The 71,273-nt window shown below is 41.4% G+C and overlaps 2 protein-coding genes across 6 annotated transcripts; one reads left to right on the top strand and one right to left on the bottom strand.

The window, feature by feature from the left end:
- Positions 1 to 10,406: 10,406 nt before the first annotated feature.
- PCK1 (phosphoenolpyruvate carboxykinase 1) lies at positions 10,407 to 17,932 on the bottom strand. The gene is made up of 10 exons (XM_027710504.2): positions 17,823 to 17,932; positions 17,368 to 17,642; positions 15,819 to 16,000; positions 15,086 to 15,289; positions 14,574 to 14,761; positions 13,473 to 13,635; positions 13,122 to 13,346; positions 12,894 to 13,025; positions 12,096 to 12,191; positions 10,407 to 11,494 (listed from the first exon to the last, which is right to left on the bottom strand). The coding sequence occupies exons 2-10, from the start codon at positions 17,589 to 17,591 to the stop codon at positions 11,040 to 11,042; spliced, it is 1,869 nt and encodes a 622-aa protein (XP_027566305.1). The 5' UTR covers positions 17,592 to 17,642; positions 17,823 to 17,932; the 3' UTR covers positions 10,407 to 11,039.
- An 11,576-nt stretch (positions 17,933 to 29,508) lies between these two features.
- On the top strand, positions 29,509 to 42,605 carry CTCFL (CCCTC-binding factor like). Of its 5 annotated transcripts, XM_039378513.1 has the most exons (10): positions 29,509 to 30,232; positions 30,603 to 31,062; positions 31,953 to 32,205; positions 33,817 to 33,987; positions 34,620 to 34,753; positions 35,988 to 36,108; positions 36,952 to 37,101; positions 37,928 to 38,088; positions 39,567 to 39,687; positions 41,431 to 42,605. In XM_039378513.1, exons 2-10 carry the CDS (start codon positions 30,850 to 30,852, stop codon positions 41,460 to 41,462), a joined length of 1,356 nt encoding a protein of 451 aa, XP_039234447.1. In that variant the 5' UTR covers positions 29,509 to 30,232; positions 30,603 to 30,849; the 3' UTR covers positions 41,463 to 42,605. The 5 variants fall into 5 exon arrangements, with proteins under 5 accessions (XP_039234447.1, XP_039234449.1, XP_039234448.1 ...); XM_039378514.1 differs by lacking the exon at positions 29,509 to 30,232 and having other exon boundaries at positions 30,423 to 31,062; positions 33,862 to 33,987; XM_027710508.2 differs by lacking the exon at positions 29,509 to 30,232 and having other exon boundaries at positions 30,424 to 31,062.
- The last annotated feature ends 28,668 nt before the right edge of the window (positions 42,606 to 71,273 follow it).

Raw genomic sequence — 71,273 nt, 5'->3', positions numbered from 1 at the left:
TAAACAAATCACTTTCTTCTGATGTGCGTAAGTTACTAAGTTATATAAGGGATTGATTTTACCAGATTGCTTATCAGCCTGGATGGAGCACTGCTGCTCCCGTTGGAATGTTCACACGCAGATCTAAGCAGGATCTCTTGGAAAGCTATTATCTGGGTTTGATTTCTAAAGAAGATAGGCATTATCTGCACAAAATAAATATTTTTTGCCCTGTAACCCCTGGTGACGTTACACACGGGCCTCCCAAACTAAAGCCAGACAAAGGGCCAGTTTGCATTTGCCTCCCAGGCTGGGCTGTGCAGGCAGCAAGTGCCTGGATCTGTGAGCAGACAGGTCCTGCTAGGCTGCTCAAACCTGCCTTAGAAGGTGCCTCATTCCTTGATGCTGCTCTGCTGTCTCCCTTGAGCTCCCCATGTGCTCCCAGCCCAGCAAGTGGTTATCTTCTCTGCCTTCCCTCCTCATCCCACCTGGCAAGTGGTTATCTTCCTTTCCTTCCCCCAGGCCCCTATGGATGCAGCCCCAGGACGTTATATACCACAGCACAGGAAAGTTTCTCCTCTTCCTCATATTCCTCTTCCCACTGGTGCTAAGGGGCTGGGGGAGAGAGTCTAACCCTCACCCCAGGGGACCCACATCACACCTTCATGGTCACTGTTTTGTGTCTGGCAGCACATCATTGGCAGTGACACAGGATAACTTGGCTTAAATAATAGATTACAAGAGCTGATCTCACTGTGCAGATCATTTTGCTGGCTTTGTAAAGTTAATCAGTTTACATGTTGCCATTAGGTCAGGGAAGCTCCATTTACCTTAAATAATTAATCAAGATCAATTAAACACAGGGTAATTGTGAAGAAGAGCAAAAGACAGAATGACCCTCATTTTTTCCCATTCTTTATCATGTTTAGATAACCCAGAGAATTGCACATACTGCAGAGGTTGGGCAGTGGAAGAGTAACTTACGTTTATGTTTGTGATGACAGCTCTATCCTGAAGGTTTGACCTAATTACTACGTCTTGTCTCGACTTCTGTCTGGGAGTTATTGTTGCTGTCACAGTGCAAACACAGCTAATGAAAACAGCCAGTGGTTCCATTAAACTATCAGTGTGGTGAGATGGCTCTGCTGGGCAAGTGCAAATGAATGTTTCTGTATTTCTGAATTTTTTTGCTGACTGTCTTATCAAATGCACCATCCAAACAAATACTTGTTAGAACTCCTGGGGGATAATTTCCGAAGAATAAACATCTTGAAAATAATCCTATAATGTATTTGATAATCATTAAAATGCCAGTAGAAACAACAGAGGACTGGGTTCCTGACAAGGTTGGATGAAGGAGCAGCATGGCAGACCAAAAAGCAAGTGTACAGCATCTCCCATAACAGGGAACTGAAATGCCTCTTATGTAGGAGAATTTTACAGGTGCTGAGAGCTTTGGCCATTTTAGCTGATCTTGGAGCTGCTTGGAGGTAACTTACAGTACTTTACACAGATGTTTCTTGGGCTCTTTATTGCATAAATAAGTTGGAAGAACATAGTAGCAGCCAATACAAAATCTAGCAGAAAGGGGCACAGTGTGTCCCAGTGGCACAACTTCAGACAGGCCCTTTTTGGGTGGATCTAGAGGGACGATGCAGGATGTTCCTGGAAGGAGCCCGTTTCCTTCCCTTCCACTGAGTTACAAAACTTGTTTTTCCATTCTGAGAATCATCAGCACAAAAGGACCATAAAGAGTTTTAAGAGGACTTTCTTTGGCTCACTTGTTAGGAAGCTCTTTGCAGTGAACTGGTAAATACCCGCTGCTGCCTGGCTGGGCTCCTCCCAGAGCTGGGGCAGGATCAGGTGAGGTGTGTTTCCAATCCTCTTACCTGGTGTAAGAATTACTTTAGTATGTTAATCTGTCTGTCCCTAACTTCCAGGAAGATCAGCAAGTCCCTCAGCCATGGGGACTTGATGATTTTCAAGGTCTTTTCCTAACTTGATGATTCTATGGCAGGCTTTGAGAGTAACACAGACTTGCAAGACAATGTAAAATGGGGTCTTTTTTTCCAAACTGGGAGACTTGTATCCCAAAGAAGTGAAAGCAAATAGTTTCTTGCTCAGAGGGATGAACAGGCTAGACATGAATTACTACTGTGCAACAATCTCTTCTGCTATACCCTTCATTCTCATGGAGCCTGTCTGCTTGTGATCTGTTGTGACAGCTTTGCTTACTCTTTGTCTTCAGAAATGGCACTTGTATCATCTATAGATGTATCCATAGAAATTATAAAAAGAATTCTGCAGTAATAGCTCACTCTTGTTTTTTGCTTCTGATGGGGAAATTGCAGAGGGTGTTTTTGGCTGTAATTTCTAGAGACCAACATGTTAATGAAGTAGCCAATGAACTTTGGGTTTGATGTTGCAATGTCCTTGAGATGCAGTACTTATCTGGATTACTTTTCAGAGGACCCATGTCCTATCTGCTCCACAGGGAGGTTCATAGAACAGTCCATAAATCCTCAGCAATGCACACACTGGATTTTGTTTTAATTTATAACCTACCCCAAGTCACAGTACACTGCTAACTAGTTGTTGATCTGGTGCCTGCTGTACTGACATAACCTGTGGGCAATGTATGCTGAGTATTTATCCAGGCAAATGTGGTTCCCCTTCGGTTTAAATCCCCCTTCCCAGCAGCAAAGCACAGTGGTCTAATATGCTCAAGATCTGGAAATATTTATGCTACAAGGACTCCTAGGCTAATGTTGAGGGGGGTATTGTGTGTCCCTGTGTCATGTTCACTGTGCCACAGCAGCAGGCCCCGAATTTCAGTGGTGTCAGTATCAGGAGGGATCCAGTTCTGCACACAGGCAGGCTGCAAACCTTCTGTTAACAACACCACCTCCAGCCACCAAAATCATTGACCTACTTTGTGCAGAGGGGTTGCACTCCTGCTCTTAGGTGCTTTGGAGGTTTAGTGATAAGGGAGTACTTAGCACTACCAGCAGAAGTTTGGGGGAGGAGAACTGGCAGCAGTGGGAGCCCTGGGTGCCAGCAAAGAGTTAACTTGCACCACTGGTTGCATGACAGCCCCCAGCTGTCTGTGCCTTCCCCTCCAGCGCTTTTCTCCATTATTTCATCAAAGCAACAGACATGGTTTTAATTTTCCATGACTTGCTTATGAAATATGATCCTTGCTGTAATAAAGAAATGATTTGGTTTGTAATGGATACATAAGAAATCAATTTCCTATTTTTAAATTAGGTGGGATTAACAATGAAGCAAACAATAAGCAGAGCAACAGGGGGAGAAGAAGGATAGGAGAAAGACCTGGCAGCCCCCAGACAGGGCTGACTGCACTTGGACATGTTACACTGCATTTGTTAATGGCTTCACCAAGGCAGTCACAGCTGTAGTGTTTCTTCCAATGTATATTCATTTTATGCTTTAAAAGCATGATGTTGGGAAGATTGCTGAAGATTCATGACTTTCCTTCTGCCTAGCAGTGACATTTAGGGTGCAACATGGTTTCTGTTCAAATTCATAGTTTGAAAAAACCAGCACCATTATAAATGTCTTGGGAACTGATGCCCTCTCTGGCTTTCCTGCTGTGTCTGCAGCAGGGACAGCATCCAGCACACACATTCACCTGGACCAGGAGGTTGGGAGCTGCTCTCCAGCAACTGGAACAGAAGCTTCCACCTTCTACTGTCTAAGGGTGTAGCTATATGTGAGAGCTGCTTGTTTGGAGATACAGCAGCAGTTTGACACAGCCTGCAGGGAGTTTTCTAGCTGTCATTGCTAGAAACCATCTGGTCCCCCTCCTTTACCTTCCTCCTACAGCACTGAGCAGTGCTGCCTGGGGACCCCCAGGCCAGACAGTTGTCAGCAGTCCCACAGCCCTGCACAAGACTAATCAGTGCAGTCACCTTCCTGGCAGCTCTGTGCACTGTATCGCTGAAAAGAAAGCACTTTCCAGGCCTGGCTGTAGTAAACACTCCCAGTGCCTGGTAATCCTGTGCTGGTGTGCCACGTACTCTGCCTGTCCTGGAGGAGCAGTTCATCTGGTGAGGTCCACTGGAGGGACAGGGATTAGCCTTTAGCCCCTGGAGATGCCCTGTGTGTGGGTGTTGGGTTTTTTCCCCTGTTTCCCTGGGAGATTCTCCTCCTGTGTGGCACAGAGTGTCGGGAGCCCGGTGCGGGCTGTGTGCTGCCGAGGCACTGAATCCGCTCCAGGACACAATTCCTTGAAGCCACAGGCGTCTCAGAAGGCAGGTTGCCCTTTAGACCTTGGACTGCAGACGGCTGATCCAGGTTCCCCTGCCAAGCCACAGTGAGCACTGCCAGTGTGTTTTTGTGCCGTTAACAGATGTGCTGTGACTCGGCTTCCCCCTGCACGCACACGGCGTGTGCTCTGCAGCGCGGGAGCTCAGGGATCAAGCTGTCCCTGGAGCTGTCTCACTTGGAAGTTTCGGAGGTGGGGAGCGGTGTGTTTGTGGTACTGGGGGTACCAAGCCTGTCCCAGTCTGTCCCGCTCAGCAAATCAGTCTGGACTTGCTAAAGCTGCTCTTCTGGTGCCAGCGACTCCTCCTGGCCCTGCTCCACGCTTGTGCTAAGTGACTTTGGAGCTGCCCCAGGGGTCTGTCACGGGTTGGAATTAGAGTTGCATTTGGCTGGCTGGTCTGTCTTCCCTTCCTGGATGCTATTGCTTTTTTTAGCTTATCTCTGTTCTGCATGGGTTTGTGAGTTCCTGCTGAAGTCTCTAACAAGATTTGTATGGTGGCTTCTTTTTCCTCCAAGCAATCATAATTTGGCCAGAAATAAATGTCTGCAAAAATCTTTTTTAAGTCTCTCCTTCGTGTAGGTTTCAACAGCCTTCTTGAGAGACAAGCCATAAAAACTGATGGGACTTTTGGAAATGGTTGGTGGGACTTCTAGGACTGGGCAGAAGTCCAAACAATTTCTTGTAATCTTCTCCACATAGATCTGTTATTGCTGGGGCAGGTAGCAGATGCATTATCACTACTAATCTCCTTCAAGGGTGGAAGGGTGCTGGAGTGTAGATAACTATGATGAAACAGAGCCAGATTTCTGTCTTAATGGAATAAAGACCAAGAAAACTCCATGGAATCCGAGGCCTGTTTCTACTTACTAGTGTCAGAAGGCCATTGTTTTTGTATTCTAAGACCATGAGTCCACCTGCAGCTCTCAAATAGCCTCCTCCTCCCTTTCCCAACAACTCTCCTAGTTAAATTTATAGTTGGATGGGTTTGTTTTTTGTTTTTTTTTCTACTGGCTACCTCTGGAGCTTCAAATAACTGTTGGTAGTGTCCCTTTGAAGGCAAAACCAGACCAAAAGTACAAAACTAAACCCCATCAAAAAACCCACAGATTCTTTTTGTCATCACCAAAGCCAGTGGGAGCTCTGCCACCCAGCTCCACTGTCATATTCACATGGCTCTTCATGGAGTTGCTATTTAGCATCAAGGCAATCCAGTGACTGAGGGGGAGCAAAAGTTCAGGCACTCTTGCCTTAGCCTGGGCATACTTGTGTGAGCTACAGGAAGAGGAACAAGGGAGTCAAATTGCCCTGTGAAGGTCAGTGCAATGCACTGCCACCTCCAGAAGCTTCACTTGGATCTTGCCACCTTTCTGGTTTCTGCCAGCAGGAATGACTCCTGGGGGATTTGTACCACTCAGTGGTGCCAGATCATGCAAACTCACCCCATTTCTGCAGCGTTACTGGATACTGGTGGTGATGTTCACCCCGTGGGTGGGAATTTATCTCCATGCCCCTTGCAAGCCAGGCTCTGTTGGCTTCCCAGCCAGCTGAACTGGCATCATCCTGTAGCTTTAGGTTTCACTCCCTTTCCAGCCTCAGTTAAATTTAAAGCCGCTATTCATAGCTGCTCTCAGGATCTGGAGCTCCAGAACACCATGGGAAGTTTCTCATCTGTTCAGGAAGACAAATATAGTGATGGTTTCCGGTGGGTAAGGGAGGGTTTGTTGTGCTCTTCACATTCATAGCTGAGACGGCATTTGTACGCACACGCCGTTGCTGTGCCAGCCTCCTCCGTGGTGACAGCCCCTTCCTAGGATTTCACTGACGAGTTGAGAAGGAGGAAGAGTTGAGATTAGTTTAAAGTCCTCAAATCTATACAAAGCAGGGGTAGGATCTATTTACTGTGAGCCCAGAAGCTATTTTCCGTGGAGGATGAGCTTAGTTTGTTCTGGAGAACAGCTGTTTATCAGGATCAAATTTCTGGGAAGGACCATTCCTTGGCCATCTCAACCTGGGAAATGGTGTTGTGATGCTTTACAAGAAAAAGAGAAAAAACTAGTTGCTCGGTTCAAAAAAAGAACAACAACCAAAAAAATGAAATGCAGCAGTTTACAAAGGGATTTTTTTTAGCTGAATAAAAGCCCTTGAGGCTGCGTAAATAACAGCACATAAACTTTGATATGTTCCTTTGGGAGGATTAAAACAGATGTTTTTCTCTTTTTCAATGGCTAGTATCTGACATGTCCAAAGAAGACACAAAGAACATTTCTGGGATGTGTGTTAGAAATAGTTATGCTAGAAGCTTACGGGCTTGAAGGAAGGTTGAAGGCAAATAATTTCAGAACCTATATCTGGTCAGGCTCAGGCTGGAGAAAAGCCACTGCTCCTCCGTGTGAGGAGGAGCAAAATGAATTCCAAGGTGACCAATGTCACTGATGGCAACAAGGGCAGCATAAAGACCTTCACACTGAGTTGGGACAGCTCAGAGGTCTTTGCATGGCCTCTTACAGCAAAGGCACCGTAACAACATTTGTGTTTGCAAGAATCAGACACAGCCTGAATTTTGAATAATAATACATGTGGATTTCTGCAATTTGCTCGCAAAAATCCTTCTGTGGTAAAGTTATATCCCTGGTGGCTGCAGAATGCAGTAAAGGCATACAACAGCAATTTGTTTTTTCCTTTCTCACTTTTCCCACCTTGCTGTTTTGCATATGGACTCACAGATGGGGCAGGATGTGGTTTGGAATCTCGGTGAGTGGGGTTTACCAACACCCATTTGACCAACTTGCCCTTTTGTAGCACTGAGGTTAAACCACTGCCAGGAATGTCCTCCATGATCACCACTAATGGTTACTAATTCGGAATTTGGAGCACTTTGCTTTGCTATCCATAAGCAGCATTTCCATAGTCTTCCAGCCAGGTACATCTCTAGTTATGATAATTGTCTTTCAGTTAGGGAGCTGACTGACTATATTGCCGCAAGTATGGAATAAATCATGTTACTATGGTAGCCAAGGTTTTTGGAAAACAGCATTTCCCATAGCACAAATGCTGTTTCTCTGAATTTTACTTCTTTTCCAGAAAATAGCCCTATCATGACAAAACTGTGAGAGGTTTGAGGTTGGGTCTCACTTTACTCCAACGAGAGTTCTGCAGCAAGCTGGATGTTGCTTTCCAGTTTTATTTATTTATTTGGCTTAACCTTCATCATGTTGACAGAATACAGGTGTGTGGATATCTTATATACTCAAGCTAATTACTGCTGAGACTGACATCTGAGAAGGGATTTGAAGGAACAAGACAAAACACAGTCAAAACTTGACCTTGAAACATGAGAAATGAGTCCAAAGGTTGGCATCAGGCTTGGAAGCTTCTCAACCTGTGCAAGGATAGGACCAAGGTCTAGGTCTGAGCTCTGTGCTAATTTATCTGTGCTAATAGGAGTACTTGGCACTGAGGCCAGATTTTTTGCCTGAGGGAATGTGCTAAATCTAAGGGAGTTGAGCACAGCCTTCCTTGGATGCGGTGCATCCATCACAGTGTTGTCTTGTTCAGTGAATCATGGCATAAACAAGGTACCAGAGATTGTATCATCAATAACATTAACGGTTAAACTGTGATTTTAATTTTGTCTCTCTTCTTTTCAGCCACTGGTACATCCACAAGTGTTTTAACAAAGTATTTTGTTTCTCGCTTCCCAGAATACCAAGTGCATTTCATAACACAGCTGTTGCAAATGTTATGGCTCCGTGCACTTCATGTGTTAGTCTTGCCTGTGCTTCCCTTCCCTGAATCACATTTAATAGGCCAAGTTTTATATTTCTCTACTAATTTGTTGAAATTTATTGCATTTGTTGCCTTCCCCTCTTTCTTTTGAAAATCAGGGGAACTTCCAAATTTCAATTTAAAAGCATTTTGTTTTTATGGAGCATAGTATTTGTTGGAGGGAGAGAGGTTGAGATCATAATCTGGCACAGTTGACTAAGTTTCTAAATTTTAAACCACTGCCTTCTCTCTTTTTAAACATTTTCTCTGCCAATACTAAACATTTTGATCATTCAAAATGTAAATTGTACTCCCCATAGATGCTGATGGGTTGAGGATATATTTACATACAAAGGAGCTGTTGAATGACTCACACAAAAAAAGTCATTTTCTTGTTCTCATTTTTAACAGTACAGCAGGTTTTTTCCCCCCATTTTCTGGTTTCCGGAATGATTTGCGTCCCCGTCAGTCTCTGAGCAATGTTCAAAAAGGTGCATGTGGTTAAAATGTGCAGAGTGGGAGAACCACAAATGGTTTAAATATTTTTGCCAGAAGAGCTTGTGATGGGCACTGTCCATGAGCTGGAAAGAATACCCAGAGGAAAACCCAGGGGCAGGGGTGTTCAAGAAAAGGAAAGTTCCCCAGTCTCTTGGGGTGAGGAGGAGACAGCAATGGTTTAGTACGAATATGAAATCCAGTGTTTTGGACTGGGTCTGATGTTCTCAAGACAGTTGGCACCTTATAAAGTCTTGCTGGATGTGTGCTGTATGATCACATTGATGGTTCCTTTCTCCTCATGGAGCAGCATTTAATGGGACAAGTGTCACTTGGTTTTCCCATGTCCATATGCCTGCTGGGCTTGGGCCTCTGGCACAGATTCCCCTGGCAGGAAGTACAAGTCGTTTCTTTGGAACAGTCGTCAGAGCCTGGGTGTGTTGGAGAAGGCAGAACAGCACCCTGGAGCTGCTCAGAGAGCTCTGGAAAGCCCCGAGCTTCTGTACATCCCCTGGGCAGCATTTCAAACTGTGCTTGGAACATGTTTGCACTGCTCAGGGATCCTTTCCTGAGGCCCATAGGAAACTCTGAGACTGTAACTGGCCATAACTCTCTGATATTAGCATGATAATTTTCTTAGATCTCCTTGTTCTTCCTTAGACTTACCCAAATACCAGTCCAATACTGTCATATGAGTTGGGAACAGCCCAAGTTTTTCCTCAGTTTTTTATAGAATTACTTCATTAACAACTTTATTTTATACACTTGATAGTAGTCCTTGAATCTGAGGAGTGCATGTTCCAGTCTCCCTTGGCTCATTTCTTCTGACTTATTTACTGTCTTCCATCTTAATTTTCTTTTCATTTGGCACCCTCTCAAGAGTACACATGCTAAAGATGACCCTGTAGGAGACCCAGATCCATGCAGATGTGGTTTTTGAACACAACTGATGATCATCTCTACAGAGGCTGCTCCACTCTCCTCCACTTCTCTCAGAGTTTTCTGTTGTCTGCTCTTTGTGTGTCCTACTTATTGATTTGCACTGAATTATTTGCTTCAGAATTGATAATATTTGTGTTCAGTCTTAAACGTGGAGTCAGGAGGTAGTTACAGCCTTCTCAGACTATGTGACCTCTCCTAGCAAACCTTGAAGGGCATCTGTTGACCAGCCTTGGTACTGTTTGCTTTGCAAGGAAGTGGGGGCTGTAAAAAGGCTTATTACACAATGTAAGTGATTTTCTTTTTGCTAAGCAAATATTTGCCTTATGTTTTGGGAGATCAAGCATTCAAAGTGAAAAAGCAGGATACCTGCCAGGGATGTGGGAAGCACATAAATGACACCTTTAATTGGGAGAATATGGGATGGTTTTAGTGTCTTGGATCTACAAGGAAGCCAGCACAGGCTCCTACCCTGATTTTCATTGAGCTCTAAGGCTTTAGGCGTCTCAACAAATCCAGAAAACTCTTCCCAAACTGTCTTTACTTCAACAGCTGCACTAGTTACTCTTGCAAAAGCCAAGGTGCTGTGGAACAGAGACAAATCCCATGACTTTAACAAATGAGCAAGGTCCTATTATGGGGCTTTCCTAGAGGGTGGTTTATTTTATAAATGCCTGAAGTAACTAACAATGCCCAGTTATGGAGAGTACGTCACCAGCTGGATGACTGCTCACAGCTGGTATCATAATTTCTGGATCATTCCTTTGGCTTAAATTAAAGTTGCAAAGACAGCATGGGGCTTAAACTAGTTGGCTTAGGAGTAGCAGATCAACTCTAGTCAACATCTAACTTCCACATGTGAACTTCTCCCTGTGCTGAGGTATTTACAGGAGGTTCAATTTATATGCATGTAGTTTATAAAGAGCAAGAATACTGGAAATGAGATCATATTTTGTATAAACATTTATTTTATAGTTTAAGAACAAGCCATTCAAAACATCTGGAAATCACAGGAACATGAGTAATATATAATAGCAATATCTTAAATATGCATTAGTAATATAAAGTCATCTTTCACTCTGATAGAAGTTACAACTTCATTTTTCTAAAAAATATTTAAGCCATGAAATATGTTTAGGCAATACATATATACAGCATCTAATTTTTTCTTTCTTTCCTGTAGAGTCTGTGACTCCTGAGGATTCTATGATGGAAACAATGTGCTACAGCTTGAAGGCTGCATGGGTTTGGATTGTATCTGCAGAACCAGGCAAATAATTTACATACATCATGGCTCTATGTGCAGGTAAGTGACAGATCAGGGGTTTGAAGACCCTGTGCACATCCATTCCCACAGCTGCTCACCTATTCACAACAACTGATGCAGTTATAAATCATTAGGTCTGGAGTTACTTCTAGAATGTCTGTACCTATATTCTAACTAAGCTATGACCTACTTTCATTATAACCCCCTGCCCATCAGTGTGCTGTTATGCTTCTTGGTGATTTGGTAAAATGTGTTTGCCCTGTCTTAGTACGTGCGAATTGATAAATAATTGCAGTTTTGATCAGCTTACAGCTGTTTTATCCTCATCTCTAAGGCAAGCAATTCCCTTTCTATTTCATAGGGAAGGTCAGCATTAACTTGCACTTCAAAGTATTGTTTGATTTCTTCTACCTCCTTTTCCCAGAACTCTTTTGAGATATCAAACAGTTCGGTCAAGTTGACATCTTTCAAACCCTTCAAGTTCAAAGCACTGTCAGTAGGGATGTAACCTATGGCAGTTGGTTTGGCAGAGGCCTTCCCTTCAATTCTGTTGAACATCCACTCCAGCACACGGGAATTCTCTCCGAAGCCAGGCCACAGGAATTTCCCTTGGCTGTCTTTCCGGAACCAGTTGACATGAAAGATCCTTGGTAGTTTTGCAGCTGGACGCTGTGCCATGCTCAGCCAGTGGGCCAAGTACTTGCCAAAGTTGTAGCCAAAGAAAGGCCTCATGGCAAATGGATCGTGCATAATGATTTTGCCTGTTCAAAACACAAATGGAGAACATAAGGGAATAAATAGCACATTCCTTCTAAAGCACAGAGTCAGACCATCCCAGGGTTTAATACCCACAGTCCTTTCACCACCCTCCTGCACTGAACCGGAGAGCTTTAAGAAACAATACAGGCATTATCCTTGATGTACAAAAAAGGGTACAAATTAAATTAATTTTTGTAATCAGTGGAAATTAAATTTCTCAAATCTCAGGTCAAGCAGCTTAAATGAAGATCCTCAAGAGCTGGCTTTCATCATTCGTGTATTTATGTTGAGCTCTAGCAGAAGAGAAAATTTAAGTTTATTTATCCCAGACTGTAACAAGAACTCTCTATCAAGGCTTCTGGCAACCCTGTGCCTGTATCCTGTTCTGTATGCTTGCCACCTAAAGGATTATTTTGCTTAATTTCACTTTTACAGAGAATTTGACTTTTAATTCCAGCACAAATATTTTCTATTGTGAAAATGCACAGGCTGCAAAATTAGCTGCCAAGACTGAAATGTGAAAGAGCAAGGGGGGGAGGACAGAGCAGGCACTCCAGAAGGCACTGCTTTTAATACAGGTAGGCAGATTAAATTTTGATTTACCTTTGTGCTCAGCAGCTGCTGTTGCTTCAGATCTCATAGATGCTCCTACAAATACTCCGTGCTTCCAGTTAAAGGCCTCATATACAAGAGGCACACCTGTAAAGAGCAAAATCACTTCAGTAATTAGAGGTCCAGAAACATTTTTATAACAGGTTTTGCTATCTGAGATACTGCTGAATGCACATTATTGGATAATGTATTCTATTTTTTCCTGTTTTTTTAATCCGTTCATTTCCTGCTCTCCTACAGCAAAGTTTATATCAATGTTTTCAAAACTGGCTACTGATTACTGAACACATCCATGTTTAGTTGCTCAGTGTGCGATATCTGGGACATCAGAACCTCCAGCAGATTTTAGTGGAAATAGAATCTGGTCCTGTGGTCATGATATTAGACAGACTTAGCATTACTTCTATTTCTTTTCCAACTTCAGGTGATCTTTAACAGAACAAGTTATTTTACTTCCTTTTCTGTAAACCATCTAAAACTGGTTCATTTCTCTAACCATCTCCTATCTGAACTAGTTAAACCATAAGCAAACTGGGACCAGTATAGCAATTTGCTATGTGTGTCTGTTACCCAGGTTGTGGCTCCTGATCTCTCTCCAGCCCTTTATTATTATTACCTACTTTGTGTTAACAACAAACAACTCAGACACTGAAATATCAGTGGCTGGAAGCATATGTGCCAAAGGCCAACATGGAGAAGTTGGACAAAAGCTATGTCTATGTCCAGTTGCATCTCAACCCTTCCGTGGTCAGCACTTCAGCTTTGAAATGTGGCTGCTGCCTCTCTTACCAGCAGGTCTGCGGCCCCCAAAGATGATGCCTTCGATGGGCACACCTTCAGGTGATTCCCATGCAGGGTCCATGATGGGGCACTGCTTGGCTGGAGAGCAGAACCTCGAGTTGGGATGAGCACAAGGTTCCCCTGCACAGAATACAATAAATACAAAGGTCATAATGGCAGAATTCACTTGAATTCAGCAGAGAAAGCCAAGAGAGACTGTGACGGGGGCCAGGTTACCATTATCTGGAGTCCAATCCTTGTTCTTCCATGAAGTCACTGTTACTCCAGGTGGCAATGGCTCATCAATGCCTTCCCAGTAGACACCTCCATCACTGGTTTCTGCTACATTGGTAAAGATGGTGTTCTTGAATATGGTTTTGATAGCATTGGGGTTTGTTTTGACTGAGGTTCCAGGGGCGACACCAAAAAAGCCATTTTCTGGATTGATTGCCCTCAAGTTGCCTGGAAGTTAAATGACAAAATATAAGTAAATCATACTGATTTAATCTCATCCGGAGTTTTGTAGCATGTCTTACCGCACCTAAAAGCAACCTGAACTGGGCTGTAAAACATTCCATATTTCCATACCTTGCTCATCAAATTTCATCCAGGCAATATCATCACCCACACACTCGATTTTCCACCCCGGCAGGCTTGGGTTCATCATGGCCAAGTTAGTTTTTCCGCATGCACTAGGGAATGCTGCAGCAAAATACTTCTTTTTACCTTCTGGATTGGTAATTCCCAGGATCTATTGAAAAATTAATGCAACTGTTAAACACGGTCTTTTTTCTTGCACTTTTCATTTTGAAAGTTGTCTCCCAGCAAGTGGTAATGATAAAATATTTAATTACACAAATTTGTTCCTGCAGAAGAAGTACCACATAATATAGTTGATAAATAACTCAAGCTGGTTTTTTTTAAATCAAAGAGTCTTCTTGCTGTTAGAGTATCTGTAAGGAGTTCTTATACTTTTTTAAAAATGTTAGGCACATATATACCTCAAACATTTATCTTTATTTTGCTGATTAAAGATACACAGACCACAAATAGCTGTGTTTCTCTGCAGAGACAGATGAAAAACAGGCAATATTCTTTTGGCTGCCCAAGTGGAGTGAAGTGTGCACTTAGTGCATGGATACTTCTGCTTTTCTCAGAGTCCACAGATATTTTTTCTGAGATTGTTCTTTTATGGATTTGGAAATTCTTTTTTTCTGTGGCATTTTACAGTAGTAGAATGTTTAAATGACAGCAGAAAGTAAAGGCAGGAAGGGTATATGGCAGAACTCATTTAGAAAATCTGATATTTGCAGGGTTTTGAGCACATAGACCATTTACAAAATGAAAGACAATTTTGAAAACTTGCATAAATCTTTTGCTATTAGACTTGTGGATGCCCAGTGATAATGTTTAGGCTCTGCTCAAGTACATGGGTCTACCCAAAAGTAGCCACTGTCAGAAGTTCCAAATCTTTCTTGGTTTATATTACAGGTACTGTTTTAAAATGTCTAGTACTTGGCCTGGCATGCAGTTTTCTATTCCTCATAAGCCTGGCATGCGATAGACTCACATCTAACGTTACAGGACTATCCAGATGAGACTAATTTCACAGCGAGATGTGATGTATTTGTGTGGAGCTAATTTAGGGCTTAAGGGCTGTTCAAACATACATGATTTAGTGGCTCTTACCAGCATGTGCTCAGCGAGCCAGCCCTCCTCTTTGGCGAGCCTGCTGGCGATCCGGAGAGCAAAGCATTTCTTCCCCAGTAAGGAGTTTCCTCCGTAGCCGCTGCCAAACGAAATGATCTCCCTGCGATCCGGGAGATGAGCAATCAGCGTTAACTCCGGGTTGCACGGCCAGTTGTTGATTAATGGTTCTGCAGAACAGAATGTTGTACTCATGAATGCAGCAATTTCCATGCCTGATCATACTGTTGTTTCATCAGCATCGGGCCTCTGACAGCAACCCATACCAGATGCTTCAAAGGAAATCCCTGGTAACTGCCATGGATAATAATCTCCTTTCCATGAAACTCTCAGTGAGCTTTGATTGCTTTAATTGAGTTTTGAACCTAGGGCTGCTGTGCAAACCAGCCTGATCTTGTTTGATGGTGAGGGTCTCCCATGTGCCGAGGACATGCAGTCAGCTCTAAAACACACCGTGGGAATTTCCAGGGCTGACAGTTTTTAATGGCTCTTACCTTTCAGTGGTAGAGGACATCCAACCGAGTGAAGGCATTTCACGAACTCCCCATTGCCCAGGGCTTTCAAAACATCTGTTCCCATCCGTGTCATGATCCTCATGCTGGCCACCACATAGGGTGAATCTGTCAGCTCGATCCCAATCTTGGACAGAGGAGACCCAATAGGCCCCATGCTGAAGGGGATGACATACATTGTACGTCCTGGAAAATGAGGAGAAGCAAGATGTGGTAAAGAGCAAAACAAGGAACTTTTGTAATAATCTTTATTAACATGGAGGTTGTCTCTCACTCCTTTAAAAGATGTTTGTCTTGTGAGTACTTCTGATGATGTTTCAAGGCTGTAGCTTTCTGTTTGTCTAATTGTGTAGCAAGACTTTTTATCTTAAATGCTGAAAGCAGCAGTTCAGGCAGATTGTCTAGCCAGGAGTAAAGGCGGGTGGAGGCCAAGTTCTCTGCTGGTGTAAATTGCTGAACCTGAAATTTTCATACCTTACTTTGCCCCTCTTTAGGAAGAAAAGAATACTGGAAAGAGACAGAGGACTATCCTTGCCCAGGTGTTTGGGCCTATGATAAAGATGTGCATGAAACCAACAAGGTGATTAGGGGGGGTATAAACTTAAATATAAATATTCAGCTAAAATCATTCTTTAAAGATTACAGTAGCTAGTAATAGTTGTAAGTGCCTCTGCAATCCTAGAAATTCAGTGTTATTCATCTTTTTCTTGCCCACCTTGCATGCAGCCTGGGAACCTGGTGTTGAAGGCTTTCTCAAAATCTTCCTCAGACATCCAGCGACCCAGCTGGCTGGTTCCAGTTTTAGGCATCGGAGTGGTATCTCTCTGTTCCTGAGTGATGATGACAGTTTTGCTCTCAATTCTTGCCACATCTCTTGGATCAGTGAGAGCCAACCAGCTGCAATTCACCAAAACCCAGAAAATTAGACTTTAATTGTTGATGTAACACTTCTTACCCTTCCATGGGACCAGTTTAGGACAAAAGGGTACAATGCTTTTTAAGGCTAAACTGAAAGTAACAGAGCCAGTATAACAGCCAATCTCAAAAATCAGTCAGATGCATCCTCTCATACATATTGTTTTAAGACTTTCTGGTAGGAATAACAAATTATATGGCCTAGGAAATTCTGGTTACATGTTAATCCTCCTTTGCCTCTCATCTCAGCCTTACTCTCTGTTGCTAACTTTCAGGGAAAAGTTAATCTCATTTAATTCTCATTCTCATCAGTGTGAAGTTATTTTGTATGGGGACCACAATATGATGCCTCAGCCTCAGTGGATGCCAAGCAAAGTACTTTAAGTGTTGGTGTAAGCACCAGTGGGATCAGAATCCTGCTTAGTGGGTTGGCGTAGTCCTTTAAGTTAGAGGCATCACAAAGGAAATACTGAGTATAAGCATGATGATTAAAAGTGAAGGAGTTTATTAAAGGAGATTCTTTTTCCCCTCTAAAGAATATTTGCCATCTATTTACAATAGAGAGGATTGTCTTACATTTTCACCTTTGTGCATCGAAATTTTCTACGAGTATAAAAATGTTCTACTTGGGCTGTCATAACCATCATCACTACAGCTAAGCATATAATTAACAATGAATAATTTATCTGGTGAATCTTGCCCTTTTCTCTCCCAAATAGTCTGCAAACAGATTGCCAAATTCCTGCACTTAGTTATTAAAAAATCTTTGCAGATTTCTTCCAAGAAGATCTCTTGATCGGCATGTAATTCCTGAGTACGTACTTGTTGTTAATATTCTCCTTTCATGTTCAGTTAGTTGGGAGAAATGATGAAATATTTGAAAAAAGTATTTGCTGAATACATTAGAGTCAAAGCTCATCGGCATGATATGAATAATGCCTGTACTGAATAATATTTGAACACCCACAGACCTATTTGAATGCCGCAAAAAAGTATGTGATGAATAAACTAATTGACTAAAATAGTAGAATTCTTCAAAAGAAGATTTGCTAAATAATATTTAGCCATTGCTAATGATTAGTTACATAATTCTCATGACATTATTTCAGTTCCCTGATGTAACTAATCAATAGAGACAATGAACAGTTGATAGTCCAATTGAATAATATGCTTTATGTTAATTTTTGGAGGAAAAAATTTGCTTTTCCTGATTATTTCACCAATGTAAGCTACAGTGCCAAAATGTTCATAGAAGGCAAATACTGAAGAGTTATAAGGAGTTTTTAAAGTAAACAGGATGGGGAATGCATTTTACAATTCTGAGATGATACTTAGTTTAGGCTACTTACCAGTTCTCATACTTGCTCAGCTTCTTGATCATGCCTTGTTCTACCATGATGTCCAGAATTTTTTTGTTTTCTTCCTCCGAGCCATCACAGATATGGATGTTCTCAGGCTGGCACAGCTTGGCATTAGTTTCAATGAAATCCCTTGCTTCTGGAGACAGGCTCTCCAAATCCCCCTGGACAACCTTGGGCATGACGTTCATCTCAGCTTTCAGCTGTGGGGGCATTATTGAAGCTGTAGTGGATCTTGTTGACACCTTTGAAATACTGATCAAAATCTAAAATCAAATATATTGGGTGTGTTAGCACATGCTCTAACCAATGTCACAAAACCTTCATAACCAGGTTTAACACAAAGGTAGAATTCGTAATGGACTTGATTGTGCTTTAAAATCAAGGTAGGGAATCTGACTAATTGGGAATTTCAAGGTGCAAAAAATAGAGGCCATTCTACTTACTGTCTGTGCAGGGTGCAGTTGGATGTCAGAGAGGATTTGCTGTCCCTTTCAGTTGAGCCGTGTTGCGTGCCTTGGAGAGCTCTTGCAACCGCTGCTTTCCAAGGGCGCATCCTCCTTCCTTAAATATTCTTTGTGGTAGTGTCCATCCCACTAGTTGAGGTGAGGGAGGCTTGTCCTTTACATCACCACTGGATGTGTCTTGGGACAGTGCCACTGACATTGTCATCATGCAGAGTTGTCAACAAAGCAGCCCTGACGAGGTAATCATTTAACAGACTTGATTAATGAATGCTGGAAGCGGAGGTTCTTAGCCCCTGGGTTTGCTGTTTTGAAGCAGTTACAAAATTTAGCAGTTTAACCAAACTTTGACCCAGTTGGACTGTCAGATCAAAAACGTCGTAACTGCTCGGCGTGTGGGAAAGGTTGGGTACAAAGAGTTTCTGGAACCAGGAACACAAAGGTCACGCACGGAGGCAAAGTGCAGTTGGCACATTTTGCAGGCAGATGCTCGCTAGTTGGCTGTGAAGTGGAGGCTCATCCAAGGAGTGTTTACTCACCTTGGCAACATTGCCTGATCCAGTATAAAGTTCAACAGTGTGCACTGACAGGTCTGAATAGCCACTACATACACAAGGCCCAGAGGTCTTGTTTTTGTCCATGAAATTCTAAAAAAAAAATCCCAATATAAATCTAAATGTTGGGTTTCCTTCAGTGTGAGAGAGGAAGTTTTTACTTATGCCTTGCTTTAGGCTCTTGCAAACTAAACAATTGTTTTCTATTGCAGTGACTGCCTCAATAATTAACCTCCTCTTTCAAATATTATGTTTTATTTTACTGGGAGTTCTGTGGGGGCGAGGTCATAAAATATTAACCCATCCTTGAATTAGTACTTGAAGAAAAGGCATGAAACTGCTCAGAAACAGGGCTGCACACTGTGTTCTATGTGTGCAATGCACTGTATGCACGAGTACATACACAGACATGAGTCCACATCTCCATCAGTTCTGGCAGTATAGGATACCAACAGCCACTACTACTTTATAATTCTTAGGGTTAGTGTGGCCTGAGACACTCTGAGCTCTTACCTCTCTTTCTGCCTGCCTGTCTTCAGCTTCCCCTATCCCATTTTAGACCATCGTGCCCACAAAGAAAGGCTGATCTTCCTGTCAATTTTTTTATGTTGATGGGTCTTTCACCATGAAAGCAAAATATTGTCAGCAGTGGTTCGCAGAACAGGAAATCTGGGAACCCTAGTTAGGTTTCTGGGAGCTCTTTAAAGCAACAAAATTGATGTGAGTATCCTACATACAGGGTGTTCACAATGCTGCTCAGGGCTGTGAGCCAGTGAGATGTTTCCAGCAAGGCTCTCGCTGAGGCAGCCAGCAGTGACTTGCCAGCCCTGAAATGCCAGGCTGGCAGAGCAGCAGGGATCACGACTGTAGCTCAGCCTCCTGCCCTGCAAGCCTAAAATACTGCCGAGCTGAACCTCCCCCTGCAGGAACGCCCCTCCTGGAACTGCATCATCTCTCTCTCTTGCAAAGCCTTTCATTATGTTTTGTAAACAAGGGAAGAAAACAGTGAGGTAAGAGGGGCTGTCCTTGATGCACTGCAAGGCCAAACATTCCAAAAGGAAAACAAAAATCCGGTGAGATAAGAGGTGCTAAAGACTCTTCCAGATAGGGCTCTGCTCTAAGCAAAGGTAAAACCCAAAAAGAATTTAATAATAACAGTGCTGGTGTTTGTCTTCAGAGTCCACATATATGTTGCTGATCAGAAATATTTCAGCCAAATATTTTCCTTTTAAAACACATCGTTAAGTACTTAATTAAAAATAAAATGGGGTATAATCTTCAGTAATACTAAGCAGAGCCCTTTTTCAGTGAAGTACACAATTACTGAGTGCTTCCTGCTGGCCAGGTAGGTCAGTGTACATAGAAATAACAACTGAGAGTAAGCCAGCAATGCTCAGTGGTCAGGAAGACCGTGGATCAGAAAATGATCATATTGCAACACAAGTAAAGTCAGAATAAAAACTTAAATACAACAGTGCAATATAGCAGGATCAGTCCTAGTGTCTCTGGTTCTGAGAGTAGGAAAAAATCCCCAAACCCAGAGCATTAATTTCTGCCAATTAAATTACAGTCAGGCAGGTGTTGTGCAAATTTTCTCACACTGCAATCCTAACCTCCCACAATCTTGCTATACAAACTGTGGGCTTCTCTTGAGGAGACACTAAATATGCCAAATTGGTGGCACAGTGTTATGAACATATGTCCATTAAAAATCACATTAAGGATTCCAAATGTTTTTCATTTGTGATGGCAGCAGGGCTCGAGTGCAGATGTCCACTGGGAATTCTAGACACTTCAGCATCAAATTGCTTGTATTTAGGTAACACCTCCCATCAGAGGATCTCAAAGCACATCACAAACACACAGTAAGCCTCAGCCCCTATATAAAACACACACAGTATTTGGTGCAATGAAATAACTGGAGCATATGCAAATCAGGGCCAAGATTTTTTTTCAGGAGTCTTCTCATTTAGAGATTCAGCTTTTAGACAGCCAACAGAAGGCATTAAAGGTTTTAGCAGGAGATAGTGAATTTTCATAACACGCAGTGTCTCCCACAAAAAAACCCAAACCTAGAAGTAGCACCTCCAATGGCTCAGTTACAGTGGCCTTGAGGTGTTCACCCAGTACCACCAGTGTGTGTCTGCTGCCTGGATTCAGTTTCTGGAAGATCTCACTAGTAAAAAACATGGGAGGTGGTCTGGAGCAATGTAAGGCCTTTAAAAACAATGTCTAGAATGTAAAGTTTATTTTCCATTTAAATGAGAAATCTTTTTTAGTAGTAACTGCATTATAATGCTCATCTAATAGCTGATACAATTTCTTCAGATTTAACTTTTTTTGGCACTTTTTCTCTGTGCTTCTTGACACTTGAATGTGATGCTCATCAGGTGCCTTCTTGGAAGCTGTCAAATCATTTAAATGCATGTGAATCTGACATTTCAAGATGATAGTGTTCAACAAGTGCCTTGAAAGGAGGGTTTTTAGGATGTTTGCTTTGATGGACACTATTCAGGCTGTTCAAAATAGAGGTTTTGAGCACTTAGATTTATAGACTTACTGGAAGTCAATGCAATAAATGTAAAAGTTCTTAGATGCTCAGAAAAAGCATCATTAGAAAGCTTAACTCATCACTACAAACCACGGTGCAACAAAGCACTCTCAATGAGCTCTGAAAGTTGTTAATGGCATATAATAATACTCAGAAATTCTACTCCCCTCCCATTGCTAATTATCCTACATACTATCACCTCCAAAGAGTTTGTCACTTGGGTATTTTGTTATAAAACTGTAGCTTTTTTTTTCTCTGAGCTACTCTACCAAGGGCAGAGCGTTGCCTCTGGATTGTTATTTCCTGCCGTGAGCACACTGCAATTGCTGCTGGACTGGGTGCCACAGAGCCCAGATCCAAGGGCAGCCCTTGCAAGCAAACAGCTCACAGAGACCAGGGCAGGGACTGTTCTCTCAGCTTCCAGAGGAAAATGTGAACCGTGCAAATTGCTTGCACTTGCAAAAGAGTCTGTGACCAAGCCAAGGGTTTATCCCAGGCCCTGTGTGATATTTCTGCCTCACAGCCCCTTTCCTTACAGGCAGTTCTTCGGCACTGCCCCATCTGCAGGAGGTCTGGGGGCTCTGGCCACACGTGCTGCACACTCCTCTCCTCGTGTGCTGTGTGAACCCTGAGCCTGAGCCTTGGGGGCAGGCACAACAGGTAGCAGCAAACCAGGAGCACGGCACTTTCCTTCTTACCTCCTCCTTTCCAACACCAAATGATACAGTATTTGTCTGGGGCACACTGTAAGATATAATAATGTTTGTGGCTCCCTACATAAGGTGATGTAACTTTTTTGCCTGTGTTCAAAGTTAAGTGCCTTGTTCTGATAGCAGAGGAATGGAAAACCAGAAAAGAATACCCAGATTTATCCTGATTAGACTGCTGCCTGTCCAGCATTTTCAGCTTGACCACAGTCAAGCTAATATTTCTCAAACAAATGGAAGTAAATTTTGGCAGCCAGGAACATGCATTGGTGCATGTTTAAGGTCTCTGAAGAAAGTCACCAACCTTTGATGCTTAGTTTAATATCAGCTCAAGTGCTCAATCCTGAGCTGTATTTTAGAGAAAGTCCTGGTAGTGCCACAGTACATGACAATGTTGACATACCATGGGCACACCGGTTTCTTGCTTGTTATTCTTCTTTTTTGGCAGATAAAATAGTTGTTGTTGTTATTATTAGTATTACTTTATTTTTAAGCTCACTTTTACAGGCTCTGAGACACTGTTATAGTCACCAGTGGAGGTGGGGTCTCTTTTCCATTTTCTCCTGTAAGAAAAAAAACTGAAGTCTTGGCTAGAGAGGTACCTTGACACTTCCAAACATTGCCAGTAAGGAATACTGTCCTTTCTTTCATAAAACTCCTATCAGTGTGAATATGTGAGTAATGAGCTCTGTAGCCATTGGCACCTGACCAGTGGCCAGCTATGTATAATCCTGTCAGCTTGGGAGCTCTTCTCATCTACTGCAGAAGGTCTAACAGTCACACAGAGAATTTGGGCCTACCAAGACTTTGACTGACTTTACAGTAGCCGGAACATAATTATGATTTTTGCACAGTTCCTGCAATTTTTTGGCTGGATGAACAGCAGAACCACAGCTAGGAAAGACAGGGACAAACCATACTGAACACCGTGGAAAACAGTCAGCATAAGGTTTGTGTTTCCCTTCACCTGTGCAGCATCTGCTCTGCTCAGTCACACAAAGCCCAGATGGCTCCGAGGTTCAGTTTGCAAATAAAAACGGTGACCCTTGCTGGGGTGAAATCTGTTTACCACAGAGGTGTGTGTTTGCAGCTGTCAGAGGCTCCCTGCTTCCTACCTGGGGAAGGAGTAACCAACAAATCCTTGCACCCACGTTCAAGCACCTCTTCTTCAAGGGCTTCTGTCTTCCTGTGGATAACTAGGGTTCTGCTAACTCTGCCCTTACAGAGATTCACCTCCTCAGGCCTAAGGAGCACCTTTTATAATCTAAGCTTGTTTATTTTTTTCTAAGATAAGACAACCTCTTGCTTCTTCCTCTTGTATGCTGTTCATTATTCTCTGTGATCCTTTGCTTGCTAGCAGGACTCTGTTGGCAGTTGTCATTTCAAGGCTACCCAGCTCTACCTGTGCAATGTGCTTTTTCTCCTTTCTTTAAATGCTTCCATTTTCCTTTGTTCTCTCTCAATGTTTTTGTCCCTTGCTACATGCAGACTGTCCCTCTGGTCACAGTTCTGTATGTCCTTCATGAGCTGACTTCCTTAAAGAAGGATGGCTTTAACCAGTAAGCGTTGGTGCAGACTCTAAGGTTTAGGTTCTGTTTCTTCCTCTGCCATGGATTTCCTGTTTGACTTTAGACACATAACTTTACATCCCTAAGCCTTTATCATCTCTCTGGAAGGGGGCTGGGAGGTGATAATGCTGATTTCTCCCTGTTCTTATGCCTTCTCCTAGTTTGGTTGTAGTTCCTGGTTAGAGGAGTTTAAAACCTAATTAGACATGATCATTATCTCTTCTTATTTTTATGTCTGTGCCACAGATAGTCCCTGCTGGGTCCTCTCTAGGTTACTGTAATACAAGTAGTATGTTCTTATTTGAAATTAAAAACATATACTGTAACCTGTTTTCTCCTTTAACAGGAACACAAAAGCAGCAACTCAGGCTGAACTGTGTTTTCTGTTTCAAGTGACATTTTTCTATACCTTACTCCCCAAGAAAATATCTTTGATTAATATTTCAAGCATCATATAACACTGGAAGCCAAACAGGATAGGAAAGCTGATTGTGCAGAAATGAAAGCCAAACTACACCAAAAGGTCAGAGGGCAAATGTGCCTATGTCAAGACCTACATACCTTTTGGTTCTTGAACCTGGCAGCTGCAGGAAAATCAACATTGCAAAAAAACTAATAATCCCTGCATCAGAGCCTGTGTTTACTGGAAAACTCTTATGTAAGTGTTAACAGGTCAGGTGCAGTCCTACACACTGTACACTTATCACAGTGTATTCCTATTCTAGTAGGAATAAGGCAACACTGGTGGACAACAATGTGATTTTTTTCGAAAGCACTTTTGCTTGGTCACTGTAAATGGGTCCTATGAGACAAGTGCCACAATTATGAGTATTGCTACAAACAACATTCAGCAAAGAAATCAAGGGTTCAGCTGGACCCTGGAGATCACACTTTTTTCTTATGCTTTTAAGAGGACAGAATTCTGACTGCTGTACGTGTGCCTGTTGACTGACCAACTTTAACTGTCTCCAAATTTACTGACTCAGAATGATCCATAAGCATATGAGTACTGTTTAGGTAAAGAGCAGCTTCTTATACATAAGCTTAAACTAGTATGTACAAATTAATAGCAACCAACTTGCATTCCTCAAATAAAATTTTAAAAAACACCCCCTTGTTAACCTTGTAGAGTTCAGGTATTTGCTCTGAAACGGCACTAAGGCCTTGATATTTTGGGTGAAGCACGAATGGGCTCTGACCAGGAGATCTTAAACAAAAGAAGGCTATGAATGACAGATCGAGAGACTTTGTTTGTAGAGGCAACTCTGAACAGAACAATAACCATGATTCACAAAACTGTCACTTAGCTATTCTTGTTTGCTTTCTAGGCACTGCCTCATCCTGCTGTTTAAAAAGACTGCAAGGACTATAAGGATAACCTGGTTTCTTACTAGAGGAAAATATGTAAAACCTGCTATACCATGTTTCTGTTACCAGTTCCTGATGGAGAGTCATGGGGTCTTTACGTGATGATTTGACATTATAGCAGTGGAGAAGACTAAGATTTAAGGTATCTCCGCTGATAAATATCAAGGACTAAATCACCCACTGTTCAGTGAAGTGAGACTAATATACATGTCTTTAAATATGCCCTTACATTTTCTTGATTTCTTCAGATTTTTCAGTTAAGAATCTTGATTTGGACTCCTTGAAAGTTCAGCACCCAAGACAATTTGTTATCTGAGCTGGGAAAAAAGTGCATGGGAACCCACTGCTCTTCTGAACCCACTAACTGCCTCCTTACTGCTGATTCTGCAAGGTTTAATGTCTACTTGCTGCATTTCCACGTGGAAGCAGAATTTGAACTCCTTTGGGTTGTACATCTTACTCATAGATTCATTAGGGCAATGATTCAAGAGTCCCATTCTCCGTGATCCAATTAACTTCCAATGTTTGGTGTCTGTTCAGCTGTGCACAAAGAGCTGTTCTCTGAACTGTTTTTCTGATTAAAGATTAACAATGTGATAGAAGAAGGAAACATGGGCATCCTTGGAGTTTGTTTCTTACATCAGCTGGGTTAAACCTTTACTATCGTTTCTCACTGTGTATTTTCTCTTTGTGTTTGGCAATCAAATTCTGCACAGCTCTAGCACGTTTCCCCCAGTTTAGTCAAAACAAGAGGAAAACTTTCTGCCTTTTTAAGCTTTTGACTCTTCAACCCTTGCACAAACAGCAACAGAAAACTTTAATAACTGACTAAGAGGAGTTGTCTTTAAAACTTTCTTTGCTATCTCTTAGATTAAAGAGTATTCTGTAAAAACAGTGGAAATCACTGAGGTGTATTAAACTGTATAACCACACTAATTTCTTTTGAAATGGAAGAAGTAATGTCCTTCCCAATAAACATCCTTCTTCCAAACAGACCCAGGCACGCAGCTCTGCTGTTTGCCACAAGCAGCAAACGGTGCATTACTGGATGGCATGATTGTTTCTAAATATATCATAATGTTAGATTAAACAGTTAATAGACAAATTACAATTATGGTTAATAATTTTTAGACCACTTCCCTGGCTTGTGTCTGAACAATCAATCATCCTTGGTACTTTCAGCTCCAGTAAGCTTATGTTAAATACTTCCCCTTTTATATATCCCACATCTGTACACTATTTTGTCTTGGTTTTTTTTGTCATGCTATATAATTATAATAATTTACAGTCTGGAGCAGGATTTTAAGCACATAGACAACACTTGAAAGTATTAAGTCTTTTAACTTAACAGAAGTTGGTTTGGTTCTGCTACAAGAATCACTGCTGTTTAAAGAGATGATTTGTCTTCTCAAAGTCAAGGTGAGCATCGGAGGGAGAGCAAAGCCCAGCCTTTCCCATGCCTTGGGCACAGCCCATATTTAGCTGATTGTTCATGAACTGTCCCAGCACTGTGCCCCAGACAGCTCTGTGCCCTCCTCACCCTCCTCTTTGCACTAAGTGGTAATTAATAGCCTGCCTAGACACCAGCCAATCAATCCCCTCCACGATGATTTCCATCTGTCTTTGCTTTGCTATGCTCCCATCTTCCCTTTGCTTTGGGCAATAAGGAAACCAGTAGGCTGCATGTTCTGATGTTCCTCGGTCTGAGGTCTGAGTAACTTTTATAGGATTGTAGAGATGGGGAGCAGAGAATTGTGTTTTTTGGGGCAAACAAGAAATCCAAGTCAGATCTGAATGCTAAATGATGTCTTCTAGAATAAGCTGTAGCTCCCATCTCAGAGTCAGAGGTATGGGAGGCAAAACAAAAAACAATCAAATAAACAAACAGAACAAAACAAAAAAAAAAAAAAGGGAAAAAAATCTAAACTATTTTAATACTATCCTTCTTTTCAAGTGATCAGACTGTATATTTTCTCCTGAGAATCTTCCAGGCCAGCACTGAAGCACTGAGTTAATTCTGAATCTGCAACTTTCAGTTGCTTAGAATAGCATCTTTCTTTTTTTAATCTCACTCATTAGTTGAAGTGCTGTGTTGTTTTTTTTTTAATTAGGATATTTGGTGGTCTCTGAAGAAATGCTTCATCTCTGTGAAAGTGGGACACTGAAGGTACAATTGACAACAGCACCAGAAAATATTTCAACCGTTTCGTGACTGCAGCTTCAAGAACTGAACAGTGTTTAAAGGAGCCAGATGAATTAGAAGACGATAAAAGTAAACTCGCTTTCCCTGAAACAGGTGACGGTGTGAAAGAGGTTATCTCCTGCTGTCATTATGAAGAGGGGCAATATCTCACTGCAAAACAGGTGATGAAGGTAGCGATTGTCCCTGGTGCAAGAGCAAAGCAAAGGCGTGTGTGTTTGCAGAGCGGTGTTAAGGCACAGACACCACTCTGACAGGTGCGGTGCGAACGCGACACAGACTTGGAAACAAAAGTGAGACATTGGAGGAAAGTGAAAATGGAAAACTTTCCAGATGCCAGGTGGAAAATGATATTAAAGCTGTCAAAATAAGTCACAACAAAGACTGGGTTTTCTCATAGACTAACAGGAGTCATGTTCTGCAGAAGAATGGAGTTCTCAACCACAAGACAGAGTATCACAAATGAAACAATTACGAGCATTGGAGGTTAAACTGGGGCCTATTTGTTTCAGGGGTTTTTTTGCTTTCGTCTCCCTCTTTTTTTTCCTTTTTATTTTTTTTCCTTTTCTCTTCCAAAGGCACTACGGCAGTCTTGATTTACTCTGCATTTTGTGGACAGGTCAAGAATGTGTAAATAAATCACACCGTCATTTCTTATCGTAGTTATCTATTCTGGGCCTAATTCCAAACCCAGTTAAATTGATGGCAATCCTTCCATTGGCATCAGAGCACTGTAATTTAGAACCTGTGATAGAGGTGCAAAGCATCACGGTAGAGGCTTGTTAAACAGCCTCTGCAGTCATCCAAAGTGATTTTCTGAAATACAGTAAGGAAAGGGAACTTAGAACTACCTTCAAGGTCAAATATGCTTTATGTACATGCTAATGGAGCATTTTAGAAAGCTCCACCTAACAAGCATTAAATGTCCTAAATATTATAAAAAGGGTTATTCAGATTTAAGACTGACAATCTGAACAGATAACCCAATATTTTACTCTTTTCAAAAATCAGCCGCACTGTTTATACTTGGGTAGAAAACCACAGATCAGAACAAAGTTCACTGTGTTTCCTTAGTGCTGTCAAGGGTAAAATTTACTCTGCTGATTGAGGATTTCAGTTGTCCATGTATTCATTTTCATGCACTGGTAGATTCTTATCAGCAATTTATCTGCAATTTTGTGGCCGAATTTTGTTCCTTTATGCAACATTACTTTAGCACAAGAAAATGTGCCTACATTAAATTCCTTATATTCCTTATAAACTACTCCTAAACAAACAATAATTCATACTGAATGTTTACCCCCCAAAGTATAATTATGACTTTAAAAATAAAATGGCTCTCTATTCTTTTCATGATAGATTTTTCAGGCAGACTGTTGATGTGTTAGAAAGAACCAGACTCCCAGAGGAGTGGGTAGAAGCTTGATTGCAGCTAGAGATAGACAATGCAGCAGCAGTGGTAACTGGAGACTGTACACACAACAGGCCATAATGGCCATTATGGAGCTGTTAACCTCTAGTGTGTCAAAACCTAATCAGAAACTGGTTGAATTTGCAGCTTGCTGATCCAAGTGATTCCTTTAAATTCAACCAAAAAAAATGAACTGAAGGGCTATTCTGTGTTTGAGTTATAAAGCCTTTAAAATATCAGTTAATAATGGAAATAATGACAGACCTTTAGTGTAGCTGCACGGATGGTGCTGGTATTAATAATGCAGAAGTGCAAGGCAGGACAGCTCTTGGAAGCTGATGACTGTTGAAGTGCAGAAAACCTCATTAAAATGACCTAAAGAGGAGTGTATTATTATAACAACTTTTTTCCTACAGTACCCTTCAACTATAATAATTGTACAATATATGTAGCAACTTGAAAAGATTCAGAAATGTGTAAGAAGTAAAGTCTCTGGCCACAGTTACTGGCAGCATAATTATGAGAATATATTATTTACTCTGCATCGTGTTCTTTAGTTTTGAGAGCCCAGAGATTCATGGATGATGAATAATGTGGTGTCTAACTAAAATATCAGCCCTACATTGCTGGAACACATATTCAACCTCAAATAATTGCTTTGGAATTTTGTTGATTACAAGTAGCAGAATAGTTATGACTAACTTGCTGATGTTAAATGTAAAAAATTTGATATTATTTTTGCATTTAAGATTCTGCAGTGGATAGGAGTAGTTGTTGTCAAGGATATTTATGGGATTTTCAGTTGCTCTCTCTGAGGATAAGGTCCAATGATCTAAAATCATGCTTTTTCAAGATGTGAAGAGTTTAATTTTTCATTCTTACAACTAATTACAGTGGACCCACTAATGTACTTTTCACAGCTACATCCTTTGCAGGAATCAGACTCACCAGCTTCTCCAATGGTGCTATATAGCCCTGCTATCCCAGGTACCTACCACACAGAAATAGGAATAATAAGCCTGAAAAATTCCATGGAAAAGGGAATGTGTGGTTCCTAGGTACCCAGTGGTGTTAACTGTGCTCAGAAACACAAAATATAATGGCTTTGGGCATGACCCCACCTCATCTGAGGGTACAGCTTGAAAGGCCATGGGGTGTGCTCCTTTTGTGCTATGGATATTTCACAAATGCCAGTTTTACTGTGTTACTTCCACAGGCAAGAAATGCCATCAGTGGGTTTGGGGCTTTGACTAGTGTTCAGTAATTCAGTTTAACAGGATCTGGACCACACTGGGCTGCAGTCCCTTTGTAATGTACTACAATGCGTGCACCTGCAACACACTGAGCTAATATTTAGAGGTAAAGCTCCAAATCTGTCCTTTGCACTGTAATAGAGTATTCATAGTAAGTGGGCCTCATAAAACACTTGATGGTTGGAAATCACTAGTCTAGAAGGGTATGCAAGATTCAACGTTAAGTCTCTCAAATCGCCCAAGTTTACCTCAAAGACATTTTTACAACACCTCTGGAGAACTCTTTTGAACTTGCTCTCATTGAATACCCAATCCTGGCCTAAAGTACAGTGTAATGATGCTTATATATCGCTCCACTGGCTCTGCAAGCCCACTTGAGCCAGTTTTGTACAACACTTCAGCTCCTGGGTGGGAGCCGCCGCCGCAGCAGCGTCAGGCAGCCCTTCAGCACCACTCAGCTCCACGGCACCCGGCTGAAGGGTTTCCGTCAGGGAGACATGGGAAGTACTCCAGAGATTTTGCAAGTGGGGAAACCAGCTGAGCTCAGCCCCGTGGTCTCCAGCCAAGTGGGAGCAGGAGGTTAAGGGCCTGCAATTAAGACGGAGAGATCTTCATTTAGAGCTCGAGGGTGGCAAAATGGCAGCTGCTCCTACAGGCCCTGCTGTGCTCTCACTGTGAGGGGACGGGCTCTTTGCTGAGCACTGGGCACCCCATGCACAGACGGGCAAAGCTCTGCTGGTGCACCCACTTCAGGGCTTTGTGCCTCCTGAAGAATTAGAGGTGAGAACCAGCTGTCTCACACGGGAGCAGCTGCCCACAGGTGGGCTTCCCCCTGCAGCTGAGGGAGCGGCGCAGGGAGGGCAGGGCCGCCATGCTGAGGTGCTCAACGGGCCGCTGAGCCTCTTCTCCGTTGTGGGGGTGGAGGGCGGAGGGGGGACCGCCCGCGGCGGGCCGTGAGGTGCCTTGTGGCGGGGGAGCTCCTCTCCTCCGGACGAGGAGCGGCAGAGGCTGAGGGGCGAGAGCCGGCCGGAGGCTGCGAGAGGCGGGGAGCGGGACGGGCAGCGTGCGGGGGCTGCTGTGCGAGGCAGAGCGGGGGCTTGTCCCGAACGCCCGTGGTTTGCCCTCGTGTTTAACGTTGCCTTTCGAACAGGTTCGCTCAGCACCGTGCGAGGCCTTAGGGCTGCGGTGAAACCACGGACGGCAGCACAGAAGAGCGTGGTGGGGCCGGGCAAAGCCGAGCGAAGGAGCGCAGCGGTGGCAGTGGCCCGAGTGCGGGCGGGGGCTCCTGTCCCCCAGAGCGGTGCCTGTCTCCTCAGGAGGGTGAACAACACGGGCCCTGCTCGCAGAGTGTGTGAGGGCGGAGGAGGAGGAGGAGGGAGCCCGGCAGGCCCCTGCCCATGGCAGCGCTGGCCGGGGCAGTGGTGCTGCCGGGGCAGGGACAGGCCGTGGTGCACAGCGTGTCCCAGGGCATGGCTCTCACCCTGCGGGAAGGGATCTGCGTGTTCTATGACCTAGAGCTGGCACAGATTCATGTTCTGCAAGAGGAAGGGCAAGAAAAGAGTTCAGAAAGCAAGGCAACTGAGAAACCAGTAGACAGGCTCCGGATGGAGGTACAAGTGAAGATATGTTACCTGTTAACTCCTACTATCACACCGATCCGGTTCTAAGTGTCCAGTCCTTTGTACAGCTTTTTATAATCTCATCCCATTTTTTAAAAGACAAGCTAAACCTTTAGACTAGATAACTAACTTGTTGAAATTCAGACAAGTTTTTAATTCAGTGCACCAGTTTGGTACTATTTGGTTTGACAGCCTCGATCTCTTAAGTAGCATTACACAGTTTCCCTTCTCTATAATTCAGTTAGTTCAATACTGCAGTGTCGTTGTTAAAGCTGGGTGTGTAATAGGGTTTCATTTGAAATTAATTTTATTAAAAGGACATGCAAACACTGCTATTTATTCTGTTCCAACTGTTGGTTTTATAATAAAATATTATTTTTATTCTTTTAAAATTCATGCAGCACTAGATAAGTTCTGAGGTAGGTCATATTTAATTTAGCTAATGCAAGACATATCACAACCCTGTAATTGCCTTATGACAAAGAAAGCATTACAATTAGGCTGCAGAAGTCCTATATTTGATAAAAAACTGAGAGCATACTTCTTGTTTTCTTTTAAAAGGTAGATGTACTAAAGTGGAATTTAAAATCTTTTTGAAAAATTAAGATACAGGGGTTTGTGTTCTCAGTAATCTTTACATGACACTCTGAAATTTTACATAAAATTTTGAAGAGGTAGGGCTCAATTTTAGTAATTTTTCACTTCCCAGTTAAACTCTTGTATGCTAAATGCAAATTTTTTGTTGCAGTTTTGTCCATCACATTTAAGCCTGAAAATCAAGATGAATTAGTAGCTTGTCTTTTGTTGACTGCTCAGTTGATTTGCCACTAGTGACTGCCGTTGATTGAGAAAGTTGTAAAACATTTTCTTTTTTAAATTAGATTGACAGAGATAATGATGCCATTGCGTTTGAAAATAACATCCAGCAGCTGAGCCCATCTGAAGAGGGGGAAGGAAAGAAACTTTTTTCCACAGTTGGGGAAAAAAAGAGCCAAAGCTGCAAAGCCAGTGAAAATTTGTCAGAGTTGTGTAATGAAAGTAAAGAGCAGGAATATGCAACTGCATCAGAACAAACAGTTGTAAAAAATTCCAAGAATCTAAAATTTCAGGCTTGTGCACCACGTCAGAAAAAAGGTAAAACGTTAACAATGTTTGTAGTTCATTTTTAGATAATGTATGTTTGGTGAGATTTTGAAGTGAGGCTGAAATTTTATATTAAATACAGTGGTAATTGTTGAGTTTAGGTTAGGTTAAGTCTTAACATTCTGTGGAAATTTGGAAGAAGAAAAAATACCTTTCAGCCTTAAGCGTTAGAAGATCTTGTTCAGGCTGATGTCAGGAGAGACATTTTGGATGGCATTTAGAAATTAATGGTCTTTTGAACAGTATGTGGTATGTGAAACCTCCAGGGAGATTTCAAAGTTAATATTGTATAAATGCCTTTGAATAAACCTAGTAATTTATTTAGTCTCTTAATTCACTCATTCAGCTTGAAAATGAGCTTTTTTGAGGGTTTATGGATGAGCTTAGAATTGTTCCACGTTGCTGGCAGAGGGTGGTCGGCAAGTATCAAACAATACCTGTCAGCAAAGCCTTTCCCAGAACCTAAATAAAAGTGACAGAAAATGGCTGATTTAAAGTTTTAGAAATGTGAACGTACGTTGCAGAAGTTAAGGACTGACTTGGAAGGGAAAAGATAAGCATCTGTTTCCCTAGAAACTGTGTGTGTGTGCTGGAAAAGTTGGATGACATCAGTGATGTTGAGTCTGTAAACGTGTGTGTTGTAGCATCTGGATGTTAAGGTATCTTGGCTGAGGTTGTTTATGGAAATTGTACAAATTGTTAATGTCCCATGTTTTAGTTACAGCCCTTATAGGAAGCACATTTGAGCAGCTTTAACAAAGCTAACAATGTTCTTTTGTGTGGGCATGAATCCACAATGGATAAATGACAATAAAGTGGTTTTGTTTGCTGTTACTGAAGTGTCATCTGCACATCTCTGTGTGGTATAAAGCATTGTATGAAATGCATTTTGGTCTCAGCATGAAAAACATTACAGAGAGTGCACTTGGGAGCTGAGACAACTGTTCTGGAAAGACTCCTCAAATATGACGTATTTGCCATTTCACAGTTTCAAATCTTCTTCATAACTGAAAGTGTTGTGCATTTAATCTTGTTACTCTCAAAAAAAATTAATTTCTGTTGTGCCATGAACTTTATTCTATGACTTCTTCAAGCAATTGATTCTTTTTTTTTTTCCCTCAAATTCAACTAGTAATTCTAAAGAGGCTTTTACATCATGATTTTTTTATATACACTTTACAGATTCAGGACTACCAGAAAGCTGAGAATAGCTTAAGCTGCCATTTCCAAATCTTTGAATAAGCTTCCTTAGTACTAATTACACAGTTGCCCTCAAGAAGTGTGTTGCACAGGTTGTAAGTGCCTTGATGAACCATGTCTTAATGATGATATTGAGAGAAGAAGTCTCATCCTGTCTTGGAGGTGAGAGCTAGGTTAGGAGTTAGGTTTCCTGAGATTAGATTCTAAACTGTATCACTAACGTATAGCACTGTTTTTGGGGCAAATCACTCAAGTCTTAACAAAGTCCTTTGATGTAGAAGTATGAAGTATTTTTACCTAAAGTAGAGGGACTCTGTTGAAATTGGTATTTTGGTATTTTTTGAAAATGTAAAGTCATTATTTTGTGGCTTGTACAGTCTAAATATGTCTTTGTTCCAACAGGAGAAAAAGAAGGTTTCAGCTGTTGTTTCTGTTCATTCACCTCAGCCAGATTGTCAAATCTGAAGCGTCACTTGAGAACCCATTCTGATGAGAAACGTTACTTGTGTCACCTCTGCCCGAAGGCTTTTCGTACAGCAACGCTCCTGCACAACCATGTGAACACACATACAGGTGTCTAATGCTCGAAAATACTTCATTTTACACACTGTCTGCAAAACTGAATTAACAGGCAAATGACTTTGCCTTAGAGCTGTGATCATTTTGTACTCGGAAGATTCTCTGATTTTGTTTGGTGTTCCATGCTGAAAAGACGTTGTCTGTTGTTAGTAACTCTCTGTGTATGTGTTTGTTTATTTTATTAAATACCATTCTAAAAATTTTTGGCAAGTGAGTATGACTTCAGTTGTGCCTGATTCCTATATGCATAGTAGAATGTTCTGTGATGTTTTCGTTTTGCTGTATAAACATATGAAGCAAAGTGATAAATTGTGTTTATTATAAACTTATATTGTACATATATATTGAAGAAATTCTTTACTATGAGAAGGGTGAGACACTGGAGCACGTTGTTCAGAGAACCTGTGGATGCCCCATCCCTTGAAATGTTCAAAGTCAGGTTGGGTGGGGCATTGGGCAACCTGGTCTAGTGGAGGGCATTTGGTACAAGATGGTCTTTAAGGTCCCTTCCATCCCAAACCATTCTATGATTTCTTGTGTATAAAAAATCAGAAAATCAGGAAAGGTTCTATTAAAAAATTGTGAATATTGGTGTTAAATAAAATTCTAATGTTGTGTTCTTGCAGGGACCAAACCCTATAAGTGCAGTGACTGTGATACAGCATTTGTGACCAGGGGTGAGCTTTCACGACACAGGCGGTACAAACACACCTTAGAAAAACCTTTCAAGTGCACGATATGTGAATACTCCAGTGTAGAAGTAAGTACAATCATTTAGCTTTTTAAAACCAGTTTGAGGACATTTTTATTATGCTGAAACTGCTGCCAGACAATGTGTTTGTGTGAATTTGATCCTCTTCCTTTACACTTCATGTGGGGCAATACTAGCTGATGTCTAAAATAAAGGTCATATGTTGTGTTTATATACTTGATGATGTTTGGTTTTCTTTTCAGAACTGAAATTTTCTTAATCAAGAAATAAAAAAACGAAGAGTCTGCTTAAGGGTTCACTTGTTAAAAACAGGCTTTCAGAAATGCACCTGTGATTGAATCACAGTCAGCTCTGATTGAATCACTGTCACAGTTTAGTGGATATTCACTGTCTGAATTTTTTATGTGCTGTGTCCAGATCTGAAGGTATAAGCAAGCCTTAGCTTTATTCCATGCACCTTACCTTATTAAATAGATTTTGGATAGCTTGCTTCTTTAAAAACCCTGACAGTTTATTTTAAATTATTCTATTCTTTCTCTTGTTTCAATAAGGAACTATTCAGCACTCATTACTCTTCCAGAACTCTCATTCCTGTGAGCTTTACCTGAATGAGGAAAGCAGAAGGAGCTCTGTAGTACTGCCATGCAAATTGTTTGATTTTTGTATAGCAAAGGTTGGCAGTCATGTTTAATTTTATTTGAATAGTGTTGTAGATTTGAATGGATCTGTCAGTGAATTCCTTAAATATGTTTATAAATGGAGGAATTGAACATTTGGTAACTCCCATTTGCATACCTACAATATTTATGTAGAACAGATCAGAACAGTAGAACAAAGTAGAATGAAATAAACTTTGCAGCATTGGGACTTGAAGGTGAATAGACTTTGGTTAATGAGTTTGGTCTTTCATTTATTTTCCTGAGTATTTTCAAAGAATTTTATGTTTGGTATGTCCAAGTAGTGTGAGAGTAGTAGGTATCCTCTTTATAAAATGCTAGCTTTTATGTTCTTACTATAAAATTTCTTCTAATGTGGACACTAAACATGGAAATAAGACCATCTGGGAAAGAGTAAAGTGTTGCCCAAAACCACAGCAGGCTGATTGTGCAGGAAAAACGGGGAGGAATATGGATGTGAGAGCGCTAATTTTGGGATTAATGCAATATTTTAAATTGCAATATTTTAAATTGCAATGGGTGTATTATGTAAAATTTCTTATATTTTAATTGATTATGTCTCTAATGTAGGTGTTGCTTTAGCAAATCTCTGATTTTTATGTTAGGCCAGCAAAATGAGACGACACATTCGTTCCCACACAGGAGAGCGTCCCTATCCCTGTGACCTTTGCAGTTATGCCAGCAAAGATGCCTATAAACTGAAAAGGCACATGTTAACTCATACAGGTAGGACTCTGGAATGATCAAGTCTATGGCCTTAGGCCCTTAGCATTCATAGGGTTAGAATGATATCATTTCAGACTCTAAATTAGTCCTTTTTTAATTTGTGATTTTGAGTAAAAACGTGTGAAAAACATGTTCTCTTTAAATGTTCTGGATTTGGCTATTGGAGATCTAGCTATTAGTTAGTCTTGCTGCTCTTCCTGAACTTCTTTTATATTAGGAAAATATTTCCTTTATGTGCTGTTGTTTTCTGTGGATCAAGTTGTCACTTTTATTTCTCGATTATTTGATTTTATATGGAGTGTGTCTGATGGGAGATTTTTAAATGTCTGTTCAAAACATGGACATTTCTGTGGCCCCAGACTGGTAGCAACTAATTTGGTCAAAAGGATTAAATTGCTTAAACATTGAAAGCAGTGTGTTCCAGTCACAGCTCTGTAATGTGCAAGTCTTCTGAGAAGGCAGTTGGTACCTATCCTGTATTTCAGGGTTTAACTTAGCTCAGTTATGATATATAATGTGTCTTATAGTCGATGCTTTAGTTTGTTTCAGAGTGTGACAGTGTGGTTTGAATCAAATCTTCCAAATATCCCCACTTATCCCTCATTGGTTCATATCTTGAGACAATTTTGACTTGTAGATTCTGGAAGCCCAAATTTTGTGTTGTAATCAGTTGTCCAAACTTAGGGAAAGTTATTTAGCCATTTGTGCATTGTCAACTAATAGTAACTTTTGGTCGGTGTGGAGACTGTTGCTGTTAGAACATGTTGAGGTCTGTGGGAATTTGCACTTGTATCAAATGACTAGACCTTCTAAGCACATGTTATTTTAATTTCTTTTTAATAGGAGAAAAACGCTATGAATGTTGTGTTTGCCGGGCCAGATTCACTCAAAGCGGTACCATGAAAATCCATATGTTACAGAAGCACGGAGAAAACGTCCCAAAACACCAGTGTCCACACTGCAGTACCCTTATTTCCCGAAAAAGCGATTTGGGTGAGTTTGAAGGAAAAAACTGAAAATGAAACTTAGAGATGAGTAAAGGTAAAATTTCACCAGATATGTTATATTTGACTTCATACGATCACAAAATATTTCTGTGGAAAATGTATTTATGTTTTACAGGTAAGTTCCTCCTGCAAGGAGATGTGGTGACATCTTGTGGTTGATGTTTTAATTTGTTTAAAATGTAAAGTAGCAAAGATATTTAGCTTTTTCTTTAGCTCAATACCTGTGGCACTGTGACCTTCTGTCTTTCCGTAAGAAATGTTTGAGGCAATAGAGCTGACGAGTAACTACAAAACCTGTATAAAATTTTAAGTTTCCAGAAATATATGAAAAAGCTATATATCAAAGAAATACTTAAGCATACAAAATGCCTTTAGAATCTATTTATGTTTTCAAATAAAGATCCAACTGAAATACGGTAAATATTTGAAGGTAGAAGTGGAATTATTATTTACATACATACCATTTCTTCATGTATTTTTGCAGTGTTCACTTTTATATTGTAAATACTACTTTGGGTAACATTTTTCAATGAATTGTTGCATACAGACTAATGCAGGGGGTTACTGGAATTTTTGAAAGTGGTTTGTTAAGCAATTTTCATTGAAATCAACAGGATTGATTTCTATGGAAAGTTACACCACCTTGCTGCAACTTTAGTTGTCTTAAACTGATTTGGCTATTTTACTGGAGAGAGCACTGAAGGTTCTTTTGTGTTTGCATTACTCAGGGATGTAAACAGTCCTTCTTTTAGTCCAAATGGTGGAAATCAAAAGCTTGCTGTTAAAATGAATTGTTTTGGAAAACTGTTCAGGTGTCCACTTGCGAAATCTTCACTCCTACATGGAGGAGGCCATTAAGTGCAGTGCCTGTGAGGCAGTTTTTCACGAACGCTACGCTTTTCTTCAGCACAAGAAGACTCACAGAGGAGGAAAAGGATTCAAATGTGCTCAGTGCAGCTACACGTGTAATCAGGTATTTAAATTCCCTGAGAAAATACTGCTTACTCAGTTGGTGGTTTGGCAAGGTGTGGTTGGCTTTGGGGTTATATTTACCTGAAGAGAATAAAAGCTTTTGTGCCTGCGGTCTGACTGAAATAGCGTAGTTATATTTATTTCCAGGATAAATTGTTCACAAATAAACAGTGAAAATGAAATCTTTTTATCAAGAAAAGTATTCTTGATAAATCTTTTGTACATGAACTGCTTAGAAGTATCAAGTAAGAGCAATCACTTTTGGTGATGTCCTGATAAGAACAAAATACAGCATTTGAGCCTGAAATGTGATTTTCAGCAGTGACGCAGAATGAATGCAGTCTGAACTGAAAGCTGAATTTTAAAGAGTACATTTAGGATATTTAGGAGAGCTTTGGCTTTGATATGGTGGAATGTATCATTACTCTGGTCTGGTTATTTTCTCAGCAATCCTTAATAAAGTTAGGAGGAAAACCTCTGACCTTCTCCACGGGGGAGCAGTATCCCAGTGTGTTCTTCAGCATCTGCTCACAGTGGAGGATAAATAAGGAGTCTGTGCAACACCCTAACACTTTTCTGGTGCCTGTGAGAGTTGTTTGTACATGTGTCACAGAGCTGGGTAGTAATGTTACAGATATTTTTGTGCTGAATTGCACATAAACAAACCCATACTGGTGAGAAGCCCTCCACTTGCTCGTGCTGCAGCACAAGCTGTTGATGGAAGCAGCTCCTCACTCTTCCCTTTCGGAAGCACCAGGACTGTTGTGTTAATCCCACAGTTTATGAATGCCCTAAATGTGGTAAGGGCAAAGATAGATAAGGGCAGGGTAAGATACTTCCTTTAAGGGATCTCAGTGGAGTTACCTTTAGAAAGTATTGCAGATTGTATTGGCACAAGGGACTATTTACAAGAGCATGTAGTGACAGGACAAGGGGGAATGGCCTTAAACTGACAGTAGGTTTAGACTGGATATTAGAAAATAAAATCTACTGTGAGGGTGGGGAGGCCCTGGCACAGGCTGCCCAGAGAAGCTGTGGCTGCCCCATCCCTGGAAGTGTCCAAGGCCAGGTTGGACAGGGCTTGGAGCAACCTGGGCTAGTGGAAGGTGTCCCTGCCCACTTCAAAACCATATGCAATGAGAGCATATTTCTCATTTTGAGTTAACTGTGCACACTTTAAAGTAAGTGTAACCTTTTTTCCACAGACAGATTTTATATGTAAAACTTTATTGCTTATCCAGGAACCAGAAAATTATAAATTTTATTTTATACCCACCGAATGGCAACATTCCTTTAAAGTAGAATTTTAATACATATTCTGGAAAATCTTCAGGAGTTTTATGAATGTTGTTAACTAAGTCAGTCTTCCACTTAGCATTCCAAAATTTGTCTGTCAGAGCCGTATTTGTTTTGTGTGTGTTAAGTTGCTTACATAGATTAATATCTGATTCATATATTTATTCTTCATTATGCTGACAGAAAAATATGCGTAAGCATGCTGAAAATTGTGGATTGGGGAGGACAGAAACTGCTGCACCCAGAAAAAGAAGCAAGGAGAAAAATAAAATCCAGGAGAACCCCAAGCGTGTTAAGTCAGAAGGTAATCAGCAAGTAAGTTAGAATTTAATCATGCAAATTAGATTCAAGACTAAAAGGTTAAGGCAGTGAGTCTTCCCTGCTGTTTAATTACTGTTTCATAGTGAAGCTAACAGTGGAAGAATACTTCAGAATAGGGTTTTCTGTGTGTCAGAAATTCTTGTCATCTGTATTGGGTCATTGCTCAGGTGCCCATTCTGGGCTGTTCCCCTGCTCCAAACGAGTTCCTAAACTCCCTACTTAGCAGTGCTTACATATATGGTTTTCTTTTCCCTTTTGCAATTTCCCTTTGCCTTTATAAAGGAGAATGAGACCCATCCTTGAGCTGAGGCCTGGTGAGATTTCTTGAGAGCTCATGATTTATAAGACATTGCTTTAATACAGACCGGATTAAAACCTTTTCGCTTTCAGGGCTCAGATTGCCTGTTAACCACAAAAGGTCTAGTACATCTTAATAAAGAAATTGTTCACCACCTTTTTGTCATACTTGGACCAGGTAGTGATCAAATAATAATCAAATGTTACTGATTTAAATGGCCTCTCTCACACTGCAAAGATGAGCAGGCCCATTTATGAAGCTCTTGGTCCAGCACATCTGTAGAGTCAGAAAATCACCCATAATTACTCAGTGCTGCTCTTTGTGGGTAGCTCTGGAGCACTGAGTGTTTATTCTGTCACTTCAGTCTCTGCACTGTTGCAGGGTGAGAGCTGGTTGTGCGTTTCCAAGGTCACCTTCAGGGCCACCATGGCCAAAAAGTAGCTTTGCCTGAGCAGAATATCCCATTTGCCCCTGTGCTTCCCAGATGGTGTTTGAAAGCCATAATAGTCTCCTTGATAGGATTCCTCAGGTGATTTTTATGGAGTAATGGATAAGAATGCAGATACATCTTTGGCCTAGGTGTCCCAAAACCTTACCTTTTGATGTATCAGGTTGTATCTACACTGATTCGTGGCCAGTGACACTGAGAGAAAATCTGACATAGTGTGAGGAGAAGAAATGTTGGAGCTTTTCTGAATCTAATGAATATATATCAGCAGCTGAGTTTACATTAGCATTGACACTTCTGTTTTCACTGGTGAGGCTGTAATGGTATGGTTAGAGAGAAGTGTTACAGCTGCAGTGTTTATGTTTTTGCAGTAATTAGATTTTGCTGTTATTAATGTTTTCCTACATGGAAACAGCTTCTTTTTGGTATCTTGCAAATATCTTCATCTGAAAGCTTGATTTTTCTAGAGCTATGATAATGTATTTTTAGATGTTTTTCATGCAAATACTCAGTTCATAAATTGACTCACACAAATATTAGAAATGTCTGTGCTGTTTCAGAAGGTTTTTCCCCCAAGTTGATGTTTGCAAGTTTTTATGTATCAGTGTCCACTTCCTGCACAACTTGAAGGGGCCTGTGGGATCCTATATGTGGCTTTACAAGAGACAACTTGTGAGACTGGTGTTGTCAATGATTTGCTTTCGCTAATAAAAAAGAAAAAGGATGCATATGATAATTAAATTCCCGGTTAAATAATGCTTAGTTTTCCTCTGATGAGAATACCATACTCAGTAACGTGGCTTGTAATGTAATATTTGACCTAAGATAGATTCATTCCCCAAATAAAGTGTAAAAGATGTTGGTACATATTGGCAGTGTTTTCTCCACTAAATTAAACTGCATATTTGTTAAATTTATTGAAAGATTTACTTGTCTTTCTGGTTAATCATCACAATATTTAATTCTTTTTTTCCTCAAAGTTGCCCTGAAATCATTCCAAGATGAAAAATGAACATTGTGCCAGTGAGATTGTTCCTGTTTTAGATGGGATAGAAACAGCAGCTCTGAGAGAAGACAAAACAGAAGCAATTTGTGAAATGGATTCTCAACATGATGGACAAATAACTCACAAACAGACTGATCTTGCTTGTTCTCAGTGGTTGTAACTGACCATTTCAAAGTGTGGAACTACCTCCAGTTAGAAAGTTGGAAAAGGTGCTGGTTGAAAGCTGTTGAAGCCTCTCTGTGCTCATATTTCTTCTTGCTGCAATTTCTGCTGTGTAGCCTAAATACCACTGCCAAAGTGTGAAAATTATAGGGAACCTTTGCCTGTTTTATTGCATAAATGTGATAACAGAATGAGAAAAAAATAGCTATTTTCGGAGTAATTTATTAAAAAATGGATAGGTTTGTTTCACCTTGCATTTCATTTTTCTTCAGCCTTACTCACAGAATTACAGATTGATCTGAGGCAAAGTTCTGCCTCAGTAGCTCTATATCACTGAGAGCTGCACGAACTTCAGATGGTTTATGCTTTGCTGGGGTGAGCACATGAAAGGCAGTGATTTTTTAATGCAAGGAACATTTACTGAACCTCCTTTCTGCAGACACTTTATCTTCTAATAGAATTCATGATGCTAAAACACAATTTTGTGAAAAAGCATTTCTGTGAAAAATACATGGACAGGAATTACCATTTAGGTGACAGAAACCTCGTTCAGTTTTGTAGTGTTTTGGCAAACACTGAGAAGTCAGAGTGCTTGAATTCATCAAAATTTGTCACTGGCTTTGTTTTTCCATTACAGTTATTTGAGTTATAACGGTACATATTTATTGGTTTGTTTCTGTTTTCACAGTGGTAAAGTTTTAGTAAGCTCATTTGTTCTTAGCAGGACTTAAGAATACTTTTGTCCATGATAATTGATTAAATAATATTGTTCACTTTATTCTTGTTGTGCTGTTTCCATTGATGTTATAAAATCTAAGCAGCAGAGTTGTTTAAATTACTTGATGAATTTTATGAATATATATTATTCATTTAATAGTTGTTAATAACAAAGCTGGCACATTCTGTAGCGACATATAAGAATCAGACTACATGAAGTGGAATATGAATGTAGTAATAAAAGATATATTTATATCTGAACTTGCAAAATTATTTTTTCAGTAGTTAGAAGCTGGAAATGCATCCTTTTGGGAATCAAGAAAGAATGGTTTGACCTCTTCAGGAGTCATTCCTCGTGGTCTCGTGCTTTATAACAGCAAACGGTGATTGTTCTTCATGATTAAGTATTTGCATAACTATGCAAATACAAATATTTTTGTCATTATTCAGATTGATGTTTTACAAAGATTTAATTATATTATTCATATATTTAGGCAAGTATGCGTGTATTAATATCTTTTAAAGCAATACATATTCTGAACAGATTCCAGTTTTTTAAATATTTTAATTTAGTAATTTTGGAGGAGTTGCTAAATATACAGGAATTATTCATGTCATGAAACAGATAAGACTGAAGTATTCTATAGTATTCTCTAACAGCGTTCTCAGATAATTGAGTTATTTGGGAAAGAAGGGGAAGCTTGCTTTCCAGGTTTCCCCCGCGAGGTGAAACTGTGCCCCGAGGAGGTGGGGGAGAGGAGCCGAGGCCGTGGATGTTCCTGCGGGAGGATTTGGGGAGCGGCCGTTCCCGGCGGTGCCCGCAGGGGGCAGTGCGGGGTCACGGCCGGGAATCGCTGCCTCGGTCGCTCCGTCCCGGTCCTGGGGCGCTCCGTGCGTGTCAAGGCGATGTAAAAAGAGCTCTTTGTTGCGAACAAGTCCTTGTGTCACCACAAAGTGTAGTCGCCCCTGCCGGGAAAGAGGATGGGTTGTACACACCTGGCTTCTGCTGGAGCTATTAGAGAGCATCCAAAGGAGAGAAACGGAGATGGGGAAGGGCCTTGGGGGGAAGCCGTGTGAGGAGGGTCTGAGGGCACTTGGTGTGTTCAACTGGAGGAGACTGAGGGGAGACCTCACTGCAGTTACAACTTCCTCGAGAGGGGCAGAGGAAGGGCAAGACTGAGCTCTGCTCTATGGGGACCAGGGCCAGGACCCAGGTTGGATATCAGGAAAAGGTTCTTCCCCCAGAGGGTGGTCGGGCACTGACCAGGCTCCCCAGGGCAGCGGGCACAGCACCAAGGCTGCCAGAGCTCCAGGAGGGTTTGGATGACACTCTCAGACACATGGTGTGACTCTTGGGGATGGGCCTGTGCAGGGCTAAGGGTTGGACTCGATGATCCTTGTGGGTCCCTTCCAAGTCAACATATTCTGTGAATCCCAGCTGGGGTGGGATGGGACTGCCTTGTTGCTCCTGGAATGGGAATTTGTCTCCACTGGGGCTGGCACAGGCTCAGCTGGACGGCCGGTCCCTCCACGTCCATTGGCTGTGACACCCCTTCGTCCCTGCGTGTGCCTTGCTGTGTTTGCCTTCAGCTCTGCTTTACTTGGCTGAGTTGGCAGGTGTGTGCCCCCAGTGCAAGGCAGGTGCAGTTAACATGCAATTAATATACGTTAGGGGCATGCTAATATATTTTCTGGTACTGATAAAAGATTTTAACGTATCAGTAAAGTTATTGCTTATTGATAATTTCAGCTGCTTATCTAAGAAATCCTTACCTAAAGAGGTTTTACGGCTTTTAACAAGCAACAGATTTGTTAGACAAATTTTAGAAGTCCTTTAAGGTGAGGTGAAGTGTGCACACAGGCCACGAGGAGTGATCTGGCCCTTTGATAAAGGGTGCACTTGTCAAACCCAGTAGAATTCTTTTATGTGTTCTCCAAGTGAAGTGTTGACACAACAGTGTGGGAACGGTGCACAGTCAGCATCACCACAACACTGGGTCCTTTCATGCTGTGATGTAAGATTTTACCATGAGATGGTCTTTACTCATCGTCTAAGCATTATTCTGGTAGAGTAGATGAGGAAATGGTGAATTTCCAGCTGATTTCCATTTTTGTGAATGTTCCAAGAAATGTTCTTGAACTGTCATCGTAACGTTCCTGCCATCCTCTCCTTTGTATCCAAACTAATCTTTTTCCTGTCTTTCAAATCTTTTTGCTGATTACCAAGTCTGGATTAGGCAAACATGTCTGCTGTCTGTCGGCACCGTCTACTGAAGATCTTTGCCATGATCACTTTTTTGTTAGCTACACAAATTTGGTTATTTAACAATCTCACAACTACACTGCAAAGATAACTGACAAAAAATTAACAGATGGGAATGTAATTGTTGTTGTGAGGAAGCCTTACTTTCTCTCAACTATAGCTGTGTTGTCCCCATTGTACAGATGAGAAAGATGATACACAGAACAAAATTAATCTGTGATTTAATCCTTTTGCCTTCAGGAGCAATGAAGCCCACTGATGATACAGTATGCTGCTGCTCATTACTAGTTTAATTTCACTGAACTAGAAATAGAAACCTGGGGTGTTGCAGCGTGTAATGATTAAGTTACATTAGCAGAAGGTGGTGAGCAAATAGGCAAGGACCTGAAGACATAAAGCCAGTGCTGTTAATCACTTCCAGAGACACTAGAATCAGAATATTAAAGCTGAAATAACATTTATAATTTCTTAAAGGTCAGTGCTTAAGATGATATGAAGGCACTCTGGCAGCATGACTAACAGCCATGGGCATGAGTGTGGAGCATCCCATAAGGAGGAAATACGGAGGTTTTTGTCTGATGGCGATTGGAAGGTTCATAGAGGAGACACAGGTTCCATAGTCTTAAGACCTTTCTGAAGTAGGAAGAGTAAAATGAATAACACTTTCCTTTTACAGAAATAGAGGCCCCTTTTGCTGTCCTTCCCCCTGAATGCAAGCTCCCTCCATGTGGTCCCTAATGTATGACTGAATTATGGCTGACAGGGTTATATATGGCTCTAACAGTAACTTCCACTCTCACAGTTTCATATCTACTTTTTGTTTTGTTTAAGAAACTGAACGTGCATTTGAAAGCAATTTACATTAATACAGTATGTCTTCAGGCAAACATCATTCCCTGTTGCTGAGCTTTTAAACAGCCCAGCTATTGTTTGAAGTTAGTCACAGAAACAGCTGGGCTCTGTCTGGCATTGGGGGATGTGAGTGTTTCAAAATGGTAAAGCATTTTTGGACAGTTTTGGTTCAATCTGTTTTCCCTTTGAATTGACACTTGACAATGAAGTGTCAATTTCTTTCTCCTTTGGTGATTGACTGAGTTACCTCTGGAAATGATTTTGTTTATTTTTCGCTTTGGAGGTTTTTTCCCAGATTGTCTGTTGTTGGTTTTATCCCTGCCCTGTCCATATAACAACATTTGCAGCTAATGGGAGGAATGCAAAGGAGTGACACTGCTGATTGCTTTGATAAGAAAGAGCCTTGCTTTTATTATCAACTAATTAAATGGTAGGTAGCAGCTAATGGTCATTAAAATTGAGCCTTGGAACTGCCATCCTTTTTCTGGAAGAACTGTATGCTGAGAGAATTAAGCTCTTCTCCCTTTAAGGCAAAAGTGATATTTTGTTTTTCTGTTATAGTCAGTCATCAGTTGTTTCACTGCACAGTGAAAGTTATAAAACTGTTTATAGTTGGTATTTTTCAATTCCATTTTAAATGTCTTACTGTTTGAACTGAGTCATTTATCCCTTCATTATTTAGCATTACTGACTGTGAATTTAAATAGTTTAATTTCACATGGGCTGTACCCTCCTGGCCATGCCCTCTGACAAAACTTATACAGGAGTTTTACTTCAGTAAAAATTGTGTGATAATAAATGTCATAACAGTGTTAAGGTAAGACTGCTCCATCTTTGCATAGGTATAATTTTATAGTCAGTTCAGTTGGTTCAGCGAGTTCATTCCAGTTGAATGCGAAGTGAGACAGAGGGTTTTGGGGCAAACTTCCAAAACCCGACACAAAACCAACAAAGATGATGAGAATACTTTGAATCCAAAAAGATTTATTCCTGCTTCTCTTGCAGTGCCTAAGGAATGCAGGAGCGTGTGGAGGTGCTGCCGGCTCCATCCTGCCGGGAGAACAGCCCAGGAGGGACCTGCTGTTCCTGCCGGGCTCCCCTCGCCTGGCAGATGCAGGCTGGCTGCAGGAGGTCACTGTGGGCAGCCAGGCTGCCCTAATGTGGGGTTTTCTCCTTCTCAGGAGCAGCTGATTGAGTCGAAACAATACTCTGCTTTCCCCATCTGATGATGAAGACTGACAGTTTGTAGGAGATGAGTCAAAGGTCACTGATGAGAAGATCCATCCAGATAATTGCTGTAATTGCACCCTGAGGATGCAGCTCCCGTCACAAAGCATCAGGCAGTGACTCTGTTGGTAAATATATACTTGGAAGTGAACTTCATCCTGTGCTTTAAATCAGGAAAGTTCCTTCATGAGATATAAGTGGAGAAAGTTCTCTTTTTTCCTTAATCCAGCCATGTTTTCTCCTGTTGGCAGATGAACAGGAAATAGCCCCATTCTGAAACAGAGGAGTAATTGTGATTTAAACATAAAATTGCCATTTAGTGTTAAATCCTTTGATGAATACACAAGCTGTTGTTACTTCACAACAAATATCAATAAGCAGCATGAATGAATGAATATACATAATTCATAATATTTAACTTGAAAGTGAATCTTTTTCTTACAGTGATTGATTCATTTTTTTATGTTTGTCCAGTGACTTCTTTACAACTTAATACAAAAAGCTTTTCTGATGGAGAGTGAACAGTAACAGATACAAGCAACAGGCCTGCCACAAAATTAGCTCTTCACAAGGCCCAGAAATCAGCAGTGCTAAAATATTAGGATGCGAATTATAGTGGGGAATCAGAAGCAATGAAAGGATGTAAAATTTCTCAGATTATCAGTACTTGCTGTTAAATTAAAACTCAGCTATTCTGATGTAAAACTCAAAATTAAGAGCCTTATAACAACTAGGTAGCAATTTTAGATATTGGGGCCCTAGTTTCTTAAACTTGTAGATGAGAGGAAGGTGAAACCATTTGGATTTCCTAGAAAACATAAGGAGTTTGAGGTTATTTATACGTCTGAAAATGCAATAAAATATAAATATAACTTTCAGAAGCATCAGTGGCTCGGTCTGTGCAGGGTTGGGTGGTGCTGTGGTACCCAGTGGTGTTTCCAGGTGAACAAAATCTTGTGTACTCCAACCTGTTTGTGAGTGCACTGTGTGTGAAAGCAACTACCCTCTATTTAATGGGTGTAGGCAAAGCTCTTTCATGTGATGTCCACTGAAATCATTGATCAAAGATTAATTTTTAATTTTCAGAATTCAGGCTGTTCTGTGGCTGTTTACAAAACCAGAAAAATCCCCTCTAAGATTTTGCGATAATGACATTCATGATCAAATCCTTATTTTTGGAAACTGAATTTTTTTGTTGTTTTTTAAGTGCTCTGACTTGAGGAAATATATCTTCCCTAAATACATGTGTACTCTTGCTTAATTAAGAAGTAATTTACGTAAGTCCTTGTGCTGCATGATATGGAGACCATTAGCAAGGAAGTGAGGAAGTGATGAAATTTGTTCCCTTCTAGCCCACGCTCCCTGGGACACTCATCTAGCCTGGGAATCAGCACAAACTGGGCACATAAGTATATTTATTTACATTTACCATGGTGCTTAGCTGTTAAGAATGTCCTTTTCTTTTGAATATGACTCAATTTTTTATGACTGTGCGTTTAGAAAGAAATTGTAAACAGTATTGATCATTGACAGCAGCCTGTTCTTTGCAGTGTAGATAAACTTTCTGTTCCAAGCTTATAAAAGGTACAAAAATAATGACATCATTTCATGTTTCTTTGTAATGTTACGAAACCAAGCCAGCCTTATGCTTCTTACTGAGCAGAACTAAAATCCAAAAGCTTTGTGGTTGCATTGCTGATTGAAAACTGGGAAAATAAGTAACACCATTATCAATCAGTCAGCCCTTGGCTCTTAGAGTTTAATTATATGAAGAATGAGAAACATCAAACAGAGGTCGTGCTCAGTAGGGAGTTGAAATGGCAGGAACTAACTCAAATATAAAGATTATGTTGTGGTTTTTTACCTCAAACAACTGTGTTTGAATGTTGTCTATACCACAGAACACTTCCTATTTTAATAGACTGTTTCTTTGCCCATAGGGAAATTTTCTTCCATTTTTTTTTTTTTTTTTAGCAGAGGTCCAAGGGATTGGAAGCAAAATGTTTGTTTTTGAAAGAAGTTACAGTGTTCGTTTTCTGTCAAAACTACATAAAGGATTGTGATTCCCCGGCCATTAGTGAGGAGGTGAGTGAGCATCCAGCATTACACATGATCCTGTTTATTAACAGACATTTTCATTCACCATTCAGGCTCTGTGTGTCCTGTATCAGTTTTCTATGGTTACCAGAAGCTGACAGAATGAAGAAGTGCGGGGTAACCTGGTGTTGCTCTAAACAAAGGCTTGTTCCTCTCCGATACTCTCTGGGGCTGGTTTGCATGTTGGGGCATGTTCCTTTATACCAACATTTAGACAAAGGCAAGGGGAGAATAACGTTTTCTGGAAACTACTTTGGTCTTTTTCAGTCTGCTGTTATTTCCTCCTTCCTGGATTTTTCTGTACCAACTCCAAGCAAGTGTGATAGAGAAGACAAGTACCCGTCCCTGAACTACATCCTGGTGTAGATACTATAATAATTAAACTTTGTTCTCCTGCTACAGTTTATTCAGTCAAGTTTCTTTTATATTCAGTGAAATTGCTGTGACTTTCCACGCTGATAAAGGCTGTGGTATCAGACATAGTGATTTACATCACATAACTCTCATGCAAGTATTAATATAAACTTGTCTTTACTGCTAAGAAATAAGTAGGTACTAACATAGTCATAAGAAAAATTGTGCCAACATAGATTAGTACATTTATAATTAGATGAGTACAAATTGTTTGTAGGTTTCAGACTCCACTTAGTACAGTAGAATATGCATGCAATCTGTAAAATGGAATGATTCCCTGATTACTTTGGTTGAAATTCCTTTGAAATAACAAACATGTAGTTCAGAATAGAATTTTACATTTTTTGTATTTGTTCAATAGCAGTCTGATATTATGGTTATCTTATTTATGCCTTTTGTCACTTATTCGTGCCCACCATAGATCTTGATATTTATGATTAATTTAGTTTCTTTAATTCAAATATGCTCTTGAAAGTCTCTCCAAAAGCTCCTGCTCGTGGGAAACTAACAGGCTTACACCAAACACATCTGTCACTACTAAAAGCTATTTGATAAGAGACTTGGGAAAAGATCTGCTTAAAATACAGCATAAGAGAACTGCAAAAAACAGAGTTCTTGAGACAACTGCTGCACAGGAGCTCTGGCAACTATTTTTGCTGGGAGTGCTTTGGGTGGAAGACAAACATGGTCAAATTAGCTAAAATGCTGGAAGTTCAGTCAAGGATACTGCCTTAAATAGTTCACCCAGAAAGGACGAAGCTTTCTTAGGGCAGCCCCTTCAGAATTCCAGTTGCAGTTAGAATTTTTAATAAATAAATATCAGATATAGTAATTTTTCTGTGATTTTGTTTTGCAGCGGATCACTGGAATGTTCTGAGGTCAAATTCAGCCCTCCTAAACTATGAAATACTCACTAGCAACAATATATATCTGAGAGTGGACCTTGATTAATATTGTTGTTTTCCTATGCTAGGTTATATTTTTTTGCTATTCATGGCATAGGTCACATTGCTGGAGAAAAAAAGTATGATAACAAGATGTTAAAATTTAAAGGAAAATATGTTCATTATTGGCTTACTTTTACTGTGCAATGGTTTTTACTTCTTGCCAAATATCTGCTATTTGACCTTCTCTGGGCTACGATAATATTGACCTAAAGAGCACAGGAGATCATCTTTCAATGTAGGAATAAATTCAATATTTTCTCATAAATATTTTTCATAGAGCCATAGAATACCAGGTTGGAAAGGTCCTCAAGGATCATCTGGTCCAACCTTCCTAGACAAAAGCACAGCCTTGATAAGATGGCCCAGCACCCTGTCCAGCTGAATTTTAAATGTGTCCAACTTTGGGGAATCCATCACTTCCCTAGGGGAGATTGTTCCAACGCCTGATTGTTCTCATTTGGAAAAATTTCCCTCTTGTGTCCAAGCAGAATCTCCCCAGCAGTAATTTGTACCCATTACTGCTTGTCTCTTCCATGTGACTCCTTGTAAAAAGGGAGTTTCCATCTTCTTTGTAGCTACCCTTCAAATAGTGGAACGTGGCGAGGAGGTCTCCCTACGCCTTCTTTTCTCAAGGCTGAGCAAAGCCAGTGCTTTCAGCCTTTCCTCACATGGCAACTTCCCAGTTCTTTGATCATCTTTGTGGCCCTTCTCTGGACCCTCTTCAGCCTTTCCACATTTTTTTTGTATAGCAGGGACCAAAACTCCTGAACAGTGTTCCAGGTGAGGCCTGACAAGTGCTGAATCGAGTGGGATAATAACTTCTTTATCTCTGCTGGTGATGCCCCTATGGATGCAGCCCAGCATCCCCTTGTCTCTCTGCCACAGCAGCTCACTGGTCACTCATATTGAGCTTGTTGGCCACCAGGACTCTCTGGTCCTTTTCCACAGACCAGCTCCCCAGTCAAGTAGATCCAGGCCCTAATCCATCACTTTTTCAGTAGCAGAAAAGCTTCATTTTTTTGGGTCAAATTTGGAGGGGAAAATCAGTGTGCTCAATGCTGGGCATCCTTATTATTCTCTTCTGGTGCTCTCTCAGGTGAAATGATCACCTACCAGCACCGTGTCTGGCTCAAATACTCCATGCTGGCTTATCCCTGGTTCTCATGTATGTGTTTCCTTCTCTGCTACCATTACAGCCCCCATATACATACCTGACACTGCAAATATTCAGCCTTATCCTTGGTCATTCCCCTTCTCCCATCTCAAATCCCTTCAGCTGCCACAAAAGCTTTATGGGAGTTCCAGTCTCTCCCAAAATGCCATATGTGTGGGTGTGACCCCCCCCATCTGTTAATTAACATTGGCAGGCACAGACCAGTTTCTAATCATGTGGGTAGGTGGTGGCTATACTCAGCCCACTTGTATGAAAGATTAATTTCCAAGTGCAAAAAAGTAGAAGGAATTCAGCGGAACCTTCGTGGTGACCTCTTTGCCAACACAGCCCCTTGCTGTGGTTTTGTGTTGGTCTCAGCAAAGGGTTAACTGTGCACAACCAGTCCCCTCACTGCCTCTGCTAAAGGAACATTAATTATAGAGAGCCCGAAGGATTCAGAGCTAAAAGGCCTAAAAAGGCTGAGTAGTATTTAAAACCAAGACAGTCAAATAACCGGTTGGATTTGATCTCTAATAAATTACTATGTTCTGATGGTAAAATTCAGCAAGAGTGTGACAGTCAGATGGGGAGGTTGGCAGCAAAAGTTTTAAAAATAAATAGTCTTAAATTGCAGGAAATTACAGCAAGCAGCTCCTTGGAGTTATTTTTCTGCACGCATTGTGTGTCTGAGAAGGCAGGCAGCCTGCTGGCAAGCTTTTGACCTTTTGTGTGTGAAATAAAATATGCAGGTGCAATAGTGTGAATGCACAACGGGGGACAGTGACTTTCAGCTGTGGGTTTGAGTGCTGGGGGCCCTGCAGGGCTGCCAGGAGTGCTCCAGATTAGCTCCATTAAACTTGAGAGCAACACAGGGAGAGGCTGTGGCTGTAAAGAATTGCAGAATATGTGTGTTTCCTACAAATATTCTTGTATTCCATGTCTGTAAATCAGCCGATGGAAGACTTGTGTTAAATGATCTTGCTGAGAGCTGATCTGGTTCTCGTGTTACTCTATTTGTGTTTCAGTCTGGAGTGACTCTTCTCAGGGCAGCTGAGTTTAGTTCAGTGACACTGCTGCCACTGTGATCTCACTCCCAGTTCTTTTTCTGAAAGGAAATCCATACCTGCATGGCAAGGACTTCTTCCCAGTGTAACTATATTCCAAATTCCTAAACCTGCTAAGTAAATATGAATGAGAAGTGACCAATGTAAAGAAGGTGCTATAGGTAGAAAGGTGACAGTAACATTGGGAATGTCAACACTGCAGTGGCTGGAGAAATATGTGCTCTCAGTTCTCCCTCTGCAACAGAAGGGACAAGAGTCCTGGATCTCCATGGACAAAAGGAGTTGCTCCACTGAGATATTCAGTGTTTATCAGATCAGTGTTCCCATAGACAAAACTGAAGAGTTCCAGTAATTCAGTTATCAGAGTTTAATGCTGTTGTTCCTGTTCCAGTGTTTGTCAGTTGTTCAGGCATGAAAAATCACCTGTTCCTACTGTGGGAAAACCCCCACGCTGTCCCAAACACTTCCCTGTCTTTATAAATCATGGAGGAACACATAAGAAATTTACACAGAGAATTAGGAATCCGAAGTTTTATGTACCAATAATTCACATTTAGAACCAATTTTTAGCTCCATGTTCTTATAAAAATATTGAAGTTAAAGGATTCATTCTTGGAAGCTTAAAAAACCTATATAGAGATATTTGTACTCCTGTCTGGGTTTTACAACTAAAACCAGTTCTAACTATTATCTGCTGGTGGCACCATTACACCAGAAGAATTTATTATCCAAGTCTTAAATGAAAAACTTCCACAGATTACACCTTTTAATCTGATTTACTGGGAAATTTTATTTTTTTAATTTCTTCATAGTTTGATGTTAGTAAACCAAACTATTTTGATGCCATGGGGCCTTTGAGGGTGACTTTTAAAGACATGAGCTTAATAAGGAACCTAGTGGTGATGTAACAGGGAAGGAAATTGGCTGGCAGTGTCACCTAAAGTGGGTGATCCTTTATGCAGTCACACCCTGGGTTTTTTCCTGCATCAGAAGTAATTCTAGATTGAGTTTTATTTCCCACACCACCTTTTTTTTTTTTTTTAATTTCAGAAATCTTGACAAAAAAACAACTTAGAATGTGTTTCATCTTTTGGATGAGGATTACCCTCTGACACTTGACTTTTCTAACTGTAAGCAGGTAGGAACAAGACCCTTAATCTTGTTTCTCTGCTCTAAATTTTGACACTGGTTTGGTTTCTCATATGATCTGCTGATAAAAGCCTTCCCAGTAGCTCTTCATTTGCTACAGAATGGCTGAACACTGCCATTAGATTTTTGTCTGTGGGGTGACCACACAGACAAAACCATTTGCTTTTGTTAGCGGATAAAATGCACCTGATGGTGTTTTCTTCCCAAGCTCATACTTGAAAAACCTACGGATTAAAAACAAGATCCCATTTTCGAAACATATCATGGTGTTTGCATGGTCAGAGAGATGCAGGGGGAGGGTTGTTTTGGTTTGTTTTTTGTGAAATGAACACTGAACATTCACAATCTCTGAATACACTTTCTATGCACTCTATAGATGGTAGTTGCATAGATGTGTATGTAATGCCTGTACTGTCTCTTCCTGCTGCCTGAAATTCAATTTTTAAGGATTACTGCCATTGCCCTGCTGTTAATGTTAGTGTGGGCTCAGGAAGTGCCAGCAGTGCTGATCAGAGCACAGAGCAAGTATTCCAGGTAGATTCATGTTGTATTTACCTCACCTGAAATGCTCCTCTGCAGACTTGCTGTTGGCCACTGCTGGAAGAAGGTTGGTGTGTTTGGTGACTTCTCCTCCCGCCCATGAATAGCAGCAGTTGGTAGCTCAATATTTTCTGTGCACTTTTTCACAGAAATAGATTGCAGAAGGTGTTTTGGATGTGCATTTTGCACATGTTTAGTAGTTGCTAGGCTTCCTGAATCTCACTCTGCATTCCCTTTCCAACTTGGACAAAAATGTTGAGGTGTGAAAATGTCTGATTTTATATTTTTCTATTTTATTTATTTCACTAATCTTGTCCTACTCCTTCATGAAATTTCCTAGACTGTTTCATTATTGATATATATTGCTATGTAACTATGTGGGCCACTTACATACCACAGAACATTGTGCAGTTTGACTTCTCCTGTGGCTCAGAGGCAGTCACTTCCAACACACAGTGCTATTTCTCCACACAGGTTTCTTCTAAATTTAATTTTTAGCTTAAAGTTATGAAGGTTGAAAATTTTTATTAGTTACTTAAATTAATCTTTGTCCTCCCTGAAGACGCAAACAGTTCTTAATTAAATACATAATGGATTCTATTAATTTTGTTTCTTACAAGGAACTGATTGCTGCAGTCTTCTTCCTTTACTCAAAAATGGAACAATCACACAACACCTCAGTCCATTATGAATGTCCTTATCCGTGGCCCATGATCCTGTATGTCAGGATTAAATAAGAGAGAAAATTATTCAGTTTATAAATCCTCTCATAAAACCTGGTACCTTTCTTTTTCTCCCTGTTTTAAAAAATTCAGACTCACTCCATGTTGCTCTCTCCTTCTCATGGTTAATGTTGCTTTATATCTGGGCAGAAGTAATTTGTGCAAGACGCATTGCTTATAGGACAGTGCCTAAAAATACTTCAAAAGGTCATTGCACATCAGACAGAAGGCAGCACTTGTTCCAGCCACTCGCACTGAGAACGACAGGTCTTTGTTAGTATTAATTGTGCATATTTTAGACAGTGTATGCTTTAAAAATACATTGCACAAACATGCAGCGATGAGCATTTTGTGAGCCCTGGGACTGGATAACCGGGGTCAGTTCTTCACTGGTGATTCAAGCAATAAATGTTTGCTGTTCTTATTAGCTCTGAGGTTTGTGAATTAGAGCCATATTGTGCATCTGCTTCCAGGAAAGTGGGTATATTTTCACGCTCGCCATTTCCAAAAATACAAGCAAAATTAAAAATAGTAAGAGAGACGTATAAAGTACCACGAAGATTCAGAGCTAATCATTTGCACAAACATTCACCATGATTGTGCTTATAATAGTAATGATGTACACAGAACATGGGAAAAAATCTGCTGGGAGGGCAAGGCCAGATTGAGTAAAACTGAAAAGTAGCTCCCAACATGTAACATACACACAGAGTCATCTTTTCTGCCATCCCTTCAAAATCAAAAGACATGATTCTCTCTTCAGGTGGACATTATCCAGGATTGATGCTTTTACTAAAAAACCCTCTGAGACTTTTTATGTCTCCAGAGGAAAAGCTGCAATATCTGAAAGGCTGTAGGGGCATCAGACAAAGAAACCTTGACACCTGGACACCATTCCCATCAAGGCCACCTCACTCGAGCTCGCTCAGTTTGTTCTGTAATTTATCTTTAATAAGAAAATGTTGAAGAGATCTGAATCTGGCTGTGCATCAAAGGCACTGAAGCTGTGCAGGTACATCATTGTTTATAATGTGACAGTGTTGTGTGGCAATTTACAACCCAAATTTATGTTGCTATTGACTATGGCCTTTTTTTTTTTTTTTAAAACTGGTGCATAAGTTTGTTTACAATGGTAATTATTAACAGGTTTAGAAGCAAAAAAGAATGCTGGAAGAATGAAATGTGGTGAAAGCGACAACGTCACAACTCTGGAAGGTGATGCTGTATAAGTAAAGCCATTTCAGAACTTCAATGTAAAGTTTGTGAAGATGAGCATTAATTCTCTTTTGGAAGAAAGAATGAGGTAGAACAGATCGGGTAGTTGCCAAGAAAATGGTTTGAAAGAAAGTAATGTGCACATGTTGACATTTCCTGCTTTTACATAATTTTTTTTAAAAACAACTTATGAAATAGCCTTCAGTGGAATAATTGTGTTCATTAGTGGGGTAGGAAAACAAGCATTTCCAGCATCTCAGAAAGGCAGTCTTGCACTGTACCTCTCTTCTGTCGCATTTGACCACCCCAACACATGCCTTTATTTTGTTTTTGAGAAAGCAAGATGCCATGACATGAACAAAAACTGAGCAGCATCTTTTACCTGCCGTGTGTGCAAACTGTTCCACCTGAGGGGTTAAATGCGAGGAGAACTTTGTCCACCTTCCCATGGCTGCCCACTTGAGGTAGAAAATCATGGGCTCTGACTGCCCGGGGCACAGCTTTCATTTCTCTCTGAGCACAGTTACAATTTATTGGCTCAACCCCACTCTCCCTCCCTGAGAATCAAATCCACGAAGCAGGTTTTGGAGGGGAGGGTGTTGATGGGTTGAAGGCTAAGGAATATCTTCCTCCCTGGTCCCTCCATGCAGTCCCTGCCCTGTGTGCTGGATGTCTTCTACCTCTCTGCTCCCGGGAGATTCCCTGGATTTTCCCTGTGAGAACCCAGTTTTCCTCCCTGATCACACATACACCCCACCCCACCTCAGGCATCCTGTAGCTCTGCAAATAACGTTCTGCTGCCTTGTTTTCAAGTACCATTTGAACATATGTTGTGTGTGGAGATGCTGATGGACAGCAACATCTGCTGCTCCCAGCCAGCGCCTACACTCTTATTTGGACTGTAATTACCTCGTCGGCTGCGAGCTGTGCCCTGTGTTTGCCCACTATCTGTTCCTGTCAGGTCTCTGTCTTCCATAAAGTGCCCATTATGTAGTGATGATAATTAAATCTCCCCTCTGCCAGGCAGGTCTGAGCAGTGCACGAAGGGCTCTCCTTGTCCGTGCAGCTGCCAAAGAAGCTGCAGTTTGTAATGATGCCGTAATCACCTGCCGGCTCCACAATGCCCGGCACCACCTATTTGTTTCCAACAAGCTTTTTTAGCAGCTGTCAGATGCTAATGGCTTTCAGCTGCTGACAACCTGTGCCCCGCGCAAAGCCGGGGACATATCGTGGAAGAGTGCATAAATATTCATGTGGGACTAACAAAACCAAAAGTGCAAGTGTGGTTATCAGAGCTCCTGTGTGAATACATTGTAGCTGGCCCTGTTGTGGTGGTTTTAGTGTGATGAACGCAGGGTAAATGTTTGAAAGTAATGTCCTTTTTACACTTGTGAGAAAAAAAAAGTACCAAAAGTAGTGGGATTGCAGGGGCACGTGGATAAGAGCAGGATTTGTGCCCTGCATGATGCGGTTCTAGATGGGGCATTGCTGTCTGTCATGGGTGATGTGCTGAAAATTGTTATTGGAAGAAAGGAGTTGCTGTGTTTGCTCACACGTCTCTTCTGAATCTGCCTATGGAGAATTGGAATTTTCTCACTGGGTCTGTTCTAGATACATAAGGAACACAAAACCCCACAGACTGAGTTCAATGCTTTAGTTTTAAAAATAATTAAGTAATTCCGAGACTAGGAATGTATCTGATTTGGTCAAAACTTGATAATTTCCCACCTCTCAGCACCCTGAAGCCTCAAAGCTTTGACATCAGAATAGAAACACTGTGAATCAGTTTTTTTAGACAGACTATTTTACAAATTAATGCTGTCAACGTGTCTGCACGGGATTATTTTTAAAAATATTTTGTTGGTAACATGCTTTTACTTTTCTTGGCAGTTTCTGGATAGCTCTGCTGAGAGGAGATGTTCAGATTAAAGTGCAAGATGGGGATGATGAAGATTCTGTGACAGCAGTCAGTGGACAAGGATGAGGGTCCTCTTGAAACTCTTCCTTTGGAGGTCCCTGTAAGTTATGTCAGAGGCCAGTGAGACCCATTTGCTCACATTTCTCTGCCATATCAGTAACTTGCAGTGACATCCCAAATGTGTAAAGTGTTTTTAATTGGTCTTCTGTAAAAGAAATTGATTTTGGGGAGACTAATAAGGTGTCTTTATATATCCCTTACTTCTTCTGCCCGGAATGAAGTTTACCATTAAAATTCCCTAAAAGGTTGCTGGTTTAGGATTGCATAAAAAGTGGAGAGCTGGGCAGGGGTTAAAGGATCAATCCTGCAAACTGTTAAAATGCAACTTTTTCTGCTTATGAGAGCTTCAGTGGGAAAAATTCCCACCGTGATTTGACTGTGGTCTGATTCTCATTTGCACTGACTCTCCTATATCCTGCTAGAAATGGGTAGGATTCAATCTTGAGGGAGGATGACCATATAAGAAATGGTTTTTGGGTATGTGGAAACAAGACAGACTCCATTAAGGCATTCTCTTACCTTCATCTAAATCTGAAAATAATCATAAATTGGTAATGGTACCTTAATTACCTTGAATAATTATTCATATAACTTGTGTGTGTGTATTTGTGTGGGGAAGAAGTCTTGTGAAAATGAAGTTAATTCAGTGTCTCAGATAGAGAAGGATATTTGTTAGAAATTGTTGTCATAATAGTTACACAAAAGGATTCAAATGTTCTCTAACTTAGTATGAATAAAATATTAAAAGATACAGGTGTTGTTCATGAACCATCAAAGAGTTTTCCACTGCCACTGTGTTTTATTAAAATGAAAAGAAGAAAAGAAAAAAAGCCCTGTGCTAATCCTTTCCTTTGTTGCTTAAGGGACGTTTCAGTATAAAGTAGCAATTTCCATATCATTTGAATAGCAGTTGCAACCCATTGATGTTTAAAGTAAAATGTGCAACTACTGTAATCAGCAAAACAGATGCAAATGTGTTGTCTGTCTCCCAAGTGTAGCTCCCTGCTTGCTGTCTCCGTTAGATTTAGAGTGGAAAACATGATCAGATAATGAAAACCATGGAAGCTATTCTTTTATCTCTTTCGTAGCAGTAGTTTGTTCAAAAGCAAGTTGGCTGGATGCAGCACTGAGTGAGAGTCCCGCAGCAGCACCCCCAGCCCCCCGCTCCGGAGCTGCAGGAGATGCCGCGGTGCTTTGGAGGTGGGAAAGGGACCCACCACCCTCTTCACTAACCCTGCCCCTGCCCCTGAGGACAGAAATGGCCTTTTGGCTCTGTTTAAGCCCAGTGGCATCCCAGTGCAAGTCTCTGCACATTTTTGTAAGAAAGCAATAACAGAAATAAATGACATTTAGCATTTAGATCCCAGACCAGTGGTTTTGGTTGTGCCAGGTACAGTGTAGCAGGCTAGATAAAACCCCGCTGAGCTCCCTGAGTTCTGCCATCCCAGGCTTTAGGTGGCTGGAACTGTTCCTCAGAGGGCTTTTAACCTCTAAAAATAACCTGTAATGGTATGAGGAAAGAGTTTACTTTATCCTTCACATTTCCAAATTTAACAATGAACACATGTCGATGGTGCCTTTCTGCGCTTGGTGTATCTGAGCTGCTGGCACAAGGACTAGAGCCAGCAAGGGATTTCCATCAGAATGACTTCTGAGTGAAACTGCCCTTCTTAGAAAAGGGAAACCTTCTCAGCAAAAGGCTTGATGAAGCCTCCCAAACAGGTGACGTGATGAGAAACCTGTTTTGCTTCCTTGAGAACACTTTCCTGGAAAAAGACTCCTTTATGTTTTGTTTTTTTTAAATTAGTATTTTTCCTAATCAGGAGGCATCTTACGGAAAAGGATTTCCATCTTGTGGTCAGCTGTGGTAATAAAACACTCCTGCTGGACTTTTTTTTTAACAGCAAAACAAAATGGGTTTAATAAAAAATAATGGAAATCTCTTGTAGTTTCTTGTGAAGGTAAATGCTGGAGACCTCACAAAGTCTGTTTGCATTTGCACAGAAGGTAAAACTATTTTAGGATTAGCCGCCTTCAGAAGGTCATCTTTGGAACTAAAAAGTATTAGAAAAGGTATAATACAAGCTATTCATGACAGAATATTCAATTCTGACAGATTACACAGCATGTGGACCCCAGGAGCCACACATAGGAACCCAGAGAGAATTACTTGTAACCTTAGTGGACGAGAGGCAATTACTCCTGAACTCCTGGGAAAACTTCTGTCCAGAGCCAAATATTGTTGCTTGGATTGTTTGCTATTCCAGGATGACTCTTAGGCTCAGTACAACGTCATCATAACTTCATGCAGATATTTGTTGTTCAGGACAAGTTTTGAAACTCATGCTCTAATCTCGAAATAGTAAAATGCTGCAGGGTTAAGTGGTGGAGTTCACTGGAAAATCTGCCCACTTTAGTGGGAAAGATTTTTTAATATATTAAAAACAAAACAGATTTGGAAAGGTCATTTTAAATATTAAGAACTGTGGCTGAAGGGCAGGGCTGTGTGCTGGAGAAGTTTTGGCATTCAGGATCTCGTGTAGGTGCTCCGTAAATGACCTCTCTTGTACAAGCCCACAAGGACAGGTGGGGCTATTAAAAGGGATAATTAAATTCTTATATTTAATTATCTTTCTTGTCCAGTTGTGCACTGAGATGCCCCCACTGATTGCACTGATTCTGACTTCAGCAAGAGCTGGACCAGCCCTGAATATTTATAAGGAGAGTTAAATAAGATCTCAGATCAAATTCTTAGAGATACATGTAAGAACTTTGTGAGTCTTTTTTATTTTGAGGGCTTGTAACTAAAGGAGATGTTCAGTGTGTTCCTTAGTGGGTGCCAAAAAGCTTATTTTCAGAAGTGTCTAAATCTCAGGGAAAGTCAATGACTGCTATATTTAATCTGAAGTCTATGCAACTGCTGCTGAAATCAAGCTATGTGCTTTTTGTAATAATGATATGAAAAAAATAGAGCATTTATATGAAAAGTCAGGAACCATGCATGTAACTTATATGCCAGGGTAATGTAGATTTCAAAAAAACAGTTCAACAACATGTCTGAAGTTGTGCTGCAAATATTACTGTAAGGAAAGTAGAAATGAAGAAAATATTTGTGAACTCTTTGCAGTATTTGGTAAATAGTTTCCAGAAAAACTGACATCTGAAGTTTGTACACAGGCCTTGTTCTGTTGGTAACTACAACCAGTGGGAGTTTTTGCCATGGTCTCTACTGAAACAGGATCCAATTCTTTTTTTTTTTTCTTCTTATGTGGAGATATAAATCTTAGACCTTAATTACACTGAAGAAGGAAAATACTTTGTCTTTTTATGTAAAAAAAAAAAGTCATCTAACTATTAAAAAGCATTAAAAAATACTTGAGGAAAGGCTTCCTTAAATCAAACAAATCTCTCATTTTGCTTTTAGGCCTTCCTGTAGGGTGCTGTGTTTATACCATTTACTTTAAGTGTGAGAACTTTGTGTCAGATCAAACCATTAGCAACTCTCTGGGCAGCAAATGGCAAAACACAGCTCGGGGCCCCTCTGGAGAAATGCAGTTTCCACACTTTCACATTTCACCACAGGATGCAAGTGGTGAGGAGAAATCAGAGAGGAGAGAGGCAGATAAATCAGCACCCAGGGGAGGAGCAGCTGAGCCCTCCCAGGGTGGCTCTTGGGCAGCCCTGGCAATGCCGGGCTGGGCTCTTGGAGCATCCCTGGCCACCCCAGAAACGATGTGTGATGGGGGTTCTGCACCCAGCAGAATTCTGGCTCAGTCTCCAGGGTCTCTTTCCAAGTTTGGACTATTCTGTGAACTGCAATATGTACATGGATGGGCATTTCTTCTTGCAAAGTTTTGGGAGCTCAGGCATTGTCCCTTGCCCGTGATAAAGCCAGATTGAAGGGCTTTGAGCTTACTGGTGAAGATGCTGGTTGAGAGATGAACAACTTCTTTCTTAAATTTACTGGATTGTTTCCTTTGTCTGCTTCGGACTACTGACTAATTACATCCTTTGAAAAATGTTTCATTTATCTAGTTCTTTGGGCCCAGTGCACTGTGTGTCAGTGAAGTGTTTTATTTGTAATTAATTGCATTGACAAACGTCCCTTTTCTAGTGTAGAGGTGAGGTTTGTGCACATGCTTGTGTTTTCATTTCATATATAAGCTCTCGTGTCATCCTGACAGCAGTGGGTGGGCACCCTCCTCCCTGCTTCTGCTGTTTCTAGCCTTGGAATGGACTATTTTGTGCAAGTTTTGGTTCCCACATCCTCAGCTCTTCAAACTGTGAGGCAGAAAGTAAGTATGAGTGTTTTGGAGAGAGCTGGCTGACCAAATGGCCCGTTGTTTTTTTCCTTTTATTACCAGTTGCTAAGAAATGTGTGAAGGAAGCTGTCAAGCACACTTTTATGGGATTACTTTCCATATAAATGGCTGCCAGGATCACCGAAGTGTGGCCTCAGAGGAGAGAGGTAGCAGCTCCCAAGGTCAGGAACGGCAGGGAGGTGTCCCGGGCAGGGACTGGCAGTGACTTTCAGATAGACAGGGAGACACTCCTGATGTGGCTCCCCTGGGCGTGCTCTGTGCCAGGACACATCATGGAGAGTTTTTCTTGCCTTAGAAGGGGCTGTTCTGGCTGCTGTGTTTGGTTCTCCTTGGAAATGGGAAGTGCCATGTTTTGCAATCCCAGCACACAGTGGAAATGAGGAGCCTGGATAAGGGATGGAGTTCACGGTGCCTGAGAGCAGAGCTTTCATCCATCTGAAACTTTGGTAGTTTCTATGTCCAAAATATTGTGATTTTTTTCCATTGATTTTCATTTTTCTGCAGTCCCTTATCCATGGGCAAGCACTGTGGCACCAGGCTGCAGCTTTCAACAGCAGCATCACTAGTTTATTAGCTTGTGGCCTTAGGCAAACCTGAAATCATTAACAGCCCATTTGTTGGGCTAATGACTCTTTTTTACTAGATGTATAATTTAATATATGGTTACTTTCATGCCTAATTATGCTCTTCAAAGCTTCTTTTGAAGGAATTTATTTTTCTGCATGCGTGTATTGAGAGACTTGGGAGCTGGCTGACTTTTCTTGCATGCTGCCCTGTGTTAAAATCTAGATAGTTTATGTAAGAAGATTTTAATTTAGATATGGGAATTTCCCCTGTTGCCCATTCTTTCAATATTTTTATCTTTGGGTGCTTGAAAAATAAATAGTGGTGAATTACCAACAGGTTTCAAATGGCACCATTTCATGTCCTATTGTAGCTTGGTACATTGTTTTGGACAAGACGTAAACCCAAAGTCCTGATCAATAGGGCCATTGTGGCAGCAGCTTCCAAATGAATGTGAGCCTTGATCTCAGTGTCCTGGCCGTGTTCCAGCCTGGTTCACATTTTACTCAACAGCAAGTCCCACTTCTGTTCCCGTTAACCTCAGTGGGAACAGAGGCAGACCACTGTAAAGTGCTGCTAATCCCACGTGCCATTTGCATGCAGTGCTTGTAAAGCATTCTGGGATCAGTTTGGGAAAAAAGGCTATGCATGTAAGATGTTTTTCATTGGCATCCCAAATCCGGTGCCATATCAGTGAAAGAAGGTTATGACTTTGTCCATCAGGATAATTTTTTTTTTTTTTTTTTTTTTGAGCTAGGCAGCTGATTGGGAAGAATAATAAAGATGAATTTGATTTGCTTTCTGTGAGCTCTAGTGTCCCCTTCATGGAGATTAAAAATTTCCCGGTGCTGTTTTCAGCTCCACAGAGCAAGCAAAAGCTAATCTCCTGCTTGGATATCCTCACACCACTGCCATCCACTAATAGGATCGCCATACAGTTTTGACTTAACAGGCACTGGGAGAGGATAATCCTGTTTATTCGGTCATCCAAAACACTGATGATCTGAGATAATCAGTGGGCTGAGAGCAGGGGAGGAGGAGGGACCTGCGAGGTTTGCTTTGCTGTGTGGTTTGTCTGGTCAGATGCTTCGTGCCAGGGAATGGCTCAATCTCATTACTGCAGCCCAGACTGAGCATGGGAGGGTACCAAAAACCTCCTCCCAACACCAGCCCTGGAGAACCAGCCTGATAAAACAACAGCCTTAGCAGTGTCTGGTCCAGATGTTTTGCTCAACAGTTTTAAATTATTCTTTATGTGACTGATTTAATATAGAAATAGAGTGTCCAAGCGGCCACGTGAGGCACTTTGTACAAAACACTTTGGCTACCAGGTGGCAGAGGCTGGGTGTAAATGGATCAGCTCCCAGTACTCACTCACATTTGGAACCTTACACAAAGCCAGTCCTTGGATCCAAACTTGCTAAAAGTAAAACCAGTTCCATATTTGCCAGACATGAGACACTGCTTTGAATATTTGTGAGCGGCCACTGGGTCTCTGGGAATGTAGGAGCACGTGCTGCAAAGCCCTTTCCAAGAAATATAATCTGTAAGAAACTTTCCCCAGTGATTTAGAGATATGCCTTGAAACTGGGCTGTACAGAATCTGTTAGAGGGCATGTTAGTGAGCTTTCAAATTACTTTCTTTTTTTTGCTCTTGTAATCACTAAAGCTTTCACACTTCATATTATAACCCATTAGGTTATTGCCTCAGGTTTCTGTGAAAAGCCCCATCTTCAATTTGATCTCAGTCAATGTGCATTTTGTAGATAGACTGACTTTGAAGCCTCATTTTATGATCTCTGAGCTGTCATAGTCCAGATGACAGGTTTATAGTTTGGGAAGCCAGCAGCAATAGCTGAACTCACTAGTCTTTATAAGTAATGCACTGTCACTAGGTGCAGCTCCTCACCATGGTGACACTGCAAATATTGAGCACAAAATGATTCATGGGACCCAATACAATGCTTACTTTAATTAATATTTTACAAGATAACTAGCTTTGTTTAACTTTCCAGATGGGAGTGGATTGGGGAGATCCAAAGGACGGAATGTTGCTATGTAAAATTTATGGGCACTCATATTTGTGTGCTTGTTTTTAAAATTAAATTAAGAAAATATTATTTGTTTTCTTCTCTCTCTACTGGGTCCTGCAAGGGTCTGGGGGATTTTCTGTGTGTCAGTGTTAAATGATGAGCTCTGAAAAGCAATGTTCTTGCTCCCTCCCTTTGTATTCCCATGCAGTCAGTGTTGCAGGGCTGTGTCCTTCCTGCGAGTGCTTTGGGATACCGTGTGCAGAGAGCACAGTGCTGTGGCCCAGCCCTGGCTGGAGGGGCACAGCATCACTGGCTCTGCTCCAGGTGACCACTGGTGCATCCTGACCATCAGACCCCTCAGACTCGAGCTTTAACCATATTTCCCTGAAGAAATTACATGTTTTGGGTAAGTAACGCCGGATTCTTTACTAAGGTTGGCAGGAAGTAAAGGAGTATGGCAGTTGCAGGCCTTTGGGGCAATACAGGAAATTAATAATTAGGAAATTAGCCACAGTGGTATGCTATGATGAGCTTATTCCAAATTTCCATGCACCTTAACTGGAATTCATTGCACCTAAAGATCAATCTATAGACCAGGAAAAGAGTTTTACTTGACAGAGGATGCATCAGCCCATCTATTTAGGTGGTGGTCACATCATCCTTAGAAGTGGTCAAATCCAGGGTCTTCCCTTTGGATATGTCCTAACAATCTGAGAGATCAGTTCACATTCACAGCCATGACCTCTCACAGTAATGTCACAATGACCGACATGGGGGAGGCTTGTGAGTACAAACCACTGAAGAAAAACTGTTTCTCAGTGCTGAGGTTTATCTGTAAATTCCCCTACTACAGCTAAGATTTCCTTTTGTAGTTTTTAGAACTGTAACTGTAAATAAGCCAACATTATTAGGTCTTTTAAACTCATGAGCATTCTTCTACAAGCAGAAAAAGAAGTGGCCCATCATTACTCCTGTTTGTCACAGGGCTCCAAGAAATGCCCATTAGTGTGTGTCCAACCCCTTTATATAAAACTGAGAGCAATGAAGTCACTGACAGCGCTTTTATTTGTCTGTATGGAGTCCTGAATAGATGGCAGAGAAAAAAATCCTGCATTAATAAAAGAATAAATTCCTCTTCACGTTAACATAAAATACTTCTAGAATGATGAAAAGATTTGGGTTCACTCCAGTGTGGTTTTCCCCGTGTGGTTGGTTTTTGCATTTCTAACTTGCTCTTTGTAATCCATTTCCAGTTGGGCTTTTTTATTTTCCAAGTCTGACATATAGCGTGATGTTACAAATTCTGGCCTGTGGCAGCTTGAGGAATATTTATTTGTTTAGGCAAAATATCTTTCCTTCCAAGTCTATTTTAAATGCCATAGAAATGTTTTCTTACTCCTTTTGTTTGTCGTTGTTGGTTATTAGAAACCTCTGCTCAAGGTCACCAGTGACACAACCATCCTTTGCAGGAGGCATTTCCAGGGATTTTGCGTGGATGGCTTCAGGAAATCAGGAGGGGATGACAGAGAGGAGAGGAAGATCGAGGGATAAGAACTTTTTCTACAGTATTTGAAAGCTTTCTTTTTCTTTGCAATATGCAGTAGAAGAAGTAACCATGAGGCAGGATTTGAAAGCTGAAGCTGTGAAACACAAGCCTGGCCCAGTCTGATGTCAGGGGACAACCTCTGGTGAGCTTTGTTTCTTTCTCTGTCCTCGTGGTTGGGAATATGCCATGATTTAAAACTGCTGTAGCATTAACTGCCCCATTACACACAGCAGAAAGCTGAGGGACCGACCACATCTGCTAGAACAAGTGTTTTAATGCTGTCCAAAGTTCAAATCAATCAAAAGGTCAAGCTTGTTTAAGACAGTGAGCGATAAGGGGGGGGGTGGGATGTCTCGGGGAGCTCATTCCTAGTTGTTGGAATTAAGCCAGCCTGGCTGCAGGAAAATCTCCAAATAGCAAGAACCCTGGAGAACAGTGACAGCTGGGAAACTGTGGGCTGAGCCTCCCCTTGCTGGAGCCAGAGGATTCCCATCAGATACAACAGAAGAAGAATAGACCCTGGTGAATAGGGAGGGATGGGAGGGAAGAGGGAACTCACACCTTACTCAGTTGAAACTGGACCTTTTTCCCACACCATCAAAGGCAGAGTTTTGCCCTCTCAGTGTTTTCTTGTGTGCAAGGATAATATGGAAAACTTTCTGTGGAAAACTCTCCTTCTGGTTTTGTGAGGAGCTGCTCAGCACTTTGGAAAACTCCTTCCCATAGTTTGTAATGGCTGCTTTTTCAAGGGTCTAATGGCTTTATTTAAAACAAACCAAAATAAATTAAAAAAAAGACAAGAGGGGCTGAGGACTTCTTAGAGTATGTTCCTGCCATTTGAGTTGTATGATGGGGGGCATTAGTGGGGAGCCCATTAGCCTCCGTGGCACATGGCCATGCTTTCATAAGCTTGCAAGACAGGATTTTTTCTATATACTTTTTTGTGTGTGCATGTCAAAGAAAGCATTCTCCAAGGGCCAACTACAGAAAAAAATCCCTGGTCTTTTTGGCAGAATTCCCTGGTACTTACACAGCCAGGATTTTCTGTGCCCCAGCTCTGGTGTGTGACCCATGCTCTCAACACATCCAGGACCAAATGAGGATCTTTTGACTCAGGGCTGAATCTGACCATTTTTCTTCTATGGAAAAGATGTAAATAATTCTAGGGATGGGTGAAGAAAGGTGTTATTTGGGATAAGGAAAGGTGATCCAGGCTGCTGGCCTGGCCCTAAGAGGAAGGATGGGTTGAGGACCAAGCCATAGACCTGCTGTATCACAGGACCACTATTGCTTATAGATCTGATGGGAAGCAGCAGAAAGACCCCTAGACCTGGAGGGAGGCTACACAGAAGCTTGGGGGCTGTGCTGGTGGATGAACAGCCACTCATTTGTGTTACCACATTGCTCATATCCAGCTGAAAGTAAATGGTAACTGAAAGCCCCGTGGTTCCCTCTGTGCTCTGTTCTGCAGGAGCACTAACACAGTGCACTAACACAGTGCAGGCAGAGGGTGTTTTGGCTATCCTGGGCCTGCTGCTGTTGATGTTGGTCTTCTCAGCAGCGAGCAATACAGTGGCTACAGGTTTACTAATCCAGTGGCCACTGCACACCCCAAAAGAATTGGCATGGAATTAAGAAATAGAGGATGTCCCTTGGGAAGGCAGGAGGCATCATAAGCCTGGGATGCAGCTGAAGAGCTGGCAAAAGTTCCCTCAGACCAGCTCCAGACTGCTCAGCCCATGAGGGCACCTGCCTATCTGGTCCCTCCAGCCACCAAGTCAGGCCTGTGCTGCTTTCACTCACCTGCAACTTCACCACTGGCAGAACCAGCAACGTTGCAACAGAGAATGTGGATTTTTCTGAGCTCTAATTCATGACACCAGATGTGCCTGTGCTTTTTTTCAAGCTCATTTGAATGTATGCAATGGACATCTAGCTTTGAAAAATCATCGTTTGCCAGATGTCTTTTAAAATCGTCAGTTACCAGATGTCTTTTAAATTGTAAACCTCTGTAGTCAGAGGTTAAAACTGTGTCAAAACAGGCACTGATAAGAATTCATATTACATTTAAAATGTACTATGATTTCCTCCAGCTCTTTCCCCTGGGAAGTTCTTGCATGGAAATTTTATGGCTCGCGAAAGATTTGCCACCCGCCCATCGCTATAGATTCAGTGATAAATGCTTTTAATAATTAACAGTGGCAGGGGGCCTCTGTCTCATGGATATCTCACCTCTCAGACAGCAGAAATAAGGCCTGTTGAACAGGAAGAGTCATGAGGGCTGCACAGTGGTGGAGGGTTCCTGCAGCTGTACAGTTTGGGTCCCAGTGCAGATCTTCTACGACTGGAGTTATTTGTGAGCAGGATTTTGTCCTGCGCCAAGTTTGGAGCTCAAGGCAGCCAGAGGAGCAGGGATGCTTGAAGAGTTCCTAAGGTAAAAGAGGTCTGGGGGCAGTTTGGGGCTGGAAAGAGGCTGTGCTAGTCGCAAGGACAAACAGGTTAGGCTGTGAGTTTCCTTCTTAATCCAACTCTCCAGGGTCTCATCCAGCCTCTGTGCTGGCTGCCAAAAGCTCATACTGAGCGGCTATTTTGGGATACAGCAACACCAAGTGTTACTTCAGAGATGTTTGGAGAGAGATTTAATAAAATCAACTAATAAGGTTTGACGTGCTGAAGATTAGAATGAGCCATTCCGAGCATCTGTGCTGACCTCGGGGGTGGGAGGCTCAGGGGAGTCATGTGTGTCCAGGGCATGGATGCCCTCCTGGGATGGCTGGTGGGACAGGACTGCAAACTGCCTTGGGCTGTCAGCTTCTGCTTTTGTTTTGATGGTTTAGGTTGGGGGGTTTTTTGCCTTTTTTGTCACAGAACCAGCCCAGAATAGAATCACGAGATTGGTGTTTATTACTTTCCAAATAATCTATACTCTGGTTTTAGTGCTGACACCGTATGAAGGGCTGTGTCACCACTGCACTCATGTTTCCATGTGACACCACAGATTACTGTTTTTTCCCGTTTCATAACTAATAAGTGAAGTGAGTTTGACAGCCTTGGTTCCCATGTCACAGATAGGCTCAGTTAGCAGCAAATTCTTGTCAGGAGAAGAGAGTTACAGCTCAAGCTTAAAATGTGCTAGCGTCCAGTGCAAAGCTTTAAATTCTTGACCAAAGTTAGATAAGGCCAGCTGAAAGTGTGACGTTTGAAATACACTATCTATTCATCTTTTCCTTCTGACCAAAAATACCTAGAGTGCAAGTATGTGTCTTTGCATCCAAGCAGAGAACAGTTGAGCTCCTCTAGAGAAAAGTATAAACACAGAACTTTAAATATTCTGTTTGTTAAAATCTGTGCAACTGTCCCTCTCCCTACATGTGTATATATTATCTATATTAAAAAAAATGGTATGTATATACACATCATTAAAGAAAAAAGAATGATTCGTTTTCAAGGTATAGGAAGCTTATTTAAGTGGTAGTAAGAAAATATTGTTAGCTCTCCCCCAGTAGTCATTAATAGCTCCGAGCTCCAGCCTGAGTACAGATGGAGCTTTGATATGATCACAGTTTTGCAGTGAGTATGTGCTGTATATCGGGCTGCTAATCCCGTGGTGGAAATCACCTCCTCATAACACCTGGTGCTAGGACCTGACACAACTGATTTCAGCTACAGCTTATGCAGCCTCATGGGCTGGATTTGGGCAGCTCAGAAAGCACTGGGCACTCTCTGCCTGGTGCTGTGTGCTGATGTCCTCCCATAAAACCTCCCCTCTGGAGCTGCTGTCCCAGGCTGCCCTCCTGGGCCACTTTCAGCCCGAACATTCATTCAGGCCCCTTTTCTCTGTGCTGGATGGGTGCAGGGTGCAGGGTTTGTGTTTAGACAATGGTTTCAGTTATGTTTTCCAGCAGGATGAGCTGTCCCACCTCCCAGCTTGGGTGAGGGAGGAACAGTGTGTGAAATACAGCAGCTTCTGAGGTCAGATGAGGAGCAAGTGCCTGTGGAGTAGGGAGCCCTGGGCCCTTTGGCTACAGCTCTGGGCATCTTCAGGGAATGCTGTTTCCAGAGCCTCCCTGGCTGCCTGGGGCTTGGCAGGGAGCATAAGTGCCATAAAAACTGGAGTCAGATGTAGAGTCCGGATGGTTTTGGCCTCTTTGCTAATTTTCAACAGTCAGATCTTGTTATTTAAGAGTTTTCTAGAAGCTGAATGGAAGACTGGAGGGGGTTTTGGAGGGGCTTTTTTGGTAATAGTTTGCTAAATTTATGGTTTAGAGCTGAAGGGACCCTTAGCCTGACCTCTGGTATATGACAGAGAGTATTGAATTTCCTGCACTTAACTCCCACAGTCTATCCAAGAACTGCCTAATCACAGTGCTTTCCTAGGAAAGCAAACACTCTTAAATGCACTCATTTCAGCATGGTCGAATGCTTGTTATTCCTGATAGTTAGAATGAATGGGGATTTTCAAGAAGGCTCTTGGATGATCTCGTGACCAAGGTTTTCCCTGCCTTCCCCTTGATCCCATCCCTCTCCCCAAACTGCACCCCCCGTGCTGCTTGTCTCCTTTCCTGGTTGTGCTGAAGGTTACAGAGACATTAAATAAGCTTGAGGGGCAGAAGAAGAAGAGGTATCCATTTTGGGAATTAGGAAGGGGCAGACATGTAACCCAGCTCAGCAGCAATGGGGTTAATCTGACTGTGCCCCACATTTGGGTGGGAATTTGTGAACTCAAACCAGGTATTTATTATTCCACATAGATGTTTGCAATGACATATGAGCCATCACTGCTGTTCCTTTGCCTTGCAATGGCACCGTGACAGAAACCATGCAGGACCAGGCACTGCACCAGTGCAGAACA

This window comes from Pipra filicauda, unplaced genomic scaffold, assembly GCF_003945595.2.
Source record: "Pipra filicauda isolate LSUMZ 115617 unplaced genomic scaffold, ASM394559v2 scaffold13_size5146498_pilon, whole genome shotgun sequence".
Lineage (NCBI taxonomy): Eukaryota > Metazoa > Chordata > Aves > Passeriformes > Pipridae > Pipra > Pipra filicauda.
This window is presented reverse-complemented; position numbering and strand designations above follow the sequence as displayed.

Coding starts and splice junctions, on each gene's coding strand:
- PCK1 (XM_027710504.2), bottom strand. CDS start 17,591: ATGCCCCCACAGCTGAAAGCTGAGATGAACGTCATGCCCAAGGTTGTC. Junction 15,290..15,818: donor GTTCCCAGGCTGCATGCAAG/GTGGGCAAGAAA, acceptor CTCATTTTCCAG/GACGTACAATGTATGTCATC. Junction 14,762..15,085: donor ATGTCCTCTACCACTGAAAG/GTAAGAGCCATT, acceptor TCTGTTCTGCAG/AACCATTAATCAACAACTGG.
- CTCFL (XM_039378513.1), top strand. CDS start 30,850: ATGGCAGCGCTGGCCGGGGCAGTGGTGCTGCCGGGGCAGGGACAGGCC. Junction 31,063..31,952: donor TAGACAGGCTCCGGATGGAG/GTACAAGTGAAG, acceptor TTTTTAAATTAG/ATTGACAGAGATAATGATGC. Junction 38,089..39,566: donor GCAGCTACACGTGTAATCAG/GTATTTAAATTC, acceptor TTATGCTGACAG/AAAAATATGCGTAAGCATGC.